The sequence below is a fragment of the Zootoca vivipara genome, chromosome 17 (assembly GCF_963506605.1).
Source record: "Zootoca vivipara chromosome 17, rZooViv1.1, whole genome shotgun sequence".
In the NCBI taxonomy this organism is placed as follows: domain Eukaryota; kingdom Metazoa; phylum Chordata; class Lepidosauria; order Squamata; family Lacertidae; genus Zootoca; species Zootoca vivipara.
The window spans coordinates 32,309,155-32,380,663 of NC_083292.1; the positions used below are offsets into that span (position 1 = coordinate 32,309,155).

General features: G+C 47.1%; 2 protein-coding genes across 2 annotated transcripts in view; both read right to left on the reverse strand.

The window, feature by feature from the left end:
• Positions 1 to 2,988: 2,988 nt before the first annotated feature.
• Positions 2,989 to 53,219, reverse strand: CNIH2 (cornichon family AMPA receptor auxiliary protein 2). The gene is made up of 6 exons (XM_035098642.2): positions 53,121 to 53,219; positions 16,695 to 16,763; positions 10,267 to 10,314; positions 5,315 to 5,427; positions 3,869 to 4,012; positions 2,989 to 3,016 (listed from the first exon to the last, which is right to left on the reverse strand). The coding sequence occupies exons 1-6, from the start codon at positions 53,199 to 53,201 to the stop codon at positions 2,989 to 2,991; spliced, it is 483 nt and encodes a 160-aa protein (XP_034954533.1). The 5' UTR covers positions 53,202 to 53,219.
• Positions 53,220 to 66,404: 13,185 nt separating this feature from the next.
• The window catches only part of RAB1B (RAB1B, member RAS oncogene family), a 15,171-nt gene continuing 10,066 nt past the window's right edge, over positions 66,405 to 71,509 (reverse strand). Inside the window, exons 3-6 of the mRNA XM_035097952.2 lie at positions 71,171 to 71,266; positions 70,855 to 70,950; positions 69,944 to 70,075; positions 66,405 to 68,336 (exon numbers count right to left, since the gene is read on the reverse strand). Of these exons, the coding sequence (XP_034953843.1) occupies positions 68,142 to 68,336; positions 69,944 to 70,075; positions 70,855 to 70,950; positions 71,171 to 71,266 (519 nt within the window). The 3' untranslated portion in view covers positions 66,405 to 68,141. The remainder of the gene's footprint in view (positions 68,337 to 69,943; positions 70,076 to 70,854; positions 70,951 to 71,170; positions 71,267 to 71,509) is intronic.

Below are 71,509 nucleotides of genomic sequence, written 5' to 3' on the forward strand. Positions count from 1 at the left end.
TTTTTTACAATCAAGCGGTATATAATATTTTATGAAAAAAATAAAATAAAATAAGATGGTGTATTGCAGAACCTCTGGGCTGAGCAACAAATTGGCCTGACAGATGATGTAACACCCAGCTTTGGTTCTGCTATTTCCACCTCTCGGTGATTAAAAATATCATTACTTGTTTGAGGGAAAAATATTTTCCGTACGTGTGTGCGTGTGTGTATACGTGTACGTATATATTTTGTGTGTGTGCGTCTTAGACTAAGAGGTAAGAGTGAGAATAATTACCATGTTCAGACCTCAGTCCAGAAGAAATTATTTGTGTATAAATCTCAATGATTTCAGTAGTACCCAAGGGATAACTATATATTTTTGGATTTGGATTTTTTTTGAGTAGAAAAACAGCTTCAAGGACTAGGATATTAAAAACCAGAAAAAAGCCTGGTTTAAATGATTATTCATTAAAAAATTTAGATATTTTACAAAAAATAGTATCTGGATATCATTGATAGCCATCCATCAATAGGCAGCCCCCCCCTTTCACTTAAAATTAAGTGCTGAGGACTACTGGGCTGATTTTTCTCTGCTGCTTACTGTTTTAATCTGTATTTTTCATTTAATTATACTTCTTTTAAACTGACTCCCAATAATAATTTTATTATTTGTACACAGCCACTTATCTGATTTTACTGCAGTGTCCCTTATGTGGATCAGTTAAGTTTGGGATGTGGATTTTACTATCTGTAAGCTGTTTTAATTGCAAAGTGGAGTCTTTAAGTGCAATAAAAGAAAACATTCAAAAGAAAAGGCTTGTTAAAAAAAATCCTGATGCCGAATTGATTTTCAATTCAAGACACAGTGAGGGCCTTTAGGAACAGAGGAAGCCGGACCGTGGGTTCATCTTAGCTTAGTGTTGTCCACACTGACTGGCAGCAGCTGCAACAGGGAACCTACCTGGAGCTGCCAGGACTCGAATCTGAGACCTTCTGCCTGCAAAGCAGATGCTCTCCCACTGAGTTGTGGTCCTTCCTGGCTCATGTGGGCTTTCTCTTCAGATGGCTTTTAGAAAAGGATGAGGCACATTCTTGAAGGGGGTGGGGGTATAAGTCTATCAACAACTGTCAGCTATGATAGGTAATAGAGCCTCCATGTTCAGGAGCAGTTAGCATAAGCAGAGGGCAAGCAACATGAGGGCAAGGCCCTTTCCTTTCCAGCCCTGCTTCTCACAAAGCATCTGGCTAGCCACTGTTTGGGACGCTGGATTAAGAAGAACTTGGGCCCAGGGCCCAGCAGGGCTGTTTTTTTCTTATATACTGTAGGTTCTTATTTTGGATTTATCAACATCTGCCTTTAGGGTCAAGATGGTGGCAGAACCTCCTGCACGCAAGGCAGGTGTTACGCCACTGAGTTCATACCCTCCAACACCATGAAGCCCAAATCCAGGATGCCACCTTCCCGTGTTTTGTTTTGTTTTTAAATAATGAGAACATGGCAGCCATTGGGGTTGCTGTGATCTTGCACACATTTCGCACGGTGATTCCACACTTTCCCGGGGGATAAATTGTTTCGCAAAACCGCGCCAATTGTTTCGCAAAACCGCGCCAACCGAAAGAGCCAGCACTTTCTCCAGATAAAAAAACTGGAATATGTGAGTTTTGGCCCTATCCCCTAAAAATAAAAGAAGATTCCAGTCCTCATGGTTCTAGCGAAAGGGCTGGTTTTTAGAAAAGAACCCAAGAAGCTGCCTTATACCGAATCAGACCACCATCCATCTAGCTCAGTATTGTCTACACTGGCTTGCAGAAGCTCAAGCGTTTCAGGCAGGGAGTGATTTCTGGTCCTATCAATAAAATAAAATAAAACCAGGGTTCGCCTCCCATGAAAGTGGACGCCACAATGAGGCCTCTCACTCCCCTCCCAGGAAAGCCAGGAGTTGTACCAAAAAGGAAAAGCGCCAGCGGGAAAGATAGGCCCGCGAGTTGCCATGACGACAGAGTGCCTCCATGACATCCCCATCTGACAACATTCAGCAATTCAATTCAGAAGGAAATAAAGGAGAAGAAAAGGGAAACTGCGCTTGCTGAATACCCACTTCCCACAGCAGACTGATTGCTCTTGTTGGAGCAAGAGGAGGGGAAACAAAAGCAGAAGAATTGGGGAGGGGGGCTTCCCCTTCCAAACCCCCTCCCCGAATCTCCTCCACTAGCAAGGGTGACAAAATGGCCACCCAACTTTGCCACCGTGGTTTTGCTGACGCTTTCCCTCCCCTCTCCAGCCCTCCACTTCCTTCCACTGTGGAGAAGTTGTTACCGTCACCAAACCTACCGGGGAAAATAAGGCGGGGGGGGGGGGGGACACGCGACATTCAACTATATCTCGAGGAACACCACCCCAGGAGCTGGGGCCATGGAAAGAAGTCGGGGAGTGGGGTGAACCACACACACGCCTTCTCCCCAGATTGTTTTTTTTTAATATAAATATCTCAAAGCAGTAGAAGAACACACACATACACACAAAAGGTTCCCTGTCCAGCAAGAGCTGGAGATAAATGCAGCTGGAGAGAGACCCTACTTCTGCTTTACACATAGTGCCCTGCACCCCAAAACTGTCTGGACCCCTTAACCAAAAACTCCATTCCAACTGCGGCCTCCCTCAATGAGCTCCTTGCAACGGGAATGTCCATCGGCGGAGAGGCCGGCTCCGGCTTCCTTTTCCAAAATATAGAGCCGGCGGTCGTTACTTCTGGGGCTGGGGGGGTTTGGTGGTGGCGGTGGTGGTACAGCAGGCCCCCCCATCCGATATGAGGCAGCAGAGTATCATTGTCCAAGGCAGCCAGGAAAAGGACAGTCTTGCAGCGTTAATTGGCTTCGGACATGGGAGTGGGGTGGGGTGGGGCCCTCGGGCCTGTCATGGGTCCGTCCCACCCTGCCACACAGTCTTGGCACATTAACTTCGTAGTCCAGTTGAGGTGGGCGTCCCCCACCCTGCAAAGGGTGTCTGTTAGAAACTCACCAGCGTATAAACCATACTGGACAGCCAGCAGGAACGTGCAGCGAGAAAGGAAGAAGAAGAAGAAGAAGCCATCACCAAAGTCAGGACTAAGACAGCAGGATTAATAAGGAGCGTGGAGCTACCTTGAGCCTTTCACATTTAGTAATTAAAGCAGGGCCGGGGAATACTTTTTGATTCCCTCTGAATAATAATAATAATAATAATAATAATAATAATAATAATAATTTATTTGTACCCCGCCCATCTGGCTGGGTTTCCCCAGCCACTCTGAGTGGCTTCCAACAAAGATTTAAATACATAAAAATGTCACACATTAAAAACTTCCCTAAACATCCTCCATCCATGCAAGCAAGCAAGAGGCATCATCCAAGTTTCAAAGGCATATTCCAGCCAGGCAGAAACACCAAAGGAGATTGCAAAGCAGAGAGAGTAGGAGAATGTGGCGGGGGGGGGGGGGTCCCGAGATGCTTGGAGGGCCACATCTGGCCCTCAAGCCACAGGTTCCCCTACCCACGAATTACAGGATGGAAGGATTATCTCTTCCCTCCCCGGAGCTATCGCGGCTTTTGAAGCGGCGATTATCTGATGTATCGCTTCAAATGGACAGAGCAGCAACATCCATTTCTAAAATAGCAGCATTGTCTAAGAACTCCTTCTCATTTTAAGGATTTGCACGGAAACGGAGAGACAGGATCGCCTTTGCTAAAGCGTAGTTAAATCTGCAGCCCCCGTGGACCTCAAAGATTGTGCCCTAAAGATCCTCTACACAGCAGATTGTTATTGTGCATAGTGAGTCTGCAGCAGCCCCCCCCCCAACTTCCCAAAGGCAACACCTCTCTAAAATCAGAGCTGACCACGCGAAGCTCACCTGTACAGGTAATAGAAGAATGACACCAGGTAAAAGGCCAGTTTGCACCACGATTCTTTCTGACAGTAGTTTAAGATATCGGCATTCATGATGGAGACAGCATCGTACATCACTTCTGAGCCATCTGCTGGGCGGTGGAAGTACCTGGAGGGCGGGGGGGGGGAGGAAAGAGGTGAGTGAAAATGTCCAATCTCTCCTCCAAATTTCCTTCTCGTGGAGGTGGTGGTTGTCTTAAAGCAGATCTGCTACATTTGAGCCAATTAATTGCTTAGATTCATTTACTGAAAACCTCGTGATAAGACGTGCAAAAAAGGTGTTCCCTGATCAGTTAGGCAAGGCATTATTTATTATCACAATTAGTCTTTCCTCCCCTGCCTGTCACCTTTGGGATTCTCAACTGTTGGCCATGCTGGCTGGAGCTGATGGAAGTCGGAGTCCAACAACTTGGAGGGCCCCAAAGTAGATAACTGTGAGCTAGAGGGATTAATAGTCTGGGTATATGGCAGCTTCCTATTTTCTCAGACCCAGAAACATGGCGCAGGTATGGTCTAATGATACAATTTAAATATTTCATTTCTGCTGAAATATTTCATTTCTTCCTTCCCCTCCTGCTTCCTGAATCCCCTCTCCTGCACAAGTTTCTATAAGCATCAATTTCCTGGGCTGCAACTTCAAACCTACAGAGATATACAGAAATAGACTATAATCTAACTATCCTTACAGTTTTGTCCCAGTGCAGGGAATGAGATGATCCCCTAAAGCTATTTATTTATGTTTTGCAAACAGGTCAAGTTTCACAGCTAACACAATTAAAAAACCTGCGTCAGGTTTTATGGTATGTGTGTGTGTGGGGGGGGTGTATATTGTTTTTAATTTCATCCAAACTTCAGTTCAGCACCCAGTACAATAAGTCCTGGAATCCAGGTGCTATATTTCAAAAAACGAATAAGCCAACTTTCCTTTCTTTTAACGTAAGTTACATATCAGCTACAGTTTCCATTTGTAATTAATTGCAATTCATCTTGTGTTGTCTGAAACTGCCAGAACTGTGGCTGTGGTTTGCTTGAAATAAGCCAGCTTCAAATTATGATCTCTGAAGCTGGCTTGTTTCAAACAAATCTAAGTTAAAAATAACCACAGTTTACGGTTTGGATGTAACACTAAACTGTGGTTAATTGAAAACAGAAGTGAAAGATTTCAGTGTCTTCCTGCCGGCTGTACAAATTGATTCTGGTGTTAAACTACTTCCCAGTGCTTAAACCACGGACGACGAACCTCCAGATATTGTTGGCCTCCAATTCCCGTCTCCCCCAGCCAGGATGTCCAACGGCGAGGGCTGGAGGGAGTTGCAGTTCGACAACATGTGGAAGGCTACAATCTCCCTGTCGTGAACTGCAGCATGGAAGCACTGGGGTGTGTTTAGGCTGTGTTGGAGTTCAGCCTCACCTCCACAAGTGGTAGAAAAGCAGCGGGATATTAAGTCCCAGAGTCACCCATTCAGCTGCACAGAGAAACATCAGGCAGAAAAGGCCATGGATGGAATATTCGGGAACGACGAGCTGCAAGAGAAACCCTCTGGTCAAAAAGTGAGGCTATTTTGGGCACATATTGCACTCAGTGTGACACACAGCAGATAAAAAAATACCCTATTAAAAACAGCCTCCCCCAAAACCTGGTGTCTCACAAATGTTGGGACTACAACTCCCTGAGCCTGTGGGCCAATTCTCCCCACCCTGCCTGCCATATTTAGAACCTAAAGACCTTCAAGCAGAGAAGTCCTTCGAACATAGACCTGGAAAGTAGGGCACCCGGGCACCCTTCTTTTGCTACAGCTCTTCTGTAGCTGTGTAGGAATTAAGTGTGGCTGGATGCCTCCCACACATTGAAAGGACATATTCCCCTCAAATAATCCAGGAGACTCTCGTTTGCTAAGGGTGCTGCCCCCCCCCGTTTCTCTCACAGAGCTACAATTCCCAGAGTCCCCTAGAAAGATGGATGCGTTGTTAAACCACTATGTGAACTGTAGCTCTAGGAAGGGTGTCTTAACAACTCTCAGCAGCCTTAACAAGCAACAGTTCCCAGGGTTCTTTGTGGGGAGGGCATGACTCTTAAAGGAGCGTCTCCACCCCCATTGTTCTGCCCGGACACTGAGGTCCAGCGCCGAGGGCCTTCTGGCGGTTCCCTCACTGTGAGAAGGGAAGTTACAGGGAACCAGGCAGAGGGCCTTCTTGGTAGTGGCGCCCACCCTGTGGAATCCCCTCCCACCAGATGTCAAAGAGAAAAACAGCTACAAGATTTTTAAAAGACATCTGAAGGCAGCCCTGTTCAGGGAGGCTTTTAATATTTGATTAATTATTGCATTTTAATATTTTGCTGGAAGCTGCCCAGAGTGGCTGGGGAAACCCAGCCAGATGGGCGGGGTATAATAATAATAATAATAATAATAATAATAATAATAATAATAATAATAATAGGTATCACAGTGCTTTAAATGGGTGTAGGTGTGGCCTTGGTCTTGACCAGTGGGAACTGCATCTAAATGTTGCAGTATAGAGTCCTCCCTGTTCTAGATTCCCTAATCACTACATTCTATTCTCCTTCCATTTTTTCTCTTTTCCACTTCCCCCCATCAGTCAGCATTCTGTAGCCACTGAATATACTCAGTCCTCACTGGACAGTTTGGGGGGGGGCCTGGAAGGGAGGAGGGCCACGTACGAGGAAATCTTAATGAAATCAGATAGAGGATGGAAATTAAAACCATATGAAGAAATAAACGAGACAATGACAGGATGGTTGCAGTACCACCAGGTAAATGACATTTCGAAAATGGACAAGAAGATAGGTTTTGAGGAAAAAAGGTCCAAATTTCAAATAGAATTGTTGGAAGGCAGAGTGAAACTGTTGTCAAAGATGTATAACTTTTTGATAGAATGGTATACGAAAGATGAGTTGACAAAAGATGTGATGGTAAAATGGGCAAAGGATTTTGGGCATAATATTGAATATGATGCGTGGTTGAAATTGTGGAATGAAACATTGAAATTCACGGCATGTACCGCTTTGAAAGAGAATGTGATGAAAATGATGTATAGATGGTACTTAACACCAGTTAAACTAGCTAGAATGTATAGAACAAATAGTAAAGTTTGCTGGAAATGTAAAGATAAAGAGGGAGAACTTTATCATATGTGGTGGACATGCGGAAAAGTAAAAAGATTTTGGGAAATGATATACAACAAGTTGAAAAAAAAATTTAGATATACTTTTCCTAAAAAACCAGAAGCTTTACTATTGGGATTGATGGGAGATGAAATAGTAAAAAGAGATCAGAGACTATTTATGTATGCTACAACCGCGGCTAGGACTTTATTAGCCCAAAAATGGAAATCACAAGAGATACAGACGATAGAGGAGTGGCAGACGAAAATGATAGACTATGCAGAATTAGCAAAGCTGACTTGCGGGATCCGCGACCAGGGAGATTCAAAGTACCAAAGAGAATGGAGTAAATTCATTGACTATATGGAGAAGAACTGTAGAAGTTTAAAGACACTTCCAGGTCTAAAATAAATCCTACGAATTGATGCACAATGTGGGTAACAAGGATCTGTGAGATAAGATTGAACAATAAAGCCGAATGGCGGGAGGGAGGGAAGTCATAGCTCAGCAGAGCAATGTGTAAGAGGAGGAGATAAGAGGTTTAATATGCTTTTTGTTTCTGTGTTGTTTGTTTGTTTATTTGGAAAATTGAATAAAAATGTTTTTTTATTAAAAAAAAGAGTATTCTTCCTTTTTTTGTAATCCTGCAAAGCTCCAGGTTCTTCCCATGTCTGCTGATAACCCCCTTGTTGCATTGGTGGGGCAGTTTTCACAGAGTCGCAGAATTGTAGAGTTGGGACCGTGAGGGTCATTTACTCCAGCCCCCTGCAATGCAGGAATCTTCTGCCCAGCGTTGGGCTCAAACCCATGACCCTTTGATTAAGAGTCCCGTGCTCTACTGACTGAGCTATCCCAGTTTTGGATACGTAAACAGCAGAACGCATACTCAGAACATCAGAGAGAGGGATGGCTCATCAGCTGACACCTTTGGTGCTCTGGAGGATCATCCCAGAGTGTGCCGGGGGGGGGGGTAGAAATTCGACTCAGTTCGCATTTAAAGTTGTTGCTGTTTAGTCGTGTCCGACTCTTCGTGACTCCATGGACCATAGCACGCCAGGCACTCCTGTCTTGCACTGCCTCCCGCAGTTTGGTCAAACTCATGTTCGTAGCTTCGAGAACACTGTCCAACCATCTCGTCCTCTGTCGTCCCCTTCTCCTTGTGCCCTCCATCTTTCCCAACATCAGGGTCTTTTCCAGGGAGTCTTCTCTTCTCATGTGGTGGCCAAAGTATTGGAGCCTCAGCTTCACAATCTGTCCTTCCAGTGAGCACTCAGGGCTGATTTCCTTCAGAATGGATAGGTTTGATCTTCTTGCAGTCCATGGGACTCTCAAGAGTCTCCTCCAGCACCATAATTCAAAAGCATCACTTATTCGGTGATCATTCTTCTTTATGGTCCAGCTCTCACTTCCATACATCACTACTGGGAAAACCATAGCTTTAACTATACGGACCTTTGTAGGCAAGGTGATGTATGGCATTGATCCCCTTCATGGATCAATGCTTTGTCGTGGAGAAGGGGCTTGAATAACTCAGAGGAGCTATGAGCTATGCCAGTGGTTCCCAACAGGTGGTCCGCGGACCCCCAGGGGTCCGCGAGCTATGCCAGAGGGGTCCGCAAGATGCTATTAGAATAAAAAATATATTAATTATATTTCGTATGATTACAGATCTTTTGTTTTGTCCGCTTCCTGCATGAGCAGAGTCTAGCGCAAAACTAGAATTAGATAGAGGTAGTAGTTCTGCTGTATGCCGTTAGGTGGCGCTTTACAAACACTACTGTTTTGCAAAGAGGCAGCGCGCGCATTCTAAACGCTCACCTCCCCAAGATGCTTTGCGCACGTCGGCTTCATTTGTGCGCTACTGCGCAGGTACCCTGTCTTCTCCATTCCCCTCCCTCCTCCCTGGCGCGCGCTGCCTCTTTGCAAAACAGTAGTGTTTGTAAACAAAGCGTTGTTTTTTGCGGAAGCTACAGTTCGCGTAGTTAAAAATGGACTGTTGGTTAAAAAGTGGTTCGTTAAAACGACAAAGGCCTACAGATGAAGAGGAAGATAATGCATTTGATGTTCAAGCAAGTAAGTCAATTAATGGGGGTCCTTGTCACAATAGCGGCTCAATGAGGGGTCCTCGAGAAAATTTTGTTGGGAACCCCTGAGCTATGCCATGCAGGGCCACCCAAGATGGACAGGTCATAGTGGAGAGTTTCGACTAAACGTGATCCACCTGGAGAAGGAACTGGCAAGCCACTCCAGTATCCCTGCCAAGAAAACTCCATGGACAAAGACAACAGGCATTTAAAGTTGAATTACACTAATTCATACTTCCCAATATTTTGTGGCCCAAAACAACAGCCTTAGGAATTTGCACCTCTCCAAGGTTTGCCATGAAGTTCTCTTAACAATGTGTAGAAAAATTCCAGCAGTGGTTCCCAAATTGGGCAGTGCCGCCCTCTGGGAGGCAGTGGGATTACTTGGAGGAGGGTGCTCAGAGGCAAGGGGGCAGGAGAGGGGCACTGGAGGTGTGAATGACTGCAAGACTTTGAAAAGCTGGTATCACTGAATCCAGCCCCTCTGTTTTGTTGAATTAATTAAACTAAAGAGTTTTAATCACATTTTGAATAGCTGTGCAATTAATTGTTATTGTTTTGGATTTTATTGTGTTATTATCTTCCTTAGTGGGTTGTGCAAACTGCTAGTCTGAATAATGCTTTTTATAGGGTAAGGTAAGGGGTGCCGAAGATGAGTTTTGTTGTGTGTGGGTGGGTGTGTGGGTGTGGGTGTGTGGGTGTGTGTATGAAAATAACATATATTTGTGGAAATACAAACATGATGGAAAACATGCTTTGCAAAAAAACACGTATAGTAGGCAAAAGTGCAAAAAACATATGCATATAAATGCATATATTAATTAAACCAACGTTGAAAAAGGGGCTGTTTTAGGGAGAACTGCTTGCAAAAGCATAGATATATTGAGCAAAATGTCACAGAAAAATGTGTGTATTAGAAGAAGTTTGCACTAAAGTGCTGATGAATTTTCATGAAATTTGGGGGAGGGGGTGGGAATCACAAACTGATGTGGAAATGTGGAGGACTGACCTTAACACCAGAAAGATGAGAAACCGAGAGAAACCGGAATTGACAGATTTGCCCATCAGGGAGATGAGAGTCATATGGTCCTCAACGGGAGAAGGTTAAATGAGGGTGAAAGATACCAGCAAACAAAGAGGCAAAAAGACACTCACCTTTCTCAAGAGGCAACAGATGCGTTCAATGTTTTTCAACCTCTCTCTCTACGCAGAAATATAGAAATAAAATAAAAAAGAAATAAACACTAGTCAAACTGCTAGGGGAGCAAAGCGGGCAAGATGGAGGGAGGAGGGGGAGGACAGGGGGAGAGTCGATGGACCCTCAGGAATGTAACCAGAGAACATTAACTATCTCTGTAAGGATTTGTATAGGGGGAGGTTGTGGGGGGGATTTGAACAGCAACAGAATGTTGCACCGCAAAGTTCTCTTATTGTGGATGCCAGCTAACCAGGCAGATCGGCCCGTTTCCTGGATACTCCATTCCACTCCTCCACCCCCCCTGGACCAGTTTTCCATTCCCACCCCCCAACAGTCAGCATTCCACACCCAGTGAGCTTGCTGATGAGTCCTTATTGGGCCGCGGGTCATTTCCTGTTCCCCATTCCTTTGGAGTCCCCCCCCCCTAAATGTTTTTGTGTTTCTTCTAAGATTGCCTTGCAAAAGCCTTCTGATGTGTGGAGTGGCCGTAGTTCAGCATCAGAGCATCTGCTTTGCATTTAGAAGGCCCCGGGTTCAAGCCATGGTCTCTCCAAGACAGGCAGCTGCCAGTCAGGGTCAACAAAACTGAGCTAGATGGACCAGTGGTCTGACTCAGCATACCGCTGCTTCCTGGGCTCCATCTAGAACCACAAGAAGGGGGATCTTCCTTTATTTTTAGGAGGTGGCTTCAGTCCCTGGCATCTCCAGGAGTACTTTTAATATGAGCATTTTAGGTTGGTTTTATCCTTCCTTTTTATCTATTCCTAATCTTTGTTTTCCACAAGTTGCTTAGAGTTCATTCTGGGGGGTTAAAAGTGACACACACACACACACACACACACACACACACACACATATCAAATGTTGGTCTTACTCAAGAGTAGACTCATTCACTAGGTCTACTGAGAGTATGGGAGATATAGATATAGATATAGATTATATAGATATAGATGATACCGGTATAGGTAAAGGGACCCCTGACCATTAGGTCCAGTCGTGACCGACTCTGGGGTTGCGGCGCTCATCCTGCGTTATTGGCCAAGGGAGCCGGCGTACAGCTTCCAGGTCATGTGGCCAGCATGACTAAGCCGCTTCTGGCGAACCAGAGCAGAACACGGAAACACTGTTTACCTTCCCGCTTGGAAGTACTTGCACTTTGATGTGCTTTCGAACTGCTGGGTTGGCAGGAGCTGGGACTGAACAACAGGAGCTCACCCCGTTGTGGGGATTCGAACCACCAGCCTTCTGATTGGCAAGCCCTAGGCTCAGTGGTTTAACCCACAGATATATACATTACACACACACACACACTTTATATCCCACCTTTCTTCTCCAAGGATCTCAAAAAGGGTTACATGGGTCTCTTCCACCTCATTTAATCCCCACAACGGCCCTGTGAGGTAGGCTAGGCTGCCAAGGTGACCCCCTTGAGCTTCATGGCCAAGTGGAAATCTGAACCCTAGTCTCCCAGGTCCTAGTCCGACACTCTGACCACAGGGATTATGGTATATTTCTCTTCTGCCTTTACTCCCAAAGGAATTTAGAACAACATACAACTATCCTTTTCACTTTCTAAATACAAGAAGCCCTAAAGCAGGCTTCCCCAAACTCGGCCCTCCAGATGTTTTGAGACTACAATTCCCATCATCCCTGACCACTGGTCCTGTTAGCTAGGGATGATGGGAGTTGTAGTCCCAAAATATCTGGAGGGCCAAGTTTGGGGGTGCCTGCCCTAAAGCAACTAGAGAGAGAGAGAGAGGCTGACTAACATGCACAAAATATTTTTTCCAAACCAAAGCAGGCATTTTTAAAATAAAAGATGAATAAGAGAGTAGGGTGCAGCTATTTATTCCTTGCCACTGCCAGAGCAAAAGAAGCAAAGTTCTCCATGCTACATAGGAATCCAACAAGGCTGCTGACCCTCGGAGGCTGGATCCTGGCACCAGCACCGCAATCTGAACCGGAAGCATGAACATAAGCAAAGCAGCCCATCAGGTTGCTTTTCTCAAAATGCAACACGCCGTGTAATCCTCTGGGTGCGTGGGGAATACATCTGTCAGCGAACGGGGATAATGAACCGTTCAAAAATCGCATTTATCCAGCGCTCTGTCCTTATCTGGTTTGCAGGCCCTTAATCCCAAAATTGTATTTTTTTTAACTAATTGGTGGTAATTGTTTTGTAAGCCCTGGCAGCAGCCCTTCAAATCCTGACCCGCATCGTTTGGGAGGTCGAGAGCAGCGGCTCCACGCAGAGACACCCTTCGGCACTGACCCATGAACCCTGCCATTCTCCTTGCAGCCTGAACCCACTTTTTCCGATCTTGCCAGTCAGTTCTGTTCCTGCTATCTTGCGCTTTGTGGGGTGCCTTGCTGAGCCAACTCTCAAACAGTGTCCCTTCCAAATGGGCTGCGGCCCCCGTCCCAAAATGGTAGCTGGGTGTCCTCTTGCATGTGGTTCTGCCGAGTTGAGGCACAAAAACTGAACCTGGTGTCATTGTGACGTCAGGAATGATTGGCAGTTGGCCGTCCCCACCCACCTGTCCAAATTAGCCCATGAGGCCATTTTGCCCACTTGCCAAAATCCCAATATCCCTCCCCTTAGGCCACGTGGTGAATCCCAGGAGAGATTTGGGACGGGGACGGGAGATTAGCCTTGGCCTGCGCCGTGAGTTCCTCTTCTGGCGCCTGTGACACGTGGAGAGAAATTGAGGTCAAACAAAACTATTTATACTTGCAGGAGGGGAGGGGAGGGGGCAACCCAGAATACGTGCCACCTTCCTGGCACTGTGCCAGCTCTCTCTCTCTCTCTCTCTCTCTCTCTCTCTCTCTCTCTCTCTCTCTTTCTTTCTTTCTTTCTTTCTTTCTTTCTTTCTTTCTTTCTTTCTTGTGTTTGAGAGTTATCAGGGACAGCCCAGGAGCTAACCTAATATTTCCTTCCCTTGCTTGAAAACTTTTGTTACCAAGCTGTCCTTGATCTTTTGCACCTCCATTTCATAGAACTGTAGAGCTGGAAGGGACCCCGAGGGTCATCCAGTCCAACCCCCTGCAATGCAGGAATCTTTCACCCAACGTGGGGCTTGAACCCACAATCCTAAGATGAAGCGTCTCATGCTCTACCGACTTGAACTATCCTATGAAGTGGATAGCACAGAGGATAGTGGACTTTACTCATATAATGCCGTCTCCTGGCCTGCTGTCAGTGCCAATTAAATGAGGGCCAAAAATGGCCTGCAGAACCTTTGCACCAGGGAAGGGGGGTGGGAGGCGGGGGCTGTGGCCTTCCAGATGCTGCTGGACTACAGCTCCCATCATTCCAGGCTACTGGACAAAGCTGGATGGGGCCGTGGGCGTAGCCAAGATTTTTTGGGGGGGGGCAGAACTGATGTGATTGGTCAGTTAGTTAAGTATTTCTATTGTTTTACTTGATGGGGGACAGCTGCCCGCCTACCCTCCCTTGGCTATGCCCATGGCTGGGGCTGATGGGAGTTGAAGTCTGACAATAGAGAACTGTATTGTCCTCTTTCATAGGGCAATCCCTGAATCCTGAGACGCACAGCAGTTTGAAGTGTGCAAAGCAAAGCTTCCATTCTGAAAACGTTAAGTCAGACTTGGGGAATGGTTTTCAGCCCCGTTTATTTTTTAAAGGGCTCCCCACCACTGTACCTCCATCGGCACCATACATTTTAAAAAGCATCATAACACTTTGAAGAATCATGGCTTCCCCCAGAGAATTATGGGAGCTGAAGCATGCTGAGAGTTGTTGGGAGGGCCCAATTCACCCCACAGAGCTACAACTCCCAGAGTTCCCTGGGAAGAGGGCTTCATTTTTAAACCACTATGGAATGTGTAGCTCTGTGAGGGGAACATGGGCCTGCTACAGTTCCCAGCATCCTCTGGGGGAAAACATGACTTTTAAAGCTGCTGAGAGTAGAAGAAGAAGAAGAGTTTGGATTTGATATCCCGCTTTATCACTACCCGAAAGAGTCTCAAAGCGGCTAACATTCTCCTTTCCCTTCCTCCCCCACAACAAACACTCTGTGAGGTGAGTGGGGCTGAGAGACTTCAGAGAATTGTGACTAGCCCAAGGTCACCCAGCAGCTGCATGTGGAGGAGCGGAGACATGAACCCGGTTCCCCAGATTACGAGTCTACCGCTCTTAACCCCTACACCACACTGGCTCCCAGAGTAGTTAGGAGATCCCTGTTCCCCTCACACAGAGCTATATATAAAAACGAAGCCCTCTTCCCTAGGAACTCTGGGAAGTGTAGCTATGCAAGGGGAGGAAGCGTCTGCTCCTAACAACTCTCAGCACCCTTGACAAACCACACTTCCCAGGATCCTCTGGGGCTGTTTAAAGTGGTGTGACGCTGCTTTAGCTGGAGAGCGCAGATGGAGCCAGATCTGTTGCTGTCCCGCTTGTCCGACTCCCATCCGCACCTGGTTGGGGGATGAGAGATGCTAGACCAGACGGGCCTTTGGACTGAGAACCTCCTGATATCTTCCCTCTTCTGATATTTATCTCTGAAAGAACAGCGCCAGCACATCCACCAGCCTGTCTTCGGCAGCGAGAGCGGGGGTGGCAGCGCAGCGCTGGGGAGGGGGCAGCGGCTTCCCCCTGCTTCTGCGGGGAGGCTGCTGAGCGACACTTTCAGGGCGGGATTTCAAAGGGTTTCCTATGGCTGAATGTTCCCGGCTCCTGCCATTCCTTTGTGCTCTTTCAGCGGCGGATGAAAGCCACCTTTTATCCTCCCAATTGCGGTACAACAGCCCTGCCAGCTTTCAAAAGCAGCTCTTTCCTCACTACCCACCCACCCCATCTTCCCCCTCCTCTACCTCCTTCTCCAGAGGGTCCAATGTATCTGCTCTGCTCTGAGAGCTCACCCTACAGACCCAGATTGGAGGGTGGGGGTTATCGAACAAACATCCTGGCGGGTGATTTCCTGATGCTTTAAACCGCACAGCTGCTATTTTTTTGCTTCACGGTGGCCTTTCCTATATTTATTTGAGAGTTTCCGACAGGAGGTCATAGAATAATAGAATTGTAGGGTTGGGAGGGACCCTAAAGGGCAATCTAGTCCAACCCCCTGCAAAGCATGCATGGCAGGTGGCTGGTCTCCCCCAGCCCTGCTAGGAGATGCCAAGGGCTGAATCTGGGGCCTTTTCCAGGCACCTCAGCTTTTCTATCCATCCACCAAGATACAGAATCATAGAAAGGACTCAAGGATCAGTTGTCCAGTCCCCTGCAATACAGAAATCGCAGCTGAAGAACCCCTGCCGGTGGCCGTCCAACCTCTGTTCAGAAACCTCCAATCGAGGAGAGCCCCACCGCCTCCTGGGGGAGTCCGTTCCACTTCCTTAGAACTCGTACCACCAGAAAGTTCTTGCTAACATTTAGTCAGAATCTCCTTTCCTGCCATTTCACCCCTCCGCTCTCGGGCAGCAGAAAAGCAAGCTTGCTCCCTCTTCCTTGAGGTAGCCCTCCAGGTATTCTAAGATGGCTACCCTACTGCCTCCATTCGTCCCCAAACTTTCCAGTGGATTTGCTTTTACTTATTTATTACATTAATTTCCCGCGGCTCTTGTCCACTTGTCCTCACAACCACCCTGCGAGGTGGTCTAGGCCGAGTTTCATGAATGAGAGGCAATTCGAACCATTGTCTCTCCCAATGCTCTCATCATTACACAACACTTTCCCCTGTCACTTTCCTAACTGCAAAAAGTCCCAGATCCCCTTGGGGACACAACCAGAGCTGAGGCCACATGGCAATGGCAGGAAATGCCAGAAAGGAAAGTGGGGAAGACAACACGTGACTCCCTGTGTGCGCTTATTTCCCTCAGAGGATATTCCAGGCTCCTCCCTGAATCTTCACCTGTCGCTTCAAATGAAAGAGTTTTTGCCCTACCCCTACAGTTTAAAACCCCAAATTGCAACCTTTTCCTTCAGTCCCTTAGAACCTGGGTTCGAATCCTCCATTCAACCACAAAGCTCACAAGGTAGCTGGGAGGATAACACGGAGAGGGTGAGTACGCCATCCTGAGGTCCGTGGAGGGAAGGTGGGATATAAAAAGCGAAAATAAATCACAATAAATTTGAAGTAGAGAAGGCGATGAGTAAGCCTGGGACCTTCTGAATGCCGAGCTTTACCACTGAGATGTGGGAAAGTTCACTCCTAGAGAGGCACCGCCCCCCCTCCCCCCTGCTTCCCCTGCATATTCTTCCTGCCTGTCACAATGCCTTGCATTTCGCCGGTTTTTAGATGTAAACCGGGCCTGGGTCTGCACGACAAAGGAAAGAGGAAGACCGCCAAAGGACAGGACTTGGAGGCAGGGAAAGATGAACGAATGGGACACAGAGACACCCCTGACACGACATGTATAGACTTACTGCCCTGGCTGGGTTGCCCTGGTCGATGGGGTTCTTGAAGTCCATGTGCAATTCGTCAAAGGCAATTATCTAAATGGGGGGGGGGGGAGAGGGAGAGAGGGAGAGAGAGAGAGAGAGAGAGATATTATTGAGAGGACCTGTCAAGCTATGAGATGCAAACATCAAACTGTAGCATCAGCAAGCGCCAACGCAGGTGTTTATGTAAATCAAGGATATGTTCCTGTCGTTTATTGAATGGCTTCGCTTATATCCAGTGCTCTGCTTTTCTTCCTGCTGTTTCCTTGTGCAAGGGAGTTTTTCAATGCAAGGGGTAAGAGGAGATGGAGCAACGGAGGAAGGACGCAGCTCCCACCAGTTATACATCTGGAGGCTGGGAACCTGCTCCATCCTTCTCTTTTGAAAATAAAACAAATATGGCTTTTCCTTTTTTCTTTTACAGTCTTGCACTTGCCAGTGGCTTTATTCTCCAGATGCATTAATCTGCCACAGATTTCACTCTCTTTATTTATTTTTATTCTTCATCTCTGGCATTTTTTGCAGAATTAGCACTGTTCCAGGTGCTACATAATACTTGTTCAGCATTGATAAGAATTCAATCTTTCATAGCGTGGCGGCAGCACCCAAAACTTCGGAACTCCCTGCCTATTAACAACATGCAGGCACATTTGCAGTACTCTATTCAGTGCTTGCTTTAAACATTTTTGTTTAGGCAACCCTCCCCAGACTTGTAGAATGCTGGTGTGCTTTAAATCTGGATTTTAGCTTATTGTTAACTTTGATTATTATTTGAATGTGTTAGACAATTTTTTTTTACTGATGATTTTATTGTTTTATTCTTCATGTAAACTGCTTTAAGGTTTTATTGCAACCAAGCGGTAGATAAATCACGTGAAATAAATACATTAATAAATAAATTTTATGAGCTTGTGAACCGCCCATTGCCTCCTGAGCAATACAGAAAGGTAGATAATAGATAGATTCATTTTGGACTAGGCATCCCCAAACTTCGGCCCTCCAGATGTTTTGGACTACAATTCCCATCATCCCTGACCACTGGTCCTGTTAGCTAGAGATCATGGGAGTTGTAGGCCAAAACATCTGGAGGGCCACAGTTTGGGGATGCCTGTTTTGGACATTCCATTTTAAAAACAACCACAACGGCCACCTGGACATTCAGCTGCAAAAAATGTGCATGAACCTGAACTGCCCATAACATTATGATTGTTTTAAAAATCAACTTGTTTTTAACATCACTTTTGTTTTATTAACAATTTTAATACGTATGTTACAGTCTTTGTAAACCGCTTTAAACGTTTTATTGTTTACAGATAAAGCGGGCTGCAAATTTTGTTAAATAAATATATAATTGATAAGGAAACAGAAATCGTGCGGTGGCGGCAGCAGCATCAGAAGGCCCCATTAGCTAAAGTGGTACCTCAGGTTAAGAACGGTTTCAGGTTAAGAACGGACCTCCGGAAGGAATTAAGTTTGTAACCAGAGGTACCACTGTATTTCAGTTTGGGCATGCCTGTAAGTTTCGTGTAGCTTCATCACAATAAAACGTTTTATGGTTTAGCATTGGTTTTTATTTTGAATTATATATGGGTTGCGGGGGGGACGGGGCACCATAATCTCCTCAGTGCTTAGGGCCTCTAAAGGTCTTAATCAAACTCCGAGAAAGAGGTCTTCATCTGACGGCCTCATTCTGATCTGTGCTGCCATAACTCAGGATTCTCCGGTTTCTCGGTTCACCCCTCGCTTCCCACTATGCGCAACTCCCCCGCCCTTCAAAATCACAAGAAATTTCCAGACGTCATGCCTCTTTCGCGGAGCTCAGGGGGTGGATTTAATTACCCAGAAGGTTCCCTTAACATGCCGACCCCTGGTGTCTCCATTTCTCTCTTCAGTGCCATATGGTCTCCTACCCAAAGCAGCTTCTCAGGAACAAGGAGGCCTACAGGAAGCAGCCAAACCGGGTGAGTCATCCTAGATCTTCAGAGTGACAAAGTCTCCAGAGTGGGGATGGGGAAGTTGGGGGAGGATGTTGGCTCGGAGCCCCCAGGGCTTGGTTGGCATGTGCCGAAGCCACCCACGGGGCTAGGTGCCGCCTCCCCATCATCACTAGCCGAGTGGCAGAGCCTTTTGATCGAGGGTTTCTGCCAACCACCAAGCTGATGTTCTTACGCAATTGCAACATCCCCTGGGACTCATTGCCACAAGAGGTGAACCGCTGGTGGCTGCTAGCTTAAGATAGGGTTGCCGTGTTTCAAAAAAGTAAAAACCAGGACACCCCAAAAGTTGTTGGGCTAAAAAATGCTGTTTTAGGGCAAAATGCAGCCTTTCAAAAAGCCCCCCCATGTCAATTCCGCCTTTGAAATCCCAGTAATGTCCAGGGAAACCTAGATTTAGAGGGCTTTTAGAAGGGGGGGTATACAAAGTCAAGACAGCTATTAGCTTCTTGAGAATCTGAATTTTAAAAATGCTAGGTAACATTGAAGAGAGATAAAAAAATTCCTTCAGTAGCACCTTAAAGACCAACTAAGTTTTTATTTTGGTATGAGCTTTCGTGTGCATGCACACTTCGTGAGATACACTTGAAACAGAAGCAACCAGACCCTTATGTATATTCAGAGGGGGGGGTGATGGGAATGGGCTGTAGGAGTGGTAAACCTGTTGATGGCTGTTAACGACTGCTGATTACTGCAATAGGTCCTGCGGGGGAAAAAACAAGGGCTGAGGCTAAAGAAAGCTTGATCATGCATAATGAGATAAGAATCCTATGTCTTTATTCATCCCAGTTGAAGAGAGATGTTACCCTGCATTTTCAGTGCTCTCAGAAGCCAGAGGGCTTGCTGAACAATTCCAGTGGTTCCAGTGGTTGGGGAACAGGATGGAACAGGGTCCCAACACCACACATTGCATTAATCCGTCATTTACCACTCTTAAAAATTCATTATTGTTCTTTGAAACGTTTGGCACGGCCAACTGCTTAGTCTTCCACATAAATAGAATTGCACATCCTTCCCGTGGTCGCCCTCGCCTCTGTTGTCATCAGATTTTTGATTGTAAGCTCCTCAGGAGCAGGGACTTGCTTTCTGATCCTTTGCAAAGACGTTGTGCACTTTGGAGAGTGGTCCATTAGGGGCCTCAGCCAGCCTCTACCTGCCTGCCTTTTTACGGTACTCTAGGGCAGGCATCCCCAAACTGCGGCCCTCCAGATGTTTTGGCCTACAACTCCCATGATCCCTAGCTAACAGGGCCAGTGGTCGGAGAAGATGGGAATTGTAGTCCAAAACATCTGGAGGGCCGAAGTTTGGGGATGCCTGCTCTAGGGAGTTGGCCCTTCTGGTCAGCTTCCTCCTCCTTAATCTCTCTGCTGCGCTGTTAATTATTACAGCCCCCTTGAGAGTTCTCCGGGCAGTCTGGGCAAAGGAGCCCAACAAAAGATTTTAGGTTATTAAAGAGGAGGAGGATGGGGATAAAACTAGAATTAGCCGCCTCTGCCTGTCATTGGCTCTGGTGCCACCTGCTGTTGGGCTCCCTGCATTCTGCCCTACCGGTTCCAATAGTCGCCAGCCAACACTGGCGATGGAATCAAACATTTATACATGGAATGAATGAGGGCTACAGGAAAACCTGGGGAGGGGGCTGCCTGTGTGAGCTCTGTCTTCTTGAAGGAGCTGTAGCTCAGCGGGAGAGCACTTGCCCAGTTTCAATCCCAAGCATCTCCATGTAGGCCCAAGAAAGTAGTACCCTGGAAAAAAGTACCCTGGAGAATGCTAAACCATGGTTTATTAAACTGTGATTTATGAAACCCACGGCTTATTGTTCTGTGTGAACCCAGCCCATCATCTTAACTAAGGTTGATTAATTATGGTTAAACGCAGCTTGTTAACCGAGGTTTTCTAGTTGGCTTATCAACCATACTTAAGGTTAACCATGGCTTAGCAGTATGTGGGAACACAGACCCTGACCTCTTTTAAACTATGGCTAAGGAGCTATCAATGCCCAAAATCTACAGAGCTGTGAGAAAAGGGAGGCAAAAGTTCAGACCTCTCTCAAGGTCTTGGTTGCTGTCACTTTTAAACTATTCTGTGACACAATAAACCAAAGTTTAGGTACCTTTAACCATGGTTTACGTTAACCGTGGTTTAGTGTTAGGTGCAAACTGGACAATACAACAGGTATGGATTGTTCAGTTTGGTATAAAGTCACATCCTATGCTCTTTCCTATAACTAGTGGGGGAATATGGGTTGTAGCCAATGTTAGTCCTACCCAGAGTAGACCTATTGAAAGAATGGAGATGACTAACGTGCAATGCTGGATTAAACCATGTGGATGCCCCTAGACAGTTGAAATCTCAGGGACCCCTTTGCAAATTATCTCCTAATACATTTTTTATTTTCTTTCAAGATCAAATCAGTATTATTTTGATCCATTGGGGGGCGCTCTAAAAGGCGTGAGGCCCATAGGTCTGTTTGGTAATCTGGCACTGCTAACGTAGGTCCATTAACTTTAATAGGTCTACTCTGGGTAAAACTTTGTTGAATTCCCCCACATACACACACAAATTATATACCACATGCAAACAAATGTGGCCATATAGAGGAGGATGATACAGTGGAACCTCGGTTTACGAACGCGATCCGTTCCATGGAGGCGTTCGTAAACGGAGGCATTCGCTCCCTGAAGGCATGCTTCTGCGCGAAGCGCCGATAGAGCACGTCTGCGCATCCGACGCCGCGGAACCCGGATGTAAACACTTCCGGGTCCGCGGCATTTGTAAACGGAGGCGTTTGTAAACGGGACTGTTTGTAAACCGAGGTGCCGCTGTACAGATTTCCCTGCTCACAAACTCGAAGGTGCACAAACCAACCCTCTTCCTTATCTGCAGCTGAATCGACACGCTTGCCTCGTGCAGCTCACAACTAAGTGGGGCAGCAGCTGTGGGGCAGAGTGGCATGGGCCCCTCCCGAGAACAAGCCTGGCCTGCCAGTGGAGAGGGTTGGGTTTGGGCTCCCCTGAGCTCCTTCATTTTTTTTTTTTTTTTTTGGTTTTAAAATTCATCTTTATTAAGTTTCAAAAAGCATAACAAGTTAAAATCATAAAATCATACACAATCATACAATCATACACTTATTCCCAATCAAAGAAAAACAAACAGAAAAAGAAAAAAGAAAAAAAATAAAGAAAAAGGATAAAAGAGTTACCTTCCGAGTCATTTCCCACCGCTTGTCTTCTAAATATATTTTAAAAATTGCGTTCCTTCATTTATCATGTCTATCTTAATTTCGATTAATTTTGTTTTATCACACTAACATTTTCCAGATTCTAATTTTCCTCATGACTATCTAATTTAAACAGATCATCAACTCTGTTTTAACACCATTTCTTTTAAAATATTCCTCTACCACTCCCCATTCCAATTTAGATTTCTGCTTAGAAGTATTCCGAATTGCTGCCGTCATTCTTTCTAGATTCATAAATTCAATCAATTTTAATTGCCATTCTTGGATTGTGGGTAGATCTTCCTTCCTCCATTTCCTAGCTATCACTAGTCTCGCTGCCACGCTCGCATACAAAAAAATATTTCTTTTGTTCTCAGGAATATTTTCTGGGATAATGCTCAATAATAAATACTCTGGTTTTTTTCTAAAAGTCAACCTCAACATTTTTTTCATTTCTTCATAGATTTCGTCCCACCATTTATATATTTTTCCACAGGCCCACCAACAATGAAAAAAATTTCCTCCTTTCTCGCCGCATTTCCAACAATTATCTAAATCATTCCTATATATTTTGGCCAATTTACTGGGAGTCAAATGCCATCTATAAATGAGTTTTAAGATATTTTCTTTTATATTCATACTAGCCGTGAATCGCATTGAAACCTTCCATATACTCTCCCATTGTGCTGCATAGATCGGCCTCCCTAAATCTTGTGCCCACTTTATCATTACCTCCTTAACTACTTCATCTTTTAATTCCCATTCTAACAAGAATTTATATATTTTTGATAATGGCTTTTCCTTATTTTCTATTAATAATTCTTGTAATTTTGACTTTCCAATAGTAAATCCTATTTTTTTATGTTCCTGAAAAAGGCTTTGAATCTGTACGTACTGCAACCAACTGTTGCAGTACTGCTTGATCTCTTCATATGGTTTTAGTTTCCATTGTCCCTCTTCACTCACCAAAACCTCTTGGTACGTCAACCATCTTCCTTTTTTCCACCTTCTCCCTAGGGCTGTCATCTCGAAGGGCGAGGCCCACCATGGTATCTTCGGTTCCATTAGATTTTTAAATTCTTTCCAAATCTTAAATATTGATTTTTTGATCACATGATTACTAAATTGTTTATTTTTCCCTTTCTCTATTTCTAATAAATATGTATGCCATCCCCCAACGTTTCTAAATCCTTCCACCTCTAGTAACTCTTCATCTTCTAATATTAACCAATCTTTAAGCCAGCACATACACGATGATGCATAATAGAGTCTCAAATCTGGTACCCCCCACCCCCCTCTACTTTTAACATCCGTAAGTAATCTGTACTGGATCCTTGGTTTCTTGTCCAACCATATAAATTTACTTAAATCTCTCCTCCATTCTTCAAAAATCTTTCTCTCCCCCAATATAGGCAACATTTGAAATAAAAATAAAATTTTTGGTAAAATTGCCATCTTTATTGTTGCTATCCTACCTGAGAGAGAGAGATTTAAGCCCCTCCATCTCTCCATATCTTTCTTTATTTCCCTCCATAATTTTCCATAATTATTTTCATATAAATCTATATTATTAATACTAATTATGATACCCAAATATTTAAATTTATTCACAATTTCCCAATTTGAAATTTGTTGCAATTTGCTTTTGTCCAATTGTCCCACATTTTTCAACATCATTTTTGTCTTTTTTTCATTAATTTTTAATCCTGATATTTCTTCAAAAGAATTTAATATCTCCTCTAATTTTTTGATTGAAATCTCTGGTTCTTCTAACATTACAATCATATCGTCCGCAAAAGCTTTTATCTTCAAATTTTTATCTTTCACTCTGATTCCTTCAATTTCCTCCTCCTTCTTAATATCCACTATTAAAAATTCTATTGATATTATAAATAACAACGGGGATAGAGGGCAGCCCTGTCTTGTTCCCCTCTTTATTGCAAAATCCTCTAATACCTCTCCATTCAATATTAACTTAGCCGTTTGATTATTATATATTGAATTAATTCCTCTCATAAATTTATCATCTATTCCAATTTCTTTTAATGATCTTTTCATAAATTTCCAAGATAGAGAATCAAAGGCTTTTCCTATATCTAAAAAGACAAAGGCTGCCCTCTTCCCCGGAGACCAATCCAAATATTCCAATAGATCCAGTACCACTCTCACATTTTTTGCCAATTTTCTTCCCGGTAAAAATCCTTGTTGGTCTTGCCCTATAATCCTAATTAATATTTTTTTCAATCTAGCCGCTAAGATGTCCGTAAATATTTTATAATCAACATTAAGTAACGAAATTGGCCTAAAGTCCCCTACCTGTCTTTCCTCTTGCTCTCCCTTCGGTATTAATACTATATAACCTTCTTCCCATGTCTTGGGTATGGTTCCCTTCTCTAAGATATCATTCATCACTTTTTGTAAAATTTCTCCTAATTCTTCTCTAAATACTTTATAATGTCTGCTCGACAAGCCATCCGTTCCGGGTGACTTCCCCAATTTTAATTTATTTATGGCTTCATATATCTCTTGTTTTGACACTGATTTATTTAACATTTCTCTCTCCTCTTCTAATATTTTATCTTTCCTCCTTTTTGAAAAATATTCCTCTAATTTCCCCTTATCTAATTTCTTTTCCTCATATAGGTTCTTATAAAAATGATTAAAACATTTCTGTATTTCCTCTTGCCTTCTCAATTTTTTCCCTTTATAATTTATTTCCGTAATTAATCTCTCTTTTTGATTTTCCCTTAATTTCCATGCTAATAATTTTCCTACTTTATCTCCCCATTCGAATGTTTTTTGTTTAAGCCATCTTATTTTATTCTCAATTTCTTGTCCGACCAATATAGATAATTCTTTTTGTAATACCTTCACTCTCATTTTCAAATCCTCATTTTTTGGACTATCTGCCAATTCCCTTTCCTTTTCATTAATTTCCTTTTGTAATTTTTCCATATTTTTTTCCCTTTCTTTTTTAACTCTACTTTTTTGCTGTATATATAATCCCCTTATAAAGGCTTTACTCGCATCCCAGGTTGTCTTTAACTCTACTTCCTCCGACATATTTTTCTCATAAAATTCCTTTAGTAATTTTTTAACTTTCTGTATAAAATCCTCATCATTTAATATCCTTTCATCCATTCTCCACCTTCTATTTTTTATATCTTTCCCTTTAATTTTCACCATTGTTGGATTATGGTCTGTAATTGATTTAACCAAGATTTCAGTTTTCCCCGTCATCTGTATCAATTTCGGTGAGAGCCATATCATATCAATCCTAGAGGCTGATTTTTTTGCCCCAGAGTAATAAGTAAATTTTTTCTCCTTTGGATTTTCTTTTCTCCATACATCTTCTAAGTTGTAGTTTTGTACCAAATTTCGAAAAACTTCTGGCAGTCTTCCCCCGTTCCCCCTCCTCCCCTCTGTTCTATCCACCTCCCCCTGCATAACACCATTAAAGTCTCCTAAAAGCACTATTTCTTCATCCATTATATGATCCCCCATTTTCTTTCCCAATTTCTCAAAAAATTCCTTTTTGCATCCATTTGGTGCATAGATATTTACAATACATACATTTCCCTTTGGTAAGTACAGACGCACCCCAACCATTCTCCCCTCTTCATCTTGGAATAACTTTTCTGCCTTAATCTTTGGTTTAACGTAAATTATTACTCCCTTTTTCTTCTTTTTATTTGATGAAATGAATTCATTTCCTATTCTCTTATTTATCAAAACCCTTTCATGATTTTGTGATACGTGAGATTCCTGGAAACATACAACATCCCAGCTACCTTTTTTTATTATATGTTCTATTTTGTTTCTTTTTAATTTATCGTTTAAACCATTCACGTTCCAGGATATAATATTTAAATCCATTACTTTATTTAAACTCTGTTTCAATTAAATAAAAATAAATTGGGGAGAAAATTTACAAACTTCAAAACCAGGACTTAAAAATGAAAGAATTAAAGAGGGGGAGGGGTGAAAGTAAACAAAGAATGTGATATTTCCAAAGTCTAAGTTTTCCACCCCTCCACCTAAGAGCTCTAGTTGGTAAGAGTGTGTCTGTACTTCTCACTACAACCCCTTCCAGAAAGAATACAGGGAGATTTTATCTCAAATTCCTTAACTTATACTCTCCTCTTGTTGTTTTACAACAAGAAAAAAGGGGAGGGGAAGAAGAAACAAGAGGTGAAGATCTTTATCCAAAGGGAGAGAAGTCCCCCCTCCCCCTAAAAAGGAAATGGAAAGAAGATCAGTCTCCCTATAAATAAAAGAAGAGAAGTTCTTTTATATACAACAATCTTCAAGAGCTTTCGCCCACTTGCAGGTCTTCGTCTTCCTTGTCTTCCTCCAGTTCTTTAAACAGTTCCTTTTTGTTTCTATTGCAAAATCTTTCCGCCTCCGCCACCGATCTAAAGGTCTTCTTTTTGCCTTTGAAGGTGAAAGTCAATCCTTCAGGATACTCCCATATGTACCATATTCCATTTTTGCTTAGGGTCTCTGTTACTGCTTTGTAGCCCTGTCTCTTGAGCCTAAATCTCTTCGGAATTTCTTTGAAGATGGCTACTGTTCTTCCTTCTATCGTCAAATCCTCAACCTTTTTCCTCTGCAAAATTTTCTCTTTGAGGAGCATTGAATTTAAGAAAATCATCACATCTCCCGGTCCCTTGAAGTTTTTTGTCCTATCCGTTCTTACTCTATAGATCTTGTCTATATCAAGCATCAGATCCTCTTCTCTCACTTTTAGCCATGTTGCCAATCCTTTAATCATTTTTTCTTCTATTTGCTCTCTTGCCGACTCCGGGACACCCCTCATCCTTAAAATCAGCTCCTTCTGCCTCATCTCGAGAAAAGCAATCTGATCTTCAAGCTCCTCTTGCTTCTTTTTCAATCTTTGTGTCATTTCATCTTCTTTCTCCTTTACTGATCTTAGATCTTTGTTTTCTGCAGCTATCTTTTTTATTGCTTCCTCTTGTTTTCCTATCTTCACATTTATGTCTTTCACCGCTTTATCTAGTTCCTTGTTTTTATTATGCAGCTCTCTCATCTGCCCAGTCAACTCCTCTATCATCTTGGTGTTGTCACCCACTTTAATCTCAATTGAGTCCACTTTGGTTTCAACTGAGTCCAATTTTTCGTTTAAGGTTTTATTCATTCCTATTATCAGTTCTTTTATGTCTGCCAAGGACTCACCTTCTGGGATTGGAGTTGACATTGATTGCCTTCTTGATTGGTTCCCTGCCAATGCAGTGGAACTAGCTGGATTCTCCTTGAACTTTCTTATGGGCATTTTATTCCTCTGTTTGAGGATAGATACTCAGAGTCCTAATTTTCCCCTTTCCTTTCCCTATCTGGGAGTATCCTTCTGTGTATTCAGTCTTTCATCATCCTTTCCTTACAGCAGTCTCATCAAGAAAAGAAAAAGTCGAGAGAAAAGGGGGGGGAGTACTTTATGGGCTTTAAAAGTCTGCTAAGTTTCGATGCCTTGGCAGTCTGCCAGCTTTCAGTTTCCAGCCTCAGCTTTCCCTCTTTGTCACGTAGATACAACAGCTGCAGCTGCAATGTCTTTGATCTCCTTCTCTCCTCTTCACCTCCTCCTCCACCCTATTTCCCCCTCCTCCTCCTTCTCCTTGTCCTTCGCTTCGGAAAAGAACCTTTCAAAATGTCTTTTCAAGCCTCCCGGTCTCCATCTTGAAATGAGGGATAGTAATCAATTGTTCAATTAAATTCTATTTTTACTCTTGCGCTCGATTTTCCTGTCTCTTTCAATCTCTCTGACTTCCCCCAGCGCGTTTAAACAGTGACCCGTTGTTCAATAAACAACTCTTGTTCTGTCAGAGGGCTCTTTCGCAATTAAACAGCGGTGGGTTTACTGACTCCTTCGACTTAGCCTCCCGCCCGCGGTCTTAGTTTTGTAATCTTTATGTCAACTTTGTAACACTCACGGTCGGTTTATCGTTAAGATGTATCTTGTCGAAGAGCTCTGGTGCTTGCTAGGAGCGGAGATTCTCGGGCGCCGCTGCAGCAGACACTGTAGAGTTTTTGCGTGCGGCTCCTCTCAGCGACTCTCACCATTCAATGGTGCCGCCGCCAAGTTCTGCCGAAATCACGCCGCTTTTCTCAGCTTCAGTGAGGGACCCGTACCCTCACCTTTCCCTTGGAGGGGTTTTAGGCGCCAGCCCCCCTCCAAAGCGTACTTTGTCTGCTTTTTAGAGCTCCCAGATTGCCGGAGCTCCCTCTCCGCGATCCGTTCCCTAGCGCACCATTACCGGAAGTCCATCCCCTGAGCTCCTTCAAGGGCTCCTTCGCCTCGCTCTGAAACTTGTCCTTGCGGCTGCCGGGTGCGTTAAATGGATTCCTCCTGCTGGGTCAGCTAATGCAATCTGCAAGTAAGTGGGGCAGCTGTGGAGCGGTGCTGGAGCCAGGACCTCCAGAGACCAGGCCCAATACAAGTGCCTGACCTAGGCCTTCCTTGATGGCAGCCCTGAGCATCCAAAACAAGCGTTCAGCCTTCTTTCTCGCTAGCGTTATGCTAAGAAGCTTTAACTAAGTCTCATATGTACATACCAATTTCTGTCTCAATTTGCCTTACCCAAACATATAAACCCCTTTACACCTTATATGCCCACTCTGAAGAACTACTGTAGCCCTATTAAAAAATTCCTTCAGTAGCACCTTAAAGACCAACTAAGTTTTTATTTTGGTATGAGCTTTCGTGTGCATGCACACATCAGGTATCTGACGAAGTATGCATGCACACGAAAGCTCATACCAAAATAAAAACTTATTTGGTCTTTAAGGTGCTACTGAAGGAATTTTTTTTATTTTGCTTCGACTCAGACCAACACGGCTACCTACCTGTAACTAGTACTGTAGCCCTGTTACGCTTTACGCGGGGCTGCCCTTGAAGCTGACCCAGAAACTCCAGCGGGTGCAGAATGCCACGGCGAGGCTCCTTACGGGGTCCCGGCCGCGGGACCATATTCATCCAGTGCTCTACCAGCTGCACTGGCTCCCGGTGGAGTACAGGATCAGGTTTAAGGTGCTGGTTTTGACCTTTAAAGCCCTATGCAGCTTAGGACCCTCGTACCTACGGGACCGCCTCTCCTGGTATGCCCTGCGGAGGACCTTAAGGTCCACAAATAATAACATTTTGGAGATCCCGAGCCATAAGGTGGTTAGATCAGTCTCAACTAGGGACAGGGCCTTTTCAGTACTGGCCCCGACTTGGTGGAACGCTCTCTCACAGGAGACCAGGGCCCTGCGGGATTTGACATCTTTCCGCAGGGCCTGCAAGATGGAGCTGTTCCGCCTGGCCTTTGGGCTGGACTCAGTCTGACCCCTGTGTTTTCCTCCTTTATGGTTTTGATTTGGGCTACTTTAAAAAGAGGCTGCATTTAAAAATTTTAAATTTAAATTGTATTTAAACCCATAGTTTAATTAATTGTTTTTCTTTCTTTTACGTCTTACTGTAATTTTATTGGTGTCAGCCGCCCTGAGCCTGGTTTTGACTGGGGATGGCGGGGTATAAATAAAAATTTGTTATTATGATATTTATTATTACAGGTGCTGCATAATTCTCGTTCTACATTTATAAGAAGCCAATCTTTTATCGTGTGGCAGCACCCAACACTTCGGAGCTCCCTGCCTATTGACATTTAGAAAGGCACCTTCGTTGTACTGCTTTCGGAGCCAGCCAAAAGCAGGGTTTTTTTAAAGGCAAGCCTACCTAGGCATATAGAACGTCACATGTATTTTAATCTGGTTCTTAGCTTATCGTTGATTTCCATTATCTTTGGAATGTTCAAATGGTTGTTTTAAACTTTTTTAACAAATGATTTCATTGGTATTGTTATTTATTTATTTACTGAATTTATATATATTTGTTTTGTATCCTTTTTGCAAACCGCTTTGAAGTTTCTTCTTCTTACAATCAAATGCAACATGCAATTTTTGGGATGGAACACACAAATAACTATCTGAGCGCTAGTCCTTAGGCAGTCAAAATGTTCTGGGGGTGCTGCTGCTGCTGCTGTTTTATCCTGCTTCCGCTGCACTGCAGCAACGCAAGACAGCTCCCTCCGGATGGTAATCATAGAACCGTAGAGTTGGAAGGGACCCCGAGGGTCATCTAGTCCAACCCCCTGCAACGCAGTTAACATTGCGGGAAACACCGCAGAACAACTCCAAGGGCAGCATAGTGGATAGAGTGCCGGGCTAGGAGCTGGGAGAGACCAAATCCACAACGTTCACCGGGGTGGCCTTGGGCCAGTCACTGCCTCTCAGCCTAACCTACCTCACAGGGTCGTTGTGTGGATCAAACAAGGAGGGGGAGAACCACTTACGCCACCTTGAGCTCCTTGGGGGGTGGGGGTGGGGAGTAGCGATATGAACACCATCAATAAAATGGAGCAATCTGCAAAAATCCTCCCCTATTGCACTATGAGTGTGCCAATTGCATTGTTGCAGAATACACGCACATATGGAAAACCCACCGCCAGTCTGGAGGGATCTTCTGAATAGGCCATTCCCCTTTGCAGTGGTTTTCCACAGTCCTGCTAATGTTCTAAGCTCTGGCCAACAGTGTTCTCCGCACACCTAAGGTCTCCCTCTTCCCCTTTTCGTTCCTCTGACAGCCACGACTGAACCGGCACTCATCGCCTGTCAAAGGCACACTGTGCGCTACAGGCGCATGTAGTGGGTTGCCTAGCGACACTTGCACGCTGCGTTCTCCTCCGTTTGGAACAGGAGAACATTCCCACAGCCCTGGGTTCCTTCGCTTCCTACCCCAACCACCTCTGCTTCCTCCCTTTCTCCTTCACTGGCCATCAAGTGCCCAAAAACACGGCCAGGGCAGGGGCAGGGCAGGAAGGGGAGGGCGAGATTCCTGAGGTCATCAGCCTAGACCTTGAAAGGAAATGATACAAAAAAGCAGTATTAAGGAGAGCAAATAAGTCAAATGCAGGATTTCATCCCACCCCCACCCCCACCCATCTTCAGTTCTCCACATTTCCACATCAGTTTGCACTGGGGGAGGGAGGAGAAGAGTCTAATGGCAGCATTTTAGTGTGAATTTTCTTTCAATGTGTACATTTCTGCAACACAATTTCACCTTAATGTACACATTTGCACAAGCAATTGTCTCTAAAGCGTGCATTTATTTATGTCGTGCCTTTCAACCTACAGTCTTGTTTTCTAGATGTCATTTTCATTAATGTATGGATTTATGCGCACACGTTCCCTTAATATGTGTGCTTTCGTATGCGCTGCATGCCTGGAGGACATACAACTGCAGAATTTGGAGATGTGCAAATCCCAAAGGATGGCTGTTCTCCAGTTCGTTTATTGTTTCAGAAATTAGGGAGGACCGCCTGCTAAATGCAAGCTGAATCAGATCCCCCCCAATCCCTAGATAAGGGTAAGCATGAGATTGGGGTGGGCTTGTTTTTAATAATAATAATAATAATAATAATAATAATAATAATAATAATAATAATGGAAGATTTTTGCTGTGTAGTGAGTGGGGTGGGGGTGGGGTGGGATTTAAATGGATGAGGTGGTTAAAGTCCTGGGGACAGGGCTGCAGTTAAAAAAACGTATTTGGATGGCAGGAAGAAAGAAGAAGGGTTGTAGCTCAGTGGTTGAGCACCTGCCCTGCATGTAGAAGTCCCAGGTTCAAATCCCAGCATCTCTGGGGAGGGTTCGAAGAGTTCCCTGCCTGAAGTCTTGAAGAGCTGCTGCCAGTCAGTGTAGACAACACTGAAATAGGTGGGTCAATGGTCTGGGACTCTGTATGAGGCTATAGCCATGTCTGAGTAAACGTGTTTGTCTAAGAGGCAATGGCAAGAGGAGGATGTATGCAATGCACACCCCTTGCATTGAGTGCGGAGGAATGTGAGAATCGGTAGGGTAGATTACGGTAAATCAGGGGACCTGTGGCCTTCCCAGAGAGTGTGGGACTCCAACTCCCATCATCCCCAACCACTGGGTGTGCTGGCTGGGGCTGATGGGCATTGAAGTCTAACAGCTTCTGAAGGTTTCCCCAAAGTTCCCCATCCCTGGATTAAAGAATCCACAAGCCAGAAGGGACGCCAATCGGCATAATATTCGATTGCGTGTCAATACTAGGTGGTGCTGTGGTCTAAACCACTGAGCCTCTTGGGCTTACCAATCAAGTAGTTGGGCTTTTAGTCATTGAGTATGAAGGGAAAATAGGATGCGGGTGGCGCTGTGAGTTAAACCACTGAGCCTAAGGCTTGCTGATCAGAAGGTTAGCGGTTCGAATCCCCGCGACGGGGTGAGCTCCCGTTGTTTGGTCCCAGCTCCTGCCAACCTAGCAGTTCGAAAGCACGTCAAAGTGCAAGTAGATAAATAGGTACTGCTACAGCGGGAAGGTAAACGCCGTTTCCGTGCACTGTTCTGGTTCGCCAGAAGTGGCTTTGTCATGCTGGCCACATGATCCAGAAGCTGTACGCCGGCTCCCTCGGCCAGTAAAGCGAGATGAGCGCTGCAACCCCAGAATCATCTGCGACTGGACCTAACGGTCAGGGGTACCTTAACCTTTTTATGTTCTATGGCGGGGAACAACCAATTGTGTTTCTAATAGAACCTTGAATTTTCACCCCCAAATTGCCACGAAACCCCAATATGTTTATCTAAAGGGCTTAATCCTTGGTGGTGTTTTGGAAATGGTTATCCTTCTTATCATTGCTGCTGGGAACAGTAGAGTGACCAGCTTTAGGAGTGGGGGAAATGGCACCAAATTATTTGGGTTTTTATTATAAAAAAATAATACAGACTACAGCTACCTAAATTGACACACTACGAAAGCAGGTCTGAAGATCAACAGCCAAACAAGTTTAGAGAGCAATGGAGTCTTTTTCTGATATTGTAGAACGATAAATCCCAAGACAATATTCAACCCTATAGTTCTTTTGCTGTTTTGTCATTGAAGGAAAAGAACTTTGGTGTTGTATTCTTGTATTTTTCCTATCCTGGTCCCTTAACGTCTGATGCTTCTTATGTTATTCGTAAGTTATTTTTTTAAAATATCTATCTATCTGTTTATTTATCCTATCTCCCAAAGAGAGCCCAGGGTAGCAAACACACCTAACGATAGGGTATTGGTAAAGAAAATAGAATAACAATAAAATAAAATAAAAACAACAAAACGTTTGAAACAAATTGAAAAACAGATGTAACGAAATCACATGTTTGGATAGACCCCGCTGAAATAGAAACATTTTCCACAGAGGTCTAAATGGGGGTGGGGATGGTGTCAATCAGCAGTGAGTCCAAAGAACAGGCCACATTTAAGAAAAGGCTCCGTACAAACATGGAATGATCATTGCATGACTCCTGAAGAAGGGCAAAGTCTGCAGATTGAAGTGATCACATCAGTACATATGGGATAGAATCATAGAATTGCAGAGTTGGAAGGGGAACCCAAGGGCCATCTAGTCCAACCCCCTGCAATGTAGGGATAAGGCACTCCCTCAAGTAAGTATGTTTTATGGTTGCTCAAAAGCGCCATAAAAATAAAAAACCTCTGAAAGCTATATAAAAAAAGTATAGTTTGTATAGTTCCAGCCACAGGGGAACAGTGCCAAAAATATATGGTTTATACTGATTATTAATAAGATTTCCACTACCATTCATTTTGATATGGGGAATTTAAGAACAATAACATTGCATCTGTAATATTAGAAGCAGGTTTTTTTTTAAAAGGATTTATTCCTAAAAGAAGAATATTTTCCCCAAGACCTCATCAGCTGAAGAATTTTGTTTGGCGCTATTGCCATGCATTCTTGATCCTATTTACTATTTTATTTTAGATATGGTATACTATTCTTAATGAGATACATTTTCTTAAGCTGCGGAGTTTAGAAGGATAAATCAATTGGGAGCGATGAGACGCTTAAAGAGGGTGCCTTCACTTCATCGACGCATTCTAATAAGACGACATTTTCGGTTTTGAATTTAATGGAATATTTTTAACAAACAATTTTCAAGAGACAGAGTGAGTCCCCTCGACACAAGCATGCAGGCGTCAAAAAGGAACAGTGGTGCGGGCAGAACCTTTAAGCAGCTCTCTGCACTCCGGCCAGAAGGAGCAGCGTGGGACAATGGTCAGAGCGTCGGATTCAGAGTTTCCCCGGCACACTCGCCATTTCTGTGATTCACTCACACCATTTTCTCCCAGACAGCTCCCTCCTCGCCAGCCACAACACTGTCTCCTCACGTTCTTACACAGAATTGTAGAGCTGGAAGGGACCAAGCTGTCTGTTTAGCGGCCCAACCCTACAGCGAGGCAGGAATCTTTTGCCCAAGGTGGGGCTTGAACCCGCGAGCCTCAGGCTCTGCCGAATGAGCTACTTCAACTGTTTTTACACAAGTGGGCCCGGGCACACCAAAATGGAGGTGCCCTGGCCTCCCGTTCTCCTCCTTTTCTTTCACAATATAATTTTTACACACATACATACACACCTCTCTTACTCACCCCAACCTGTGTCAGTTCACACACCCTGCCTTTCCCTGCACTGAAAAAGTGACAGTAGTGTGTCTCTGAGTGAAAGAAATAACTGTATGTGCACACGCGTGCACACACCCCGTATTTTTCCACGTATAACACGCCCCTGTGTATAAGACTCCAAACTGAGAAAATGGGGGGGGGGTGCCCAGACTTGTTGAGCTTTTTTGGGAGGAGGGGTTGCTGAAGATCGCTCACCAGCACACCAGCAGGATCGCCACAACCAATTCCACAACCGATTGCAGCACCAGCTGGCAGACCTTGACGTGCCCACCGATCGCCCGCAAAAACGTGGCTGACAATCTCCTGCTCACAGCAGCCACCAATCGGCCAACCCACCTCTCCCCTATCCGTGTATAAGATGACCCCGAATTTTTAGCATATTTTTTTAAAAGAATATAACCTTGTCTCAATGGGACTGGGTGGCGCTGTGGCTAGGGCTTGCCGATCAGAAGGTCAGCATCAGCAGTTCGAATCCCCGCAACGGGGTGAGCTCCCGTTGCTTGGTCCCTGCTCCTGCCAACCTAGCAGTTCGAAAGCACGTCAACGTGCAAGTAGACCAATAGGTACCGCTCCAGTGGGAAGGTAAACGCCGTTTCCGTGTGCTGCTCTGGTTCGCCACAAGCGGCTTTGTCATGCTGGCCACATGACCTGGAAGCTATACGCTGGCTCCCTCGGCCAATAATGCGAGATGAGCGCGCAACCCCAGAGTTGGTCACGACTGGACTTAATGGTCAGGGGTCCCTTTACCTTTACCTTAACGTTGTCTTATACAGAGAAAAATATGGTGTGTGTGTGTGTGTGTGTGTGTGTGTGTGTGTGTGTGTGTATATATATATATATATATATATATATATATATATATATACACAGCATGTGTGTGTGTGTGTGTGTGTATGAGAGTGAGAGAGAGAGAGAGACGCGTTGCGAGGAAACTTTGAATAGGAGGGGGTTGACTGCAAATATATGTGTGAGAGATGGAAGAAAACACAGTTATGGATTTGGGTGGGGAAAAGAACTGTTAGGTGTGAGGAAAGACCAGGCACTTCATAACGCACAAACACATTCCTCTCTCTCACACACATTTCCCTTTCATTCCTTCTGCCTAAATCCACACTCAGACCTTTGCTTGTGCAACGGAAACCACCCTTCCAACCACCAAGGGGTTGGAGGACCCTTGGTGCGGATCTTGACAGTGTGTGGGGAGAGGAACTCCTGTTGCAGGATGGGGAACCTGGTGCACACAAGATGGGATTCAGTCGCTCGGCTCAAATAGGCAGTCACAAAGCTGGTGGCCTTGACTATTGCTCAGCCTAGCCTACCTCACAGGGTTGTTGTGGGATAAAAGCAGGGGTCAGCAACCTTTTTCAGCCGTTGGCCGGTCCACCATCCCTCAGAACAGGTGGTGGGCTGGACTATATTTTGGAATGAATTCCTGTGCCCCACAAATAACCCAGAGATGCATTTTAAATAGAAGGACACCTTCTACTCAAGTAAAAACACCAGGCAGGCCCCACAAATAACCCAGAGATGCATTTTAAATAGAAGGACACCTTCTACTCAAGTAAAAACACCAGGCAGGCCCCACAAATAACCCAGAGATGGATTTTAAATAGAAGGACATCTTCTACTCATGTAAAAACACCAGGCAGGCCCTACGAATAACCCAGAGATGCATTTTAAATAAAAGGACACATTCTACTCATGTAAAAACACGCTGAATACCGGACCGTCCATGGGCTGGATTTAGAAGGCGATTGGGCCACATCCAGCCCCCAGGCCTTAGGTTGCCTACCCCTGCTGTAGAGGAAAAGCAGGATATAATTCTTTATTTCTTGTACCCTGTTAAGGTGTTTACATGGTGAGCCACTCTAGAGTCTACCTGGTGCAAAAAGGCAGGACAGACGCTTTGAAAGAAAAACCAATCAATCCAATAAAATAAATTAGGGGGGAAAAAGAAAGCTACATATTATAACAGGTTCTCCAGGATCAGACAGCGAACACAGTTTAGTAGTTTTGAAAGCTGGGTTTGGGCACAACGGGCCGTATCTAGTCTAACTCGTGCTCAAAGTAGACCTGTTGAAATTAATAAACAGGGCAAACTTACGTCCATTCATTTCAATTGGTCTACTCCCAAGTAGAACTCAGTTGGAGAAAACCCAGAGGATGCAAATCTAAATCCCTGTTCAGGAACAAAAGCTCAGCAGAGCTTTGGCTGAATTGCTTTCTCTCCACTGAAGCCTACCTCACAGGTTGTTGCCAGGATATTTTGATATGAGCCCCCTTCGCCATCACACACAGACTCACCGACATTATTGGAGGAGGGAGAAGGCAGAAATGCAGCAAACCAAGAAACTCAGACAGACAAATGATGGTCTGAGACAAGCAGACAGCGGAAGACAGCAAAGAAATGCTGATCCCACCAAAAGGAATAGCTCTGGTGCATCCAGAAATCAGAAAGTTGAGAAGAAAATGGAAAACCAAGGAGGGGAAAGAAGGAAGTCAGGTTTGGCAGAACATTTGTATATACTGGAATGTATTAATTAGGACAAATACATATATAGACTTGTTAAAATATTTTTTGAACTTTTTGTGATACCTTTCTTTGGATGTTTTGTTTTGTATATGGAAAAACAATAAAAATGAATTGGGGAAAAAAACCAGAAATCAGAGCAGGACACCAAAAGGAAGCTCTCCCCCCCCCCCAAAAAAAAGGACGCCGGGGAAAGCAGGGCATCAGGCAACCCTGCACACAAATCATTATGTAGTCATTGGCCCATTTTAACACTGACTACGTGCTAAATAATTCAGTGGGTAGAGCACAAGACTCAATCTCAGGTTCGTGGGTTCGAGCCCCACGTTGGGCAAAAAGATTCCTGCATTTCAGGGGGTTGGAATAGATGACCGCCCTGAGGGCCCCCCCCCAGGTATAGGGTGGTATATAAATTAAATGAAACAAATAAATAACAAACAAACAAATAACCCCTTCCAATTCTACAATTCTAATTTTCTAGGCTCAGATTAAATGAGACATCACCTTGCCAACAAAGGTCCGTATGCCGGTAGTTAAAGCTATGGTTTTCACAGTAGTGATGTATGGAAGTGAGAGCTAGACCATAAAGAAGGCTGGTTGCCGAAGAATTGGTGCTTTTGAATTATGGTGCTGGAGGAGACTCTTGAGAGTCCCATGGACTGCGAGAAGATCAAACCTCTCCATCCTGAAGGAAATCAGCCCTGAGTGCTCACTGGAAGGACAGATCGTGAAGCTGAGGCTCCAAGACTTTGGCCACCTCATGAGAAGAGAAGAATCATTGGAAAAGATCCTGATGTTGGGAAAGATTGAGGGCACTAGGAGAAGGGGACGACAGAGGACGAGATGGTTGGACAGTGATCTCGAAGCTACGAACATGAGTTTGACCAAACTGCAGGAGGCAGTGGAAGACAGGAGTGCCTGGCATGCTCTGGTCCATGGGGTCACGAAGAGTCGGACACGACTAAACGACTAAACAACAAATCCAGTGTTAGTCCTACTCAGAGTAGACCCGCTGAAATTAATCAAGATGACTGACTTAGGTGCATTACTTCCAAGGGGTCTACTCTAAGTAGAATTTGGATACCACCCACTGATTTTATGTCATCTGCTGCCTCCATCGGAGGAAGAACTAAAATCACACGAGCTCCCGTTGTATCTGTAGATTCAGGACTATGGGTAGGTCCCCCATCTGTTACCGGAATGGGAGAACGATAAGAAGCTGCCTTAGGAGATCAGGCTACTATGGCTTCACCCAGCTCAGAATTGTTCTCAATAATAAATTTATTGCCTGCCCTTCTCCAGCAGGTCCCAGGGCAGGTTGACAAACAATTTAAGATTCACTATTAAAAACAGCCAAAACAAATGACAGAGGAAGCAACCAAAAGGTCATTACATAAACATTTAATTGGTGACTTATTAGTGGCAGCAAGAATAATATTGACAGCAAGGAATTGAAAAGACACAAAGGGTTTAAATGTACAAAAAAAATGTATAATGTAATTTGGGGCATAGCACTTCCTGAAAAACTGACCCAAACACTTTGTGTAAGGTAGCTAGAGGGCAAAAACCCCTGGGAGACTGTCCATTTATTTAGCACCCACAGAGTCGCTACAAGACATAGCTGCCAAGTTTTCCCTTTTCTCACGAGGAAGCCTATTCAGCATAAGGGAAAATCCCTTAAAAAAAGGGATAACTTGGCAGCTATGCTACAAGACAAACTGTACCTGCCTCATTCCGTAATATATGGTTATGCTAACATTTTCCTTTGTATCAATATTAACAACTTGTGGACGCTTTACATGCCAGTTCCTTCATAAACGATTGGTGTTCCTGTTTAGAGCTGAGCAATGTCTTCAAGCTGGGGTGGGTGGGAAAAAGTGGGGTGTATGTGTATTTCGTAAACTTTATATACCGTTTGATTTTGGGGGAGAAACCTCCTCAGCTTGTCAGTTCTTTCCTGTTCAACATGCAACAATTATTATTTAATAAAGGTTATTTCAAAAACAGGAACAGTTGGCAGTCGCTGGAGCAGGGTGGGTCATGAGAACACACATCTGAGGTGTCAAAGGCCAGGGGACAGAGGTCTGTCTTCAGCATTCACCCCAAATTTGTACTGTGAGGGTGCCAGGCAAGGGAATCTCGCAGCTTGAAGGGCTGTTCTCTGTGGCAGCCCCTCCCAGGCCACCCCACCCACCCCAAACCTCGGAGAGCCCCCTCTCTGCCATGTACTATCAGTTCTGACAGAAAGCCCCTCCACACTGGGGTTTTATTGCGGGTATAATTCTGCAACATGTCCTTGACACAAGAACAACAACAACACACTAGTGATTGATTTATTCCAGGCATCCCCAAACTGCGGCTCTCCAGATGTTTTGGCCTACAACTCCCATGATCCCTAGCTAACAGGACCAGTGGTTGGGGAAGATGGGAATTGTAGTCCAAAACATCTGGAGGGCTGAAGTTTGGGGATGCCTGATTTATTCCATCTGTTGTTCTGTGGCAGTTCCTCAACGCTACCACAACACTGTTGCCTAGAGAGGCTACTACAGCACAACAAAAGTGGGGGCAAAGAAACGCAACCTGCAGAACATTTGCGGTGCAGAAAGTTACAGGACAGGCACCGATTTTAAACCGAAACCTCACAGACACCCAAAACTTCCACGGGGAGAAATGATGTTTTGTAATAGCCTTTATTTATACAGCCTCGGCAATAAAGACAGATAAACCGCCTGACTCAAAAGAGCCTCCTATTGCCCATTCGCTCCCTGCGTAGATATATATCATTCGCACAGAGGTGATTTATCTAACAAATCACGCGTAAAAATCGAGATCAATCATGGGCATTAGGTAACGTCACGTTCATTGTCTCAGTAGATTATTCCGGAGATTTCCGTGAGTTGAAGGAGGTGCCCTTGTCCAAGACACAAATACTGTGGAAATGTGGCTTATAACTGCCCTGATACCGTCAGAAGCACAAACCATCATGAATGAAAAATAAGAATGGATGCCTGGAAGAGGCCTGGCAGTGCAGAGAAAGACACTTGCCATCACCTGCTACCTTATGGGGGGAAGGGCCCTAGCTCACTGGCAGAGCATCTTTGCATGCAGAAGGTCCCTGGTTCGGTCCCTGTCATCTCCAGGAATAGCTGAAAAAGACCCCCTGCCTGAAACCCCGGAAAGCCACTGCCAGTCAGTGTAGGAAGCACTGAACTAGATGGACTCAGCAAAGGAAACTTTCTGTGTTCTACAAATAGCTCGGGGTGCGAAACCTGCTTCCCAGGAGCCAGATATAGAATCATAGAATCATAGAGTTGGAAGAGACCACAAGGGCCATCCAGTCCAACCCCCTGCCAAGCAGGAAACACCATCAAAGCATTCCTGACAGATGGCTGTCAAGCCTCTGCTTAAAGACCTCCAAAGAAGGAGACTCCACCACACTCCTTGGCAGCAAATTCCACTGCCGAACAGCTCTTACTGTCAGGAAGTTCTTCCTAATGTTTAGGTGGAATTTTCTTTCTTGTAGTTTGAATCCGTTGCTCCGTGTCCGCTTCTCTGGAGCAGCAGAAAACAACCTTTCTCCCTCCTCTATATGACATCCTTTTATATATTTGAACATGGTTATCATATCACCCCTTAACCTTCTCTTCTCCAGGCTAAACATACCCAGCTCCCTAAGCCGTTCCTCATAAGGCATCGTTTCCAGGCCTTTGACCATTTGACACCACCCCCCAAAAAATCCCAGAAGGTTCCTTGGATGCCCATGAAACTTTTTCGCAAGCCTAATAGGCATTCCAGGGATGGGGTGTCAAAATTCGTTCAAAATTCACCAGGCACATTTTGTAACTTGCTATCAGCCAAGTGAAGGTGGCCGGGTGCCAGGATGGAGCCCGACTTCTCCACTCTCTGGAGTTTCCTGCCTGGGGATCCTTGGATCAGGACTGTTTTCACACACTGTAGCAACACATCCTGCAGAATTCTGTCAGTTATATTTTATCTGCACAATCGGAATGAATTTCGGGAACCAAAAAGTCATACTTTTGAGCCGCCTGGCCCCCAAAAGGCAACTAGGCATTCCGCTTTGGCGACTGCAACCTTGGGTTTAGTGAGCCATTTGGCGCCTAGCTTATATATCCGAATTTCTAACACTGGGTGTCAGTGAAAAGTCACTTCTGGGGAGGGGAGGGTTAATCAGCGCAGCCGCCTTCCTCTCCTGCTTGCTATCTGTGGTTGATCCCAACATCTGGTAAATCTGGCAAGCTGGAGGGGCAGGATTATTATCACCACCACACCTCTGAAGGCGAGGAGGGGCTCCATTCTCCTCTAATCACTGCCAAAAGCAGTTGATTCTGCAAAGTTGTCCAAGTCCTTTTTAAAAGGCCATCTCAGGTCGCTGCACTTCATGGACAACAAACTCCCTAAGCTCATAAAGCATGATTATTTCATATGCTTCAGGAACTTGCATTAAAGGGGGGGTGGGGGACCAAACCCAGACCTTGAAGAGAACTCTCACTCAAATGAAGCCCTGGGCAGAAATTATCTTATTTTTCCTCCGCTTCCCTCTGCAGCTAAGCTAAGCATATTCTCTCAGTTGTGCAGACTAATCAGGATTCCATAACAAACTCTGAAACACGTCACCAGCCTCCCCACTGGGCACCACCTCCAATATTGGAAGACCAGTTGCTGCGAATCGCAAGGTGGAGAGCGCGACTGCTGTGCTCAGGGGTCCTGCCTGCAAGCTTCCCGGCGGAGCATCTGGTCGGACCCTGTGAGAGCAGGATGTTGGGCAAGATGGGCCTTTGGCCTGATCCAGCTTCCAGACTCTTCTGACTTTCTTAGGCCACCCACCCTACAAAGATGGCTCATGCCACATCAGAAAACTGGCTCATCAACTCAATGTATGCATTTGAAGTATGCCTTTAAGGCTCCGCTTTGAACAGCAATGGCTCCCCCCACCCCCAAGAATCCTGTGTGTGTGTGTGTGTGTGTGTGTGTGTGTGTGTGTTGTGTAGGGAGACCCCTATGCCCCTCGCAGAGCTGCAGTTCACAGAGTATTTTAACAACTGGGAAGAGAACAGGGGGCAGTTCTCAGCACCCTCCAATTCCCAGGATTCTCTGGGAGAAGCCATGGTTGTTTAAAGTGCCATGGTTCTGCTTTAAATGCACAGTGAGTGCAGAAGGGGCCTCAGAGGTGGGGGACATATTGTCAGGCCGAGACCTCCATTGCCTCGTGGCGCACCCTCCTGGGGCTCCCCGTCAGTGATGGGCAGAGCAACAGGTGCTGTTTAGGGACGTTTTTAATGTGTGACATTTTAATGTATTTTAATCTTTGTTGGAAGCCGCCCAGAGTGGCTGGGGAAACGCAGCCGGATGGGTAGGGTACAAATATATTATTATTATTATTATTATTATTATTATTATTATTATTATACACTTTCTTTTTTTATATAGCAGGCTAAGCTGCAGCCAGGGGAAAACTAGTGGTTCCTAAACACTCTCACCCACTGCTCTTCATTCCAGGTAAGCAGGGCGTTTTATTACAGTTCAAGGACACAGTCCTCAAAGAGGGTACAAAGCAGGGCTGGAAAGGTGTTGCAGAGGTAAAGTGGGCGCACATTTTTAAAGGGGTGCCTCCACAACAGGCACAGAGCCCTGGCAGCTGAGGCGTGGCAGCAGGAGGGTTGGTCTAGTGAGCAGGTGGATGGAGGCAGTGGGCAAGGAGCCTGTTGGAAGTGGGCAAAGTTCACCCTCCCTGGCCCGCCCCAGATGCCAGCAACCCATGCTACACCACTGAGGTGTTGTGACCTGGGAAAAGTCCAGAGTGCTGGACAGAGAGGCTGGGAGGGCAGAACGTGGCCCTTGGGTCTTTAATTCCCCACCCCTGGTCAACAATGGCTGGCAGCTGCTCTCCAAGACTTACCTGTCCTACCTGGAGATGCTGGGGGATGAACGCAGGGCTTTCTTCTAGGGCTCTTCTTGACCTCTCAGCCTGACCTACCTCACAAGGATGATATTAGGGTAGACTTTTTTTTGGGGGGGGGAGACACCCATGGACACCACCCAGAGCTCTCTTGTGAAGGCCAGGGTGTCCGACTAAACATTAGGAAAAACTTCCTGATGGTTAGAACTGTTTGGCAGTGGAACGGTCTCCCTCGGGAGGTGTTGGACTCTCCTTCCTTGGAGATTTCTAAGCAGAGGTTGGGCAGCCACCTGCCAGGAATCATTTAGCTGTGATTCCTGCGTTGCAGGGGGTTGGACTAGATGACCACAGGGGTCTCTTCCGACTCTACAGTTCCATGAACAAAATTGACGCAAACAACCAATGGATCCATGGTGACCTCACATTTTCACGATTCCCCTTTTGCGTACAACGACCCTGGGGAGCGAGTTTTATTATGAATCTCTGAGCCAGCCATTCCAACTCCTGCGGCTTACGTTCTCCTTTCCCTTCCTCCCCCACAACAAACACTCTGTGAGGTGAGTGGGGCTGAGAGACTTCAGAGAAGTGTGACTAGCCCAAGATCACGCAGCAGCTGCATGTGGAAGAGCGGAGACACGAACCCGGTTCCCCAGATTACGAGTCTACCGCTCTTAACCACTACACCACACTGGCTCTTGAAAAGATGTCCCCCCGTCATCTCTGCCACTGGTTTTTCAGCATCCGGGCATGCAATTTGCCTAGATACCTGGCATTTCCCCCCACAAGTCCTTGTTCTTTCCTCGTGAAGAAACACCCCCCCCCGTCCCCTATCACCTCGTCACTGAGAAATCTGGAGCCAAACAACTGAAACTGGGGGCGACGTGTGCCCCACGTATCATTACTTTCAGGACTAAGCTGTTCCTCTCCTCGCCCCACAGTGAGAACGGATATCAAAGGCCTGGGAGCTCATTTGCTGTTCTACTTCCATCCGCCCCCGTAGATGCACAGCTCTGCCCTGTTCCCACTGAGAAAAGAACCTGCCCCCAATGGGGAAGGAGGGGGGAAGATGATGGAGGAGGGGGAGGGGGGAAATAAATACAGCAGAGTCTTTTTCACCTCAACCGCACAGACCTGGGAGGTACGGTTGGTTGCCAGGGCAACAACAGCTGCCAATTGAGGGGACCCAGCGAGTTAAAACCATACCCAGCGGGCAAGATTGCCTTGCCAGAGCTCTCCAAGGGCACGTTCACAAGATCATTCCAACATCATTCCAACATCGATTTGCTACCCATTGCGTGCCACACACACACACACACACACACACACACACACACACACACACACAGAGGCTCTATTTTAAAACACCCTTTCGGCCAAGGAGACCCTTCTGCCAAGTGAGATGGGGCACCTGCTTACGCAGCCCGGCACGAAGGGTGGCAAATCAAGAGGCTGGCATGGGCCTGACCTCAGCGGCTGACCCACTGCCCCCAACCGCCGCAGGAAGTTATGGGGAAAGCCCCCAAGTGAGAGCCGACAGAGGGTCTGTTGTTACGTGTTTAGAGCTAGGTTTGCACATTTTGGTTTTTAAAGATTTGTTGGTTTTTCAAAACAACAAATAAACAAATCCCACCAGATTGTTCCCCCCTCCGTGGAACAGAGATTAATAAAACGTTGGAGAACATTACCCCCCAAAAAGGGTACCAAGTTTCAAAGAAATTGTTGGAGTCTTGCTTGCCAGCCAGAGCTCATATGTGTTTGAGTATACACACTTTGAACACCGTTTGTGCGTTTAGGTCTTGCGGCTGCTGGCTTTCTAAAACCCTGTTTTTCAAACTGCTGCTGGTGGTGCTAAATATGCCGTATGTTTTTAGTTGCACCTGAGCACAGATGATAATTTATGTTATTAGATAACTTGCATTTCGCAGGGGCCACGTTGCGGAGTTTATCACTGGGCTGGCATGATGCAAAGGCTTGGCGCAGCTACTTATAGATGAATTACTTATGGTATTTGCGCAACAATTTTTGTTTAGTTTTTTAAAATAAGTTTCTGGAATAAATCGGGAGCCTTGTTTTAAAATGTGAACAAGAGCTGTTCTGGAGCTTCTGGGTACATGTTGCGGGAGGAACGGGGCAAAATGGGTCCAGGACAGTTAAATGGGAGACAGGCAAGAAACTCTGCACATCCCATGCAGAACACCTTCGTGGAAGATGAGAACACAGGATAAACAAAGCTTCCTGTGTTCCTGAATCAGACCACGGCTCCATCTCGCTCAGCATTGTCTCTTAAGCTAGCCGTGGTTCTCCAGGGAGGATTGAACCCGGGACCTTCTGCATGCAAAGCAGATGCTCCGCCCCTGAGCCACCCATGGCCCTTCCACAACAGAACCTAGGAAGCCGTCTTATACTGACTCAGGCCATCGCTCCCACCACAATGGACACCCCCAGACCTACCTGGAGGTGTGGACTCTCCTTCCTTGGAGGTTTTTAAGCAAAGGTTGGGTGGTCATCTGCCAGGGGTGCCTTAGCTGCATTGCAGGGGGTTGGACCAGATGACCCTCGGGGGTCCCTTCCAGCTCTACCATTCTATGACTCTACCATTCTTCCAACCATCCTATGAGGTTGATGATGAGAGAGTTCTAGCGGAAGGTTACCCAGCTTGGACAGATTTGTACTTGGTCTTCCAAGTCCTAGAGAGACACTCCTAATAGTCCACCACACCACGTTTGACATTGTTCCGTTACAAGCATACCTGCATATGATAGATGGGCCTGCAAAACTGTACTTACCATATTCACTAACAAATAATTTTGGCGCCTGCTTAAAGGAGTTTTGCTTGAGCCTATCCAGACAGGCAGCGGTTGACCTGTTTTAATCTCCTTTACTTCTAATTATTTTTCACTGCTTTTCACTGTTTTTTATTTATAATTTCAATACCACTTACGACCCATTGGGAGGTTTTACTACAATCAAGTAATGTATAAAGGTTGTTAAATAAAATAAAAACAAACATTTCACTCTTTTTCTTTTTACACCCAAGAAGAGAAGGTTTTTAAATAAATCTGCAGAACTGAGACATAAGAGGGAGAGGTATCGGCACGCTCGAGGGAACCTCGAGGGCTGAAGAAATGAAAAGAAATATTTAAACAAAGAGGGCAACCCATCCTCAAAACACCCCAACGAGGATCGAACACCCTCATCACTCACAGAATGAGTGGGGGAGGGAGGTAGAAGGCTAAAAACTTGGGAGGTGTGGGCCACATGTTGGACCAGAGTTCCAGTTTCCACACATGCAAACGATCTTAGGCCAATCGCCATCTCTCAGTCTAAGCTACCTCACAAGGTCGCTCTAAGGATAACTTGGAGGAGTGAGAACCATATCTATCACCTCGAGATCCTTGAGGGAAAGGTGATATACAAACATTGTAATACCAAAAATGTTTGAGCTTATAGCATCCTGCAGACAGCGAAGGCTGGTTCAGAAGGGCCGGTCTGTTCAGTCTGCCCTGGGCCAGCCCCCACCTGCCTGCCCCCTTAAAGTTAAAGTTACCCCTGACCGTTTGGTCCAGTCGTGAACGACTCTGGGGTTGTGGCACTCATCTCGCTTTACTGGCCGAGGGAGCCGGCGTACAGCTTCCAGGTCATGTGGCCAGCATGACGAAGCCGCTTCTGGCGAACCAGAGCAGCGCACGGAAACGCCGTTTTCCTTCCCGCCGGAGCGGTACCTATTTATCTACTTGCACTTTGATGTGCTTTCGAACTGCTAGGTGGGCAGGAGCAGGGACCGAGCTATGGGAGCTCACCCCGTCATGGGGATTCGAACCTTCTGATCAACAAGTCGTAGGCTCAGTGGTTTAGACCACAGCGCCACTTGCGTCCCTCGCCTGCCGCCTTAGAATCATAGAGTTGGAGAGCTGGAAGGAAACCCCCCCCCCCCGCAATGCAGGAATCTTTTGCCCCATTTACATCCCGTCCAGAGGGTGGCACTGTCTGTCACCTTCCTCCTCCCAAGTCTCAGTGTTGCCCCTTGAAGAACTCAACAGGGAGGGGGAGGGGAGAATGGGAGGGCTGCGCCTGTCACTAGCTCTGGCTCCGCCCCCTTTGGGGCTCCCCTGCCCTCTGCCCCTACATCCCCAATGGGCACCAGCAGCATTGCTTCTTGGCAGGAACCCTGAGCAGAGGGGCTCTTCCTAGGAGGAGGGGACACACCTCAACCCGCTTCCCGCAGGCAATGTAAAAAATGGAAATAAAGAAAACAGGGATTGATGGGCAAAGACGCAGATTAGTGAGCTACCTGCACACCTGCAAAAACCCTTAAATATTCCGGCAATGACTGCAGGCTTCAAAGCTACCCAAATAAGGAAGACGTTTAAAGCACATCTTCCACCCACCCAAGAATCATGGGAACTGTAGTTTGCATCCCTCACAGAGCTCCAGTTCCCAGCACCCCCTTAACAAACTCCAGTTCCCAGGGTCCTTTGAGGGGGCACAGGCAGGATGTGCTCCAAATGCATTATGTGTATTTGAAACGTAAGGATTTCCCCTACCTCCTCATGAGGACTAGAAGCTTAGGGCGGCATCGAATGCTACTAGGCAGCCATTACGGCTTCCGTGACTTAAAAGTTCAACGTGTGAGTGAAGGAAGCAAGTGTTTTTGAAGTGGCAAAGGTATGTGCACACGCCCGATGTGGGGGGGGCACCAATTGGATTGAGGAGGGGGTGTCTCGTCCAGAAGCAGATATCCTTTCCCTCCCCACCCTTTGTTGCCTTATCTGGCCTGCGGAGCAGCCCTCGCTTTCTGTTTTGGAAGCTAAAATCCGGCTTTTCTCGGAGTGAACCAGAGAATGTGTGTCAACTTGCCTGACCCTGTGGCTTGCGGTGAGCCGACTCGCTTGACTCCCCGGGCTCGCAAATCCCGAGGGGCAGCCCATGTTGACTTTGCAAGGGTGGAGAAGAAAAGGAGATCCCCCCCCACACACACACAGCCTCATGGCTGGTAAGCAGGACACTCGTTCTCACCAACAAGCTGGCCGAGCGCATGGCTTTTCGTTTCTCCCCCTGCAACATCCGGCAAGCCTCCCCCTGACCAGTGGGTCCAAGGCAAATGTATTGTAAAGAAGCAGGCAAGAGGGCTGCACCCACCACTGCTGCCACCGCTTTATAATTCATTCCCAGACCACGGCACAGATTGCCGCAACTGGCATGTCACCGCGACCCCATGCTCCTCAAAATGAGAAACGGCGGACTTCAAACCCAGCCTCGCACATCGTGTACTCTGAGATAGATTCCCTCCACAGTAATCACAGATGGGTGGAAAGAGATATACGCACACAGGAGAGGCAAACCAGCAGTTGCACTGATCCCAGCGTCCTTTTTCTATTTTTCTTAACGGAGGCGGCAGGTCGTCAGCCTGAAAGCCTCTGCATGCTCAGCTAGCTGTCATCCCCGGCTCCACACACGAGGCTCCAAGCCGTTCCTGCTTCAACGGGGGCGTGGGTAGACTGGGTTGGGGAACCTGTGGCCATCCAGATGTGGCTGGACTCGAACCCGCACCAGCCTCAACCAGCACAGCCAATGGTCAGGGATGAGAGCCGGTGCAGTGTTAGTGGGTAGAGTGTCGGGGCAGGACCTGGGAGGCCAGGGTTCGAATCCCCCACTCGGCCATGAACAAAGCTCACGGGGTGATCTTGGAGTCAAGCACTGGCTATCGGCCTAACCTACCTTGCAGGGCTGTTGTGGGGATTAAAGGAGGAGAGCCGTGCAAGCCAGCCCTGTGCTCCATGCAGAACTGGGGGAGGGGGGGATATTAAATGAATAAATGTCCCAGGAATGAATTGGTCAGAAGACTCACTTGCGTTACAACCCCACACACCCAACACACCTTCTGCTTTCGGTTCTGCGGAAACGATTGATTTGGCTTACACAAATCACACAAGGCATGAAGTTCGAAAAGCCCTTTTAGTCTCATCGGCAAACACAGGATGGAACACAGAGATGTGTCTCATATACAAGGTTAGATTCTGTGACCTTTCAGCCCCCTGTTTTCTATTAGGTACAAAGCATTAGTACTGCTTTATTAGAAACGCAGGAAGCTGCCTTAAGGAATCAGGCTATTGAGCAGCCTCTGTAGCTTCATCTAGTCCAGTACTGCCAACTCTGGCCAGCAGTGGCTCTCTAAGGCAGAGAGAGGCAGAGAGAGAGAGAGAGAGAGAGAGAGAGAGAGAGAGAGAGAGAGAGAGAGAGAGAGAGAGAGAGAGAGAGAGATTCTGTTCCCTCTCCCTTAGCAACAGAGGAAGATGCTTTATAATGAGCAAAAACACCAGTCCGTCTAGCTCAGTACTGTCTACACTGACTGGCAGCAGCTCTCCCGGGTTTCAGGCAGGGGGCTCTCCCAGCCCTAGCTGGAGAGGCCGCGGCTTGAACTTGGGACCTGAAAGCAGATGCTCTACTGCTGCACTACGAGCCCTCCCTCGGTGGAAAAAGCAAATGCATTCTGCACATGCTCAATTACCATTGGAACATCCTGCACAGAAAACATTCTACGGCGCAGTTCTGAGTTAAGCTCCCTCTCCAAACATCCTCGGGGGGGGGGGACCAAAGGTGCTCTGCACATGCTCGATTGTGCTGTTGCCTTTCAAATTAAGCCTGGCTAAGAAAAGCCATGCCAGTCAGTTGTGCATATTATACCTGAGCGTAGGAGGCAGAGACAGAGAGAAGGGCAGACTGGGATGCCATATTGGGGACGGCACACTTGACGCACATGGCGTAATTTCATCTGAGAGAATCTGGAGCTGTCAGGGAAGGCCTTCTCAAAGGAGGGGCTGGCTTACCACATTTTGAAGTGCATTAAATAACCCCCACTTTTATCCAAGGAGAACCCCAAGACTCTTACAAGAACGTTTCGTCCAGAATCTGAAATTGCCTAACCACATCACTGCCCACCCACCACGCAATTCCACGCACACAAGCACAGAACAAAACCCTAAGCAGCCCCTAACACAACAGAAGAGGGGCCAAGGGAGGCGACTCTGGTAGGGCGAATGGGGGCACAGCCCCACCCCCTGTATGAACATAGGAAGTTGCCTTATTATATACAATGCCAACCATATAGCGCAGGAACGCCTACACTGACTGGCAGCAGCTCTCCTGAGTTTTGGGCAGGGACACTTCCATTCCTACCTGGAGAGGCAGGGAATTGAACTTGGATTCTGCATACAAAACAGGTGCTCTACCACAAAGTTATGGCCCTTTCCTCTCCCCTCCCATTTTAATGTTTATTAACACCCCCCCCAAAAAAGCAGCTATGCCCCTTTCCTGAGCCTGCTCTCAGCCTACCTTCTTACTTACAGCCAGTCCAGAGGGTGGCCTTGACTGCCAGCTTCCTCCTCCTCCTCCTCCTCTTCCTCCTCCCTAGTCTCAGTGTTGCCCCTTGATTCAGCAGGGAGGGGGAGGGAGGGGGGAAAAGCAGGACTCAGCTGGCTCTGCCTGCCATTGGCTCTGGCGCCACCTGCTGGCAGCCTCCCTGCCTGCTGCTCCATCAGTCCCGATGGCAAGCAGACACCCCTGGGGGCTGCCTCCATCCCCAGGCCACTCTGGTAGGGCATAAGATGACTGATAAGGCTTGAAGCTCCTGATGGAGGTAACCGGACTGTGCTATGTGGGTCTTATGCGCCAGAGCTGTAGAAGGGTTTGTGCAGGGCGCTCTGTTCTAAACCGCACATATCAGGATTCCTTGCCACGGCTTGTCATTTGTGAGCCTCATTTCCCCAAACTGTTCCCTAACCTTTCAACGTATTGTTAATAATAAACAACCCCCACCCCACCCCACCACCGACTTATCGATGCCAACGAAGGCATGTGGGCGTGCATGGGTATGTGGGTGAGGGAAGAACGTATCCAACAAGCAGAAGAAGGGAGAGGAAGACACAGGGCTGCAGCAGCCGAGGGGTTAAAAGACAGTAGCATCCGGATTATTAGTAGGGAGCATCATTTTGTAAACATATGTAGTTTCCATGGCAACCAGAGCCAGGTTCCTTGGTTACGGATGGAGGGTGGGGAGGGGGAGAGAGAGAGAAGGGAAAGCAAAATTAGGAGGGGATGGATGGAATAGAGGGAGGGAAAGTGTGTGTGTGTGTGTGTGTGTGTGTCCCCCTTTTTTCTTTTCTTTTCTGGGATTCCTGGAAGCGTCACCGAAAAGGAAGGAAGGAAGGAAGGAACAAAAAAAGGGGGGGTAGAGAGAGGACAGAGAGTCAGGTCGTCCCAGAAAAAGGCACATGAGGAATACAAACGGATAGATAACCAAAGCTATTTTAATACGAACCTCCCCTATTTTCTGTCTGACTCTTCAGGCAGAGAAAAATGCAATACTGTAATAGGGAGAACACGTGGGGAGGGTGATGGAGAGGATTCTGAGCCCCACAAGATAAAAAAGTGCATATTCCCCCCCCCCAAAAAAAAATTCTTCTACCCTCCTCACCGCTGTCTTTCTTCTTCCTCTTTAACGAAAAAGAGTTTTCAAATGACAATGGAATGGGCAAGATAAAGAGGGAGGGTGTTAAATATCAAGCCAGAGGTGCAGCCCTGTGCAAGGTGCAATTCTCCCCAGCCACAAAAAAACAAAACCCACAAACCTTAATAACTATAGGGAGAGCAGAGGAGGTGAAGCAAGGGGAAAGAAACAGCAGGTAGTGGCTGGATCAAGCAAAAGTAAGATCTGCTGGCTTCTCAAATCCTCTCCCACTGTCCCCTTAAATGGGATTCTTTGCCCGGTAACAGAAACCCACCCCTCCCCAAAAAAAGAGTATCCAATAGGCCCAGAAATAATGCTGGATTTTGTAGCACAGAAACACTGGTTCCTGGAATACAAGATGCCGACTGCCCGACTTCCCAACCCAAACCCATGAAAATCTCTAGTGCCATGTTTACGGACCCCCCAAACGCAGAGGGATCTCTACCTACCACACCTAGTCCCCACTCATCCAAATAAATCCCCCCCCACTGTTTGGTTTTCTCATCCACATGCTCCCCTCTTTTCAGAAACCCACCTGCGTTCCAGCAGGGAGCAAGAAAGAAACCCCACAAACCGTCCCACAGACCAGATTTGCAGATAAGAGAGCTGCTCACAGTGCCCCACATTTGGGGGCCTGTTTCTTTGGCGTTTAACCACATTGCCCAGGACGCCTTGCCATTGCCCACCTGAACCATCTACCCTCTTTGCTTTGTGACCCCAGCACCCACTATTTGAGATCAAGCAATTGCCGCCACCCCCATCCCAAAAACCTCATGCCCTCTCACTGGGCAACAGCCTTAGGGACTTTAACCCCCCTCTACTTCCTTCCAGATGGGAGACAGCTGGCTCTGGGTTCAAGGGACTGGGGGGAAAGACATGCAGCCAAGCAAGAACTGGGTGAAAACACCACTGCCCTGCCACCAACCCTTTTGGAGATGAGCTCTCCCAACTTCCCCATCACCAAACCTCCCTGTGGGGTTTCCGCCAGCCCCAGTCTTCTCCAGTCTCCCCCCCACTGCCATCTATCCCCCCCCACACTGCCTGCCTGCGCTCCCCCCATTCCATTCCCTAGCCCTCCACTGCTTATCGCTTTTAATTGCCCTATCTTGACCCCTCTCTCACCCCACTTGCCTCCCTACTCCCCCACCCCAATGCCTGCCCCATTGGAAAACTCTGCAGTCTCATATCACCCCCACCCCAACACACTTTGGCAGCTGCCTCCTCCTCCTCCTTTGAGTCCCATATTGAGGAGTCCCCTGCCCCCCCACCTCCCTAATCCCATTTACTCCCTCACTGCCCCCCCCTGTTTCCTGATCTCTCCACCCCTATTTCCCCCATTTTTCACAGCATCCCAACGAACCGCTCATTCTGCACTTGCACCCCCACTGCCTCTTGTGTCCCCCCCAGAGACCCTGCTCTCTTTCTCCTCCCACCCTGGGCACCCCAGGTGTTCCCCTCCATAAGGGCTCTCCAGCGAACCCCCAGCCCCTTACAGAGCCTCCCCTGCTTGGATCTGCCTCGACCCCCAGGTGCATTTAAATCCACCCTTTGCTGCCCCACTTGTAACCGCCCACCCAGTCCTGTTGCCTATAAATGCTGCCCCGTTTGGAAGGTCCCACAGCTCTCCCCATACATACACCCAGCCCAGCTCTTCACCCCTCACCCCACATTCCCCCCTTCCCGGGGTGGGGGGGAAGACGACGACTCACATGCCAGATGACGAAGAAGATGAGCGAAGCGCAGAGGACCAAGGTAAGCATGTAGCAGAAGGCGGCAAAGGTGAAGGCCATGGCGCGGAGGTGGCGCGCCGTCGGTGGTCGTCCTAGTAGCGGCGGTGCTGTCGAGGGAGGGGGCGGCACGCGACCTCCCCCCACTTTGGCAACCTCCTTCTCCTTCTCCCCTCCCTTCCTCCCTCCCCACCCCCCGCCCCGAAGGCAGCAAAGGCGGGCGCGCAGCTACTCCGCCATGGGGCAGAGCGGCAGGCGAGGAAGGTGCGAGGAGGCGGCTAGAGGAGCTGCTGCTGCTGCTGCGAGGTCCGCGACGACGCCCCCTTCATCCTGCTCCTTCGCCGCCGTCTGCCGGGAGAGGGAGACCGAGGCGCCCTCGCCGACAACGAGGAGGAGGAGCTGCAAGCGGCGGCGGGAAGGGAGCGGGGCGGCGCCACCGAGGAGAGTTTCCTTGGCGGGGCTCCCTCCACCTGGAGGAGCTGCTGGAAGAGGAGGGCGGGCGGGGAGGAGGGTGTCTTGACCCCCCCGCCGTCGCCCTAGGAAGGGTGCGCGCACCGCTCTCCCCCCCCCCGGGTGGGTGGGGGGCAAGAGGGAGAGTCCCCTGCTCGGCTCCCAGGGAAGGAGGAGCACGTGGCGGAGCTGCGCTGGTGGGGGAAGGCGCCCGGAGAGGAGGAAGGGCGAGGGAGCCTCGTGGGGCTACAGTCAGAATAAGGCAGTGGTGGTGCAGTGGTTAGAGCAGGCATAGGCAACCTCGGCCCTACAACTGTTTTAGGACTACAACTCCCATGATCCCTAGCTAATAGGACCAGTGATCAGGGATGATGGGAGTTGTAGTCCCAAAACATCTGGAGGGCCGAGGTTGCCTATGCCTGGCTTAGAGCGTACCGTAGGAGCCAACTCCTAGGGCCCGGGGTCTCTTTGCCCCTCTCCAATAAAGTAGTTGAGCATTGCCATTTAAGTGGTGTGTGTGTGTGCCGTGCCGTGTAATTGATGGTGCGGGACAGGGCTCACTTGCCCCACCAGATTTTCTTAGCACTCCTGGGCTAGGCAGGCATCCGCAAACTCGGCCCTCCAGATGTTTTGGGACTACAGCTCCCATCACCCCTAGCTAACAGAACCAGTGGTCAGAGGTGATGGGAATTGTAGTCCCAAAAGCATCTGGAGGGCCGAGTTTGGGGGTGCCTGCTACGCCTTTACACTGGGGGTAAAGGATTTCATACAGTAGTGTGGAGGTATTAAAGGTGTCTTTCCCCTGCTGCCCTTCGACATGTATAGAGATGTATAGAGATATAAAGACATGTATTACAGTACAAAGATATAGGACCCACTTTTCAAAGTTTTTTTAATGTTGTGTTTTATATCGTAACCCGCCCTGGAACCTTGGGTAATAATAATAAATGATGCGTAAAAGGAGATGTTATGACTGCGGTGCTGCGTTGAAAGGGGGCGAGCCTGCAGAGTGTGCGCGCGTGTGAAAAGGGGGCGTGGCTGTCAGCGATCGTTCGTGGGCGCCAAGTGTGAGCCGGAGGGGGCGTGGCTGCGGCTGTGAATGTCTGAAAGGGGGCGTGGTTTAGCGGGGGCTGCATACAGGTGCATGTGAAAACATCGAAGCGGATGTGGTTGCGCGCCAGTGTGTGGAAGCGGAGTGTGAAAGAGGTCGTGTTTGTTCGGGGGGCACGATCCCATATACACATGCATAGTTTGAGCAGCAGCCCATCATGTTACATCTACTTAAGTGTAGCCACTTTGGAATAAAAGCACACTGCTAATTTAGGCCCCTTCATTTCAGCGACTCTGCTTGTGAATAGAACTTAGTTGGAACCCGCACGTCCCCATTTATTGCTCGGAGCCCCGGAAAGTTTTATGTAATGGCGTGGTGGCTAATACATCTGGATAATAGATGCATAAAACAAAAATGAGAGGTGGGGGAAGGAAATTGGGGAGCGCTGTGATTGTGTGGATGCATGGGGGGGCCTGTGAGAGCATAGAGGAGAGCGAGGGGGCAACTGGCTTGCCTACACGCCATACGTTTAAAGCACATGGCTCCCCACCACCAAATAAACTGGGAACTGTCGTTCGCTAAGGGTGCTGGGAGTTGTAGTTCTGTAAGGAATAAACGGCTGTTGCCAGGATTCTGTCTGTGTTTTAAATGTATTGCAGAGCTGTGTGTGTATGTGTGTGTGTCAGACAGAAAGACAGACAGACAGACAGGGGAGAATGGGGCACATATCCTGTCAGGAAAGAGTGAATAGGAAAGGCTTGTGTAGGAGTGTGGATTATGAGGGGGAAACATGAAAGGGAAATGTGAGGAAGGAGTGTGTTTGTGCTATGTCGTACCAGGCTCTTCCTCACACCTAATTCTTCTCTTTCCCGCCCAAATCCATTCCTATGTCTCCTCCTGCCTCTCACCCGTATTTTCAGCCAGCTCCCTCATATTCACGGTTTCCTCGCAACGTTTCCCTTTTGTATGCAATTGTTATCTTTCTCTTGCAAGCGCTCTCTCTCTCTCTCTCTCTCTCTCTCTCTCTCACACACACACACACACACAGTGCCTTCACCACAGGCAGGACGTGTGAACAGACAAGGGTTGAGGTGGAAAACAAGAGGGGTGTGTTCGTGGGTGTAAGAATCGCACGGGGTCTCCATGTGAAGGGAAAGGGAGCAGAATGGGAAGCCAGGGCAGCTCCATTTTGGTGTGCATGGGCACACTTGTGTAAAAACATGAGGAGATAGTGTTGTGACTGGAAGGGAGGGAGGGAGGGAAAGTGGTGCGACTCAGGGGCATAGCAAGGTCATGTGGTACCCGGGGCACATTTTTTTGCCACCACCCCCCTGCCAAGTTGGGAGTCGCGGGTGGGCGGCGCGCCCGGGGGTGACATTTGGCACGCAGCCCACACAACTACCCCTGGGCTACCCCTGGTGTCCTCTGTCTCACTCCCGCAGGCTGTGTGTCCTGTCCCGCCTGGCTGTGTCCATGGCAGCATCTTCCCCCGGTGCTTGCGATGCATCCTGAGCCCTGGAGGAGAGATGCCAAGCGACTGATTGTCAGAAGCACAGGGTGTGAGAGGAATGTGTGGTGTGCATGGGCCGAAAGATGCTATGAGAACCTCTTTTTTAAGTCAACAAATTTATAAGCCAACAAATATGTACGCGTGTTTTATTCAATAATTCCTACATAGAAGTGCCTTCTGCAAGGTACAAGGGCAGCCAACATGGTGCTGACTGGATGCTGTTCGACTAAAACTCCCACTTGCCCCAGCCAGCACAACCAGTGGGAATGGTAGCTTATTTAGGGGTAAACTACAGTTCCCGGGATTGTCAGGAGAAAATAATGTGTGTTCAGTATATGGAGTGTCCGCGGCCCTGGTCACTGTGCCTGTCTCTCGGTGTGTCCTTCCCCCCTTCAACTCTTAAAAAAGACAGACGGCTCTTAACACACACATTCAGAGCTTTTTTTCCTCACACGCTGGTGAAATCTGACAAAATGTTCTATTCTGTCAGAAGCATCGATCAGTTGTCAACGGGAGCTGCCAAAGCAAGCTGTTGGATCCCTTTTTGGGGATTCATGTGTTTTTTTAAATGGGGTGGTAGTGTCTGAGCACCCCCCCTCCTTCAACAGAACTTCAATAATACATGTTATTCTAATTAAGATTATTGCTCCAATGAATCAGTCGGTAGTTACACACAATAATGAATATTTTATTCATTTAAGTTGTGATTGGAATGTGTGTGTGTCTCTGTGTGTGTCTCTCTCCTCAGGGATATTCCAGGCTCCTTCCTGAACATTCATATTCCATTCTAAACAAATTCAGCATCACAACTTTTTAAAATGGAGGCAGCCTTAAGAGGTATGTGGTATAGTGGTTAGAGCACTGGACTCACAACCCCAACTTTGACCAGGGTTCAAATCTGCATCCAGCCCATGATTGTGGGCCATTCACTGTACTTCAGCCTAACCTACCTCACAGGGTTGTTGTGAGGATAACATGGGGGGAGGGGGAGCCATGTATGCCACCTTGAGCTCCTTGAATGAAAGGTGGGGATATAAATGTTAATAATAATAATAATAATAATAATAATAATAATAATAATAATAAATAGAGGGCTCCTTCAAGATGCAATTCTTTATTCCATTTATACCCCATTTTTCCTCCATAGAGCTCTTCATCCCCACATCTTTTACCCTTCAATCCTCCCAACAGTATCTTGTGAGGTAGGTTAAGCAGAGATTTGGTGCCTGGCCTGGGGTCACCCAATGAGCTTCGTGGCTGAGTGGGGATTTGAACCCAGGTCTCCCTAATCCTAGTTTGACCATTCCAACCACCTGCCTCAGAACCAGGGTGATGCTATCGCCACATTTTAATAAATGGGGATGAAGCTTATTTCAGGGAGGCCATTTTGGTTCTGGTGTGTTACAGTCGAAAAGAACGGGAAAAGGCTATGCAAGAGCACTACCCCCCTACAGTAATGTGCAGCAGCTTCTGAAGTTCGCTTGTACCTTCTCACACTTCTTCCCAGTACCAGGTTTCTAGAGAACCTTTGGACAAGACCCCATGGCCTCTCTCCTTCAGTGAGTCGCTCCTCACTGCTCGGACTTCTGCCTTTCCAACTGGAACCCCAGCACTCCTGAGGACTAGAAACCTCCTTTGAAAAAAAGAAAATGCCCAGCCATGCCAACCATTGACACCAGTCTTGCAGCCTTCGATTCTATCAAAAAGGTGATGCTATCGCCATATTTTAATAAATGGGGATGAACCTTATTTCAGGGAGGCCTATACAGCCCCTTTACAAGCGTGGGACCAGGATACCTAAAGATTATATACCCAATCGGTCACTGTGTGCAGGAGAGGCAGATATCATCTTTTGATATGGGAATTGGGCCTGTGTTGTGTGGTGTGGTACCTACCCCTTTAGATCTCCCTCCCATTAATCATGGTCTCTCTTGCCATTCCAGCACCTGCTGCAGACCTTTTAACAAGTCCTTTAAGATGAGATTTCCCCCCAGTCTGCATCTGTACTGGGATTGTTTCGAAGGTGTGAACTGCTCTGTGTGTGTGCTGCCCTGGACTCCTTCAGGAGGAAGGACCAGGTATAAACTTAAATACCGGTAATAACCACAACAATAGAATTCTCTCCCCACCCCCTTTTAAAGGCTTAGAAACAGATTAGGATTTTCTGCATGTGTGGGTTCAGATATTGCAAATGTTTCATCAGAATAATAACAACAGCAATAATATATATATTGGTTTGGGCAGTACACACATGCATTTAGCTTTATTAACTGATTGATCAGCTGCAAGTGATCCAAATTAAGTCAGCCAAAAAAATGCCCTAATCAGTTGACAGGCCAGGGAGGTGGGGTAGGGCACACACAAGAAGATGCGGTTTTTGGCACATAACATACCTTACAAAAACATCGGCTCTAAACCCCATGCAAATCCCCGGAATCTGGGCTTTGTACTCTTAGAGGCTTTGTCTACTTGTTGTTGTTGTTGTTGTTCAATTTGCTCGAAACACATTGGGGCTCTCCCCCCCCCCCGACCTTCCCCCAAATCCCTCAGTATTGTTAATTCAATTTTGAGCTCTTCTTTCACGCAGCTTTTAAAGGAACTAATCCCATCTCTTGGATTACACGATGCAAGAACAACATTGAGATCCACCCACCAGCCCCTCTCTCCCTGCCCAGAGCACCCAAGTGAGGCAAGAACCTTAGGGAAACAGCAGTCGCTGTGTGATCCTGGCTTTAAGACCATGTCACTAACCGAAAAGCGATGGGGTTGGGGGAGAGGAGGCTCGGTTTAGGTTGCCCAGGCAACTGAAATCCTCGACTTTGCAACCTTGATAATCTCACAGGCTTTGTTCATGCAGCCAAGTTCCTGCGGATGCATCCCATGTAAACAATGGTGGCTGGTGTGCCATGGGGACTTGTGGGGCAGAAGGCAGGGAGCCCCAAATCAGGTGGAGCCAGAGCCAAGGACAGGCAGAGTCAGCGAACTCTAGCTTTGCTCACATCCTCCTCTTCGCTGAGCAACACTAAGACTGAGGAGGAGGAAGCCGGCAGGCAGGACCCACCATCTTACAGACTCCGGTTTCTGTAGGGTTTACTCCTTAGCCCAGAGGTTTTCAACCTTTTTGAGTCCACGGCTCCCTTGACCAACTACATTTTTCCTGTGGCACCCCTGTGGGGCTCAGGGGAGAGCCAGTGTGGTGTAGTGGATAAGAGCGGTAGACTCGTCATCTGGGGAACCGGGTTCACGTCTCCACTCCTTCACATGCAGCTGCTGGGTGACTTTGGGCTAGTCACACTTCTTTGAAGTCTCTCAGCCCCACTCACCTCATAGAGTGTTTGTTGTGGGGGAGGAAGGGAAAGGAGAATGTTAGCTGCTTTGAGACTCCTTTGGGTAGTGATAAAGTGGGATATCAAATCCAAACTCTTCTTCTTCTTCAGGAGCCCAGTTATGTCACCCCTTGCCTGAAGAGCTGGCAGTCTCTCATCCTTTTCCGAACACCCTTCCCTTGTGGAATTTCCTCTGTCTCCTCTCCTCTCCCCTCTTATTGGGAGTCCTCCGGCACCAGCTGTTGCTGCTGCCGCCCCTGGTCTCTGATCTTCCCCCACCCCAAAGAGACGTGGTGTTATGTGTTCAGTGGTCTGTTTTTGCCTGAGCTTGAGTCTGGACTAAGGATTCTGAGCTCATGTGTTCTGAATTGATACATGATGTACCAATCACAGAACATTTCAGGATTTGGGCCTCTTCCATTGGCCCTTGAACTCAGAGTTGTGATTTGCAGCTTGGAAGCTTAGACAGCGAATCACATTGTGAGTGGGAGTGGCCCAGGCTTTCAGAAATGTACATAAGTGGTTGCTTTGCCCGTTTCCCAGTTATGTAATTCAATAAAGCTTCTTGCTGTTATCACTGTGTCTTGCCTTGTGGGAACCCACCTACACTTCACGTGCCTCACACTGTCCATTCCCAACAGCAAGGGCTGGAGGGCTGGCTGGCTGGGTTCCCTTGCCTGCTTACTCCGAGGCCCAGCCCCAGAGGCACTATTCACTTGTGGAGCTTTTAGCCAGGGCCACTGCAACAAACAGCTGTGCAAGCCTTGGGGAGGCAATTATACCAGAGAGGGCATCAGAAGAGGGGGGGAAGAGGGACAGAGGCCAGTGTTGCTCGTGGCACCCCTGAACATCATTCAAAGCACCCCAGGGTGCCACGGCACACTTGTTGAAAACAACTGCCTTAGCCTTTTCTTCTCCCAAAGATATCTCGTAAGGGAGTGGAGGTTTAGGGTCAGGGTTTTCCTTTTCCTAGATGGGCTACCTTCCCAGCCCCATCTGCCCCCCCACACTTCCCTCTACCATATTGGGCACTACATTGGCTACACTTGCTATAAAGAATACCATGCTTCCCATCTGTATTGTTCTCTCAAGTGTTCAAAGCACTTCTCACGCCCAGATGTTGTGCAGCAACATTTGCAGAGCCAAAGGTCCCCCAGCCCTGATAAGCACTGTGCCTGTTTACAACAGCAGTAGTTGCGTTGCTTTCAATCTTTCTAGCTTTGTTGCCATTAACATCCATAGCAGCGTCACTTATTTCATGGCCAATCTGCTGGGACTCTTGTAGCACCTTTACTTTTTATTTATTATTTTTACGGCCAATGCTCTGGAACGTTATACAGATCCATAAGCACTGGCACGCAAGAGAACTGCTTATTAGCGCATACAGTATTACAGTATTCATTAGGGAACAACTAAAGTAGCAGCAGGGAATCTTTGGCTCGCTGGATGTTGCTGAACTACAACTCCTATCATCCCCGACCACTGGCTGCGCTTGCTGGGGCAGATGAGAGTTGTAGTTCAGCAACATCCGGAGGCCCACAGGTTCCCTGCACCTGATCAAAAAGGTCACAGTGAAAGAAACAAGCATTAATTTATCAAAACAAAACCTTGAACACAAAAGCTGGCTTTCTCCTTTCTACTATGTTAGCTGGTCTGAATGGAAAGTATTGGGACGCAGGTGGCGCTGTGGGTTAAACCACAGAGCCTAGGGCTTGGCGATCAGAAGGTTGGCGGTTCGAATCCCCGCGATGGGGTGAGCTCCCATTGCCCGGTCCCTGCTCCTGCAAACCTAGCAGTTCAAAAGCACATCAAAGTGCAAGTAGATAAATAGGTACCACTCCAAGCGGGAAGGTAAACAGTATTTCTGTGTGCTGCTCTGGTTCGCCAGAAGTGGCTTTGTCATGCTGGCCACATGACCTGGAAGCTGTACGCCGGCTCCCTCGGCCAATAACGCGAGATGAGCGTCGCAACCCCAGAGTCAGTCACGACTGGACCTAACAGTCAGGGGTCCCTTTACCCTTTACCTAATAGAAAGTATTAGCAGTGGTGTAATGTGGAGGGAAAACACAGCTCTAGGACTACTACTCCCCACCCCAGAGCAGGAGCAAATGATGTCACCTGTTGGTTGGAGCACTGGTAGTGTTAAATAACTTTCCTTGTTCTGGCAAGTGAGTGAAGTGTTAACAAAGCTTTCAAATTTGTAACAGATTAGAATACTGTGTAGAGGGAAACAAGAGGCTAGGCGCTTCTTTCCTTTCCTTTGATGAGGTTCCAGCTTCATGCCAGCAGTTTAGATAATAACGCCTATTTGCATTTCTAATTAGACGTTGCATTTCAGTGGGATGAAAACCTTTAAAAGATGCCTGCTTCATAAGCTGAACCCATGCAGTCAGAACTAACCAACACTCCTAAGAAGCTATTCATAGGACTGCAGTTGTTCTCATCCTAATAATGACTATATGGGCTACCAGAATAAGCACCTGCCATTCAAAATTTACCACTATGCCCTCCATCACTGCCTGATTGCTCAAGGTAAAGAAGGCAGCTACATAATATTCTTTCTAACAAATGTCCAGCTACTTGTTTAAAATTAGCTGGCATAGTTATATTCTGTAACAGAGGATTTTCATGCTATGCTACAGTCAAACTTTCCATACAGTAGTTTTTCTGGTTTGGTATTCTAATTGTTATATTGCAATGTCATTAGACCATCATGGAAGTTGTTTTAAATGTTGTTTTTAATTCTGTAACCTGCTTTGGGACCTTAGGGTGAAGGGCAGGTAGTAAATTAACAATAACAACAAGTATTTATATACCTGCTAAACGAGGATAACCCTTTATGCATCTGACAAACTACTACATAAGCTTTTGCCATCATAAACATTTGTTATTTTTAAAGCTGTTACAAAACTTCTAATTTTTTTTGCTGTTATTCCTCTAGTCTAGAAAGTTTTGCATTGGGGGTATGTTGTGTTTTGAGGGTACAGAAAATATAGTGTGGGCATCACTGTGGCCATGTAGACTTTTCCCCTGTGCAGAAATGCTTTGCCGAGTCTGCTCCCATTGCCTTGAACTGACCTTAATACTTGCCGGCTGAGGGCTTAAAATAGAGACTTGGGGAGAAACAGGACAATAGCATATAGATCATTCACACTACCGATGGCAGCAGAAGCAGCCTGTTCCGCGGCGGCCCAGAGTCCCTCGCCGGCTGTTCTGAGCCACCCTGGCACAGGTCGGCCAGGCTGGAGGTTGCTGAGCAAAGCAAATTCTTATTGTCTCCTATATTCAGCTTTGTTTCCTACCTGAGAGCAAATTGGGTTCACAATGGGGCAATTAAGATTTGGTTGGAAAACTTTCCTAGAGGGTCAGCACCCTCTAGTGGCTCCTTTGGGGACAGCTTCGGACAACTAAGGCTGTGTTCACGCTGTACTTTTAAACCACATTCCCTCCCTCCTCAAAGAATTCTGGGCGCTGTAGTTTATTAAGGGTTGCTAGGAATTGTAATTCTGGGAGGAGAAAATTTGCAGTGCCCAGAATTCTATGATGGAAAGTCTCTCTTGCAAATGTGCTTTTAATCCCTGTGTGTACAGAGCCTATATAGATACTGTTACAAAGGTTGCACACCACCCCAATCGCGGTCGAGTGGTAGCAAATTTCCAGGGGGTTCCAAGCGCTTACCCAGGGTCCTGTTTCCGTTAGGAATTCAGGCATGTAAGAGACTGTAGCATTTTAAGATATATGGTTTCTTTTACACCTCTGTATACCTGGACGTGGGTGGTGCTGTGGGTTAAACCACTGAGCCTAGGGCTTGTCGATCAGAAGGTCAGCGGTTCAAATCCCCACGACGGGGTGAGCTCCCGTTGCTCGGTCCCTGCTCCTGCCAACCTAGAAGCTTGAAAGCACGTCAAAGTGCAAGTAGATAAATAGGTACAGCTCTGGCAGGAAGGTAAACGGAGTTTCCGTGTGCTGCTCTGGTTCCCCAGAAGCGGCTTAGTCATGCTGGCCACATGACCCAGAAGCTGTCTGTGGACAAACGCCAGCTAGTCATCTGCGCATGGACCTAACGGTCAGGGGTCCCTTTACCTTTACCTTACACCTGGATCTAGGTAGAGGAAGAGAGTTCACAGCATTGGAGCTCATGGCATCCTGCACACCATTTCCATGCCTTTCCCCCAGCCTGCCAATATGGTTCTGCCCCACCTGGCCTCTGCCTGGAGCTCTGGCACCTCCTTCCCCTTCCCAAGAACACTTGCTAAGCAGCCTCTCCATTTAAAAGGGGCACATTTTTCCTGTGTGGCACCATGCTGTTGCCCCCCATCTCTTTGGGCAACTGCCCAAATCTCAGAGCAGGAGGGAAATATAGCTTTATGCATTGCCAATGGGCCTTAATAACCCAGTACCTGACTCTCCATTGTTTCTCAATGACTCTGCATTTAGCTAGCCCACCAAGGCTCATTTACGTGAACTCAGGAACTTCTGTGTGCCCAGTTCAGGAGAACTGCTGCAGCCTGTATTTTCCCTTCAGAATCCCAAATAGTATCTAAATTCTACCATTTTACTAATTTCTGACATACACTAACTCTTAGCAGTTATGAGTGCCCTTGCATCCCTAATCTCCGTTACTCCTAAATCTTTTAATAATACATTAAGAGCTTTGTGGTACCCTAAAGGCTTTGGTCGCCTCCACACCATATATTTAAAGCCCATGGTTTCCCCCAAAGAATCCTGGGAACTTTACCTCCCACAAAGCTAAGTTCCTAGCACCCATAACTACAGTTCCCTCTAACTGAAGGCATGTGCGATAAACTATTTTGGATTTAAGGGTAGTTCAACAACAGCATGCCGATGAAGGCTGATACACTGCAGTTGTTGCCTCGTCTAGGGATGTCCAACATTGTCCCTGAAGAAATCTAAGCCCAAGGTGATCCATTTGGTCAGAAACCCTGAAGGCGTCGCCATGTCGTCCTCTCAGTTCTAAGCATGGCCAATTTCTTCCATCACCCTGGCTGCTTCCATGAGATTCTCCTCAGCTACTTGGATGGCACAGAGCATCATGGCTCCTGATTTGAGGACACCAAAGTCTGACTCAGCTGCAAGGAGGAGCTGGAGGTTTCCCATGTCACCTATGATGAGCTGCAGGAGGACCTGGATTCCACCTGGAGGCACTGCAGATTCGTGAATGATACACACATCCCTCATGAGATGATCGATGCAAGCAAGAGCCTGTTCATGAGGAAAGGCATTGCTGGAGACTGGAGGAACCACTTCTCCTGCCCACTGCAGGCTGAGCTCTTCAGCAAGAAGCACCAGCAGGTAACAGGAGACCACTGCCTAAATTTCATTGACGGCTGCATGATCAAGGAGCTTGACAAGTGGCTGGGGGTTCCCAGTGTGTTCCGACAGCCACATCCTGCACAACAAGCTTTGCCAGAAGAGCAAACCCACTGTATGGAGGCTTTGAAAGCACCTTTTCCCATGCCTGATGACAGGTAAGTCCGTGGCCCACATAACCATATAATAATAATAATTTATTATTTGTACCATGCTCATCCGGCTGGGTTTCCCCAGCCACTCTGGGCGGCTTCCAACAAAGATTAAAATACATTGAAATGTCACACATTAAAAACTTCCCTAAACAGGGCTGCCTTCAGATGTTTTCTAAATGTCAGGTACGGTACTTGTTTATCTTTTTGACATCTGGTGGGAGGGCATTCCACAGGGCGGGTGCCACCACTGAGAAGGCCCTCTGCCTGGTTCCCTGCAGCTTTGCTTCTCGCAGTGAGGGAACCGCTAGAAGGCCCTCGGCGCTCAGTGTCCGGGCAGAACGAGGTGGGTAGAGATGCTCCTTCAGGTATACTGGGCCGAGGCCATTTAGGAAACAGTCTATTTCATCCTTTCCTAGGCTGGTGTGCTCCAGATGTTTTGGACTGTGGATCTCATCACTCCCAGCCAGCATAACCATTGGTGTCAATAAGAGTTGTGGTCCAGGGCTTCTGGATGGCACCGTGTGGAGCAGGGGTGGGGGGAGCCTACCATTTTTCTCTCGTTCACATGCACAGGTTTGACATAGCTTTGAAGTTTTCCCTGCCCCTAAGTCCATTATACCACATTGGTTACAGCAATTCTAGGGTGTGACCTGGAGAATGGGCAGTGAGAATCTGAGCTCTCTGAATCCCGCTTCATGAAAGGCCAGGAGCCAGCACAGTCAGCCTGAGCCACAGTTAAAAAGATAGCCGTGTTTCGTTAGCGAAAGCCACAAATCTACAGATAACCTGGAAGTGTTTGCCTAATCCACCTTGCACAATCAGGCTTCCTGCGTTCTGCTTTTCGGCAGTTCTGTGGAATCATGAAAGAAAGAGTACCCGAGCCCCACCCTGGAGTATCAACTCTGCCTTGCACAATAAGGTCACAGATGGAGGCTGATTTTACCAGCCAGGATGAGGCACAAAAGCAGACATGGCACTGGCTACACCAAGCTAAAAATAAACATTAAAAACTAGTGGCCCTCAGCTGGAAGGCAAATCTTTCCATAGGGAGCCCAACAAGATGCAGAGACACATTCCCAGCTGCAGTTTACTCCCCTCAAGAAGATGTTTAAGACCCAAAGGAACCTAATTTTTCCTGAAAAGGACACAAGACTCTTGTCTGGCACGCTCTTTCAGCTGACACTTATTTCCCTGCAGCCAGAACTGGATGGCGACATTTTTGCAAATTCAGTTGATGGCTTTTCATCAGGGCAGGGAATGGAAAGAAGAGGAGATGCTTGGGGTTACCAGCATAGCTGTGGGAGTTAAGACCACTAACATCCTCCACTCTCTGGGTGCAGCATTTCAAGAGTGCAACACACCACCACCCCAACAATCCACAAGCACAGCTCAACCCTTTTGCATCCCTTGCAGGAAGGAAGATAAGGACTACACAGCCAAGCCTGAAAATCCCTCATTTTGCAGAGGCTGGTTATGTTTTATTGGATTTTTTTCTCTTTTCCTCTCATTTGTGTTTAAATTTCACTTGTGGAAAAAGAAGCTGACGAACAAAACCACCTTCTACCCACTTCCTGGCCCAGCGGGGTCCCTGACGTTCCTTAAATAAGGTGGGGGAAGGGGGAAAGACAACGGGACGTATGTAGTAGTGAAGCAATATGGAAAATGCAGCTTCCTGGTGCTTAAAAAAAAAAAGACGATACAGCATTCCTGGGAGCCAGAGCCCAAAACCGGGGGTAGTGGGGGCGACAGGGTGGGACGGATGGGCCTTGGTTTGGTCATGATCCAGGGAAGGAAGGTGTGTGGGTGGGAAAGAATAGGGTTTGGCTACACGGACCTGCAATATCAACAAGGGAATCAATGAGTGGCATGGGAGGAAGATCAGGGCCAAAGCATGCCAAGATGGCCACAGGTGAGCAGGGCCCTGCTCAGACCACACCTGAAGCACACTCACAGAGTTTGCCCAGCTGTCCAAAAGATACATTCATCGACTGTGGAATGCAGGAGCTGGGAAGCCCCCCACCCCACCCCGTGAGCCACCTTCCTTCCTCCCAGTTCAGGCTTCAAGAAGGATTAAATTAGATCAATAAACCACCCGCCACTTGGGCAAGGGGAAGCAGCAGCAGCAGCAGCGCTAGTGATGGAGGGAGGCCATATTACACATTTCTCCTCCTACTAGAGGCCAGCAGGATGTCTTTTCCTAGAGCAGGCTGGGAAAAACAGGGCACAGGAGGGAGGAGACACCTAGGAAAGTGAGGAGCTGTGGGACAGGGTGCCCTGAGAGGAAAGGTTTTAGGAGTGGCCGGGGCAGAAAGGATGTGGTGGTAGAAAAAAATGGCAAGGAAGCAAGGGACACCAAGCTCCTGCCCCAGGCAGAAAAAGAAAGCAGTTGCCACATGCAGGGGAATGAGTGCGGTGGGCCACACAACATCTTGCCCAAATGGGGCCTGGAGACGGGGGGAGACGCACAGACACTTCAGCCCTTTGCCAGCTAAACCCTGCCTGCTGACAAACCAGTCAGATGCCAGTAAGAAGGACAGGACACAAGAACTCAGGCTTGCCCTAGCAAAGTCCAGAGACTCATGGGGGCAGGAAGCAAAGGGAGACTGGAGCAAAAGATAACCAACGCTCTGCCCCAGATTAGAAACACAGTTTTGGAGGTGGGGGAAGAGAAGGGATGGAAGGAAGGAAGGGAGGGCAGCATAACGAAACCAGCAAAGAGAACCATTGCCCAGGCCTTGCCTACCTTGGGGGATGCGGAGGGGGAAGGAGGGCCCCAAGGCAGACAAGTGTGTCATCACCCCCCACTTCCCCATGTTGTAGGGAAGCTTGCAACCTGTACAGAGCCCACCCTCAGCCCGACCCACTGCCTCCCGCAACCCCAATACCCCTCCCCCACAAAATCCCCTACAGAGTTAAGTGACAAAAGAAACAAAACCCCCAAACCGAAATAAACAGGCCGAGGATACTCAACAGCACTTGGAGCAGCTGAGCTGGAAGGGGAGGGAGGTCCCGTCCCCCTCCGGCGAGGTATCATCCGGGAAAGCCACCTTCGGAGAAGAAAAAGAAGCAGGAGGTGGGGCTGGACCAGAAGGGGAGGGGCAGGCCACCTCTCCCCACAGCCTGCCCCCCAGGCTGCCCCCCGCCGCCCCCCCACCCACGCTATCCTCATGTCCCTCCTCCTCAGCAGCAGCCGCCGCCTCCTTGTTTGACCGGAGTGCTGTCAATTTTCAGGTTGGGTCTGTCGCCACCAGCTGTGGCACCCGGGCCCATGCGTTTCTTGATCTCAGCCGCCATAGTCATGAACGACTGCTCCACATTGGTGGCATTCTTGGCGCTGGTCTCCAGGAAGGGGATCCCAAGCGAGTCTGCGAATTCCTGCCCAGAGAAAAGAGAGAGGGGAGGTTAGGAAGGAGCCAACAGTCCCAGGTTTTATTATATAGGTCAGAGGCTCCTTGCAGGACCTCAACTGCAAGGCCAGCAGCTGAACCATCTCCCATAATCAATCCACGTGTACACTGAGATTGTTGCCTGAGGCATTTCTTCATTCTCCTTCAATTTGTTGCTTTAATTTGCTGTTTTTATACTACTACTACTACTAATAATAATAATACAATGTACTTTGCTTCTATTCTTGTTAGCTGCCCTTGGACATTTATTTGTTACAGTTAGATCCCCCTTTTCCTCCAAGGAGATTCAGGTAGTGTACATGCTTCTCTTCCTCCCCGTGTTATCTTCACACCCTTTGGGGCAGGTTAGGCTGAGCATGTTTTGCTGAGCAGGGATTTGAACCCTGCTCTCCCAGGCCCTAATCCAACACTCTAACCACCACTGGCTTTAGGTTGAAGGTGTGGGATGTAAATAATGTAAATCAGCAGTAGCCAACATGGTGCCATCAATACATTGCTATACTACGATTCCCACCATCCTTAGCCTTGCTCACTAGGGCTGATGTGCTACAGTCTGGAGAGCACATTGTTGGCTATCCCTGATGTAAGCAAATAAAAGCAAATGTTCCAGGGAAGGGCCAGGAGGTTCCCAAGGCATTCTGACATTCAAAGATATGATCTAGACACCTGCCTGTGCCATAAGATCAAGTATAGTTTGAAAAGCTAAAATAAACAGAACACTGCCTCTATTCGGAGCACCTGAAAGGCAAAACTAAATAATAATTAATTTGCTGATCCAGGACAGCTGTTTACAATGGGGTGTTTGAACTGAATTGCTTTGCCTTCCTTCGCTGAAGTGTTATATGCAAGAGCCAAGCCTATAAAGAATTCTGTGTTTTTCAAAAACATTTTCCCCCACTAAACTATGCCTATGGCTGCTAGGTGTTTCGTTAAGGACTATTTGTGCCTAAGCTGCCTGCAGAGTTATGCTGCCTTTCAACAACATTGTACTCTGTCACATGCAGACCAGGCCTTATGATGAGGTGGGGAACCTCAGGCCTGGAGTCAAATGTGCCTCTCCAGCCCATCTACCTGGACCTGGACCACTGAATTCTCCCTAGGCTACATTCCTCCCACGTCTTCCTGGAGTGCTTTTGCTGGCTGGTATTGTGTCGAACTCTGATCACACTTGTTTGGATTGAGGATAAAGGAGGGAGAGTGTATGAACATGCGCAGAACAGAACTTGCCAAATGAAAAATTACATTTGTTGCCCCACCCACTTTTGCCTCTGGCCCCGCCCACCATCGGTATATGGCCTCCAGAAGGTTGACGGGGGGAAGGGAAGGTTGCCCCACTTCCTGCCTTGAGGATGAGAGGGAAAAGGTTGCTGATTTGCAGGGTTTGCTTGCGCCTGCCTGAAGAGCGTAAGAAGAGCCTGGCTGCTAGATCAGGTCAGTGGTTCATTTAGTCCAGTATCCTTTTCTAACAGTGGCCAACCAGATGTCTGTGACAGGAAGCCCTAAAGCACAAGAGCAACTCCTCGAACTTGCTATTCTTCCCAGGCTCTGGCATCTGCCTTGCCTCCAGCGGCTCACCTTGGCAGTTGTGTAGTCCACCACTTTCTTCGTGGTCAAGTCGCACTTGTTGCCCACAAGGAGCTTGTTGACATTTTCACTGGCATAGCGCTCGATTTCCTGCAGCCACTGCTTCACGTTGTTGTAGGATTCCTGAAAGGTGGGAGCCCACAAGAGGGAAGAGGATGAGAGGCAGCAGAGCTCTGACTTCCAAGCCTGGCCATCAACCTGATAATCCCTTGGCATTGGAAAGGGCTGCAGGCAGACTAGACAGCGTCATCACTAGAAAGATTATCACAGAATACTTAGTGCAAAACTCAGACCCCCCAAGAACTTCAGCCTTAAGGAGAACTTAGGAAATTCTGAGCTCTTTGAAATTATGGCCCTAGCAACTTTAGTCCTGTTCAGAGAACATCCACTGAGATTGATGAGCATGACAACTTAGGTCCATCCATTTCAATGGGTCTACTCCAAGTAGGACATCCATCCCATGCATCAATCAGCAAAATGCATCAAGAAGAGAGGTAAAAATGTGCTGGAATGGAGCTTTGCTCACAGTTAACTGTTCTGCTTTCATCATTTTGGGTGTCTTGACATTACAATTTGAACTGCAGCTGTTAATCAGGGATAGAGAGAGAATTGCTTCTCGTGGTCTCTAGTTAGACAGAGCTGCCTTTTGATTCAAGATATCACTACCAACATAACATCTGGAAATAGGAGCATTTGGTACACCCTTCTGAACAGATGTCAGCCATAGACAATCTTCTGTAGAAATGAGGTGATTGCCTTTTACACTCATGGTCCCTCTTTCCCACTGTTCCTCCTCATCCCCAGAGTTGGATTCCCTAAACAGACAAACACAGATTTTTCCATCTTCCCCTACCCCATCTCCCACCCCTGCTCTAACCACCACAATGCAGCCATTAGTCTACCTGATCCGTTACGTCGTACACCACAATTATTCCATGTGCCCCTCGGTAGTAACTGGAGGTGATGGTTCGAAACCGTTCCTGCCCGGCCGTGTCCCACTGGAGAGGGAAGGGACAATAACAGTTGTGGCTCAGCACCATTAGTTTACAACCCATGGATGAAACTGTGGACCTTGCAAAACCTTTAGACAGAGCTATAGGAATGCGATTCATCTTCTCCACAGAGGAATCAATGAACAACCCAGAATTCTGGGATTAGTTCCCACTTCCAAAAACTCCTCTAAAGTCATTTTTGAAACCAAGAGATTTACAGACTCACAATTTGCAGCTTGATAGTTTTGCCATCCAACTCGATGGTGCGGATTTTGAAGTCCACCCCAATGGTGCTAATGTAGCTTTCTGTGTAGGTGTCATCCTAGGAAAGAGAGTGTTTCATCAACAATAAGAAGCTGCGGACAGAAGTCATTGTTCCTGTTCTCAATTCTCTTTTTTCGGGTGGGGGAAAAGGTGTATCAAAATGCAACCAACAACTCTAACATTCAAGATCCCCAAACACATATGAAACAAAAGCAGTGTACATTTTAGGTAACGGCATTCATATCCAACCAACCTCAGCCAGCACATCCATGCTGGATTGGGTTATTGGGAGTTGGTGTAA

What these genes read in the sequence shown, in the direction of transcription:
- CNIH2 (XM_035098642.2), bottom strand. Translation starts at nt 53,201, where the DNA reads ATGGCCTTCACCTTTGCCGCCTTCTGCTACATGCTTACCTTGGTCCTC. An exon ending in TCTTCTTCGTCATCTGGCAT is followed by an intron (nt 16,764 to 53,120) that starts GTGAGTCGTCGT and finishes CCCCCCATTTAG; the next exon opens with ATAATTGCCTTTGACGAATT. An exon ending in AGGGCAACCCAGCCAGGGCA is followed by an intron (nt 10,315 to 16,694) that starts GTAAGTCTATAC and finishes ATTTCTGCGTAG; the next exon opens with AGAGAGAGGTTGAAAAACAT.